Source organism: Eleutherodactylus coqui, chromosome 2 (genome assembly GCF_035609145.1).
Source record: "Eleutherodactylus coqui strain aEleCoq1 chromosome 2, aEleCoq1.hap1, whole genome shotgun sequence".
NCBI lineage: Eukaryota > Metazoa > Chordata > Amphibia > Anura > Eleutherodactylidae > Eleutherodactylus > Eleutherodactylus coqui.
The window spans coordinates 113,154,944-113,226,522 of record NC_089838.1 but is presented as its reverse complement, the minus strand read 5'-3'; the positions used below and the strand labels follow the sequence as shown (position 1 = coordinate 113,226,522).

The 71,579-nt window shown below is 45.2% G+C and overlaps 3 protein-coding genes across 5 annotated transcripts; all 3 read right to left on the bottom strand.

Moving 5' to 3' along the window:
• Positions 1-4,334: 4,334 nt before the first annotated feature.
• Positions 4,335-28,453, bottom strand: B4GALT7 (beta-1,4-galactosyltransferase 7). Of its 3 annotated transcripts, none has more exons than XM_066591356.1 (6): positions 28,384-28,453; positions 16,098-16,436; positions 12,120-12,345; positions 9,001-9,084; positions 6,104-6,208; positions 4,335-4,645 (listed from the first exon to the last, which is right to left on the bottom strand). In XM_066591356.1, coding segments are annotated over exons 1-6 (912 nt in total). In that variant the 5' UTR covers positions 28,386-28,453; the 3' UTR covers positions 4,335-4,489. The 3 variants fall into 3 exon arrangements, with proteins under 3 accessions (XP_066447453.1, XP_066447454.1, XP_066447452.1); XM_066591357.1 differs by lacking the exon at positions 28,384-28,453 and adding an exon at positions 22,990-23,067; XM_066591355.1 differs by lacking the exon at positions 28,384-28,453 and adding an exon at positions 18,573-19,127.
• A 5,221-nt stretch (positions 28,454-33,674) lies between these two features.
• Positions 33,675-45,959, bottom strand: TMED9 (transmembrane p24 trafficking protein 9). The gene is made up of 5 exons (XM_066591354.1): positions 45,793-45,959; positions 37,995-38,095; positions 37,791-37,916; positions 37,186-37,332; positions 33,675-34,641 (listed from the first exon to the last, which is right to left on the bottom strand). Exons 1-5 carry the CDS (start codon positions 45,920-45,922, stop codon positions 34,492-34,494), a joined length of 654 nt encoding a protein of 217 aa, XP_066447451.1. The 5' UTR covers positions 45,923-45,959; the 3' UTR covers positions 33,675-34,491.
• Positions 45,960-59,015: 13,056 nt separating this feature from the next.
• Positions 59,016-71,293, bottom strand: LMAN2 (lectin, mannose binding 2). Its single transcript, XM_066591353.1, has 8 exons — positions 70,979-71,293; positions 69,108-69,226; positions 68,903-69,020; positions 68,726-68,805; positions 64,575-64,736; positions 64,287-64,401; positions 63,444-63,563; positions 59,016-59,899 (listed from the first exon to the last, which is right to left on the bottom strand). Exons 1-8 carry the CDS (start codon positions 71,103-71,105, stop codon positions 59,739-59,741), a joined length of 1,002 nt encoding a protein of 333 aa, XP_066447450.1. The 5' UTR covers positions 71,106-71,293; the 3' UTR covers positions 59,016-59,738.
• Between the last annotated feature and the right edge of the window lie 286 nt (positions 71,294-71,579).

Here is a 71,579-nt window from a genome sequence, read left to right as displayed (position 1 = left end):
AGACTTAATGGTTATAGTTTGCTTTTTCTCATTTATTGTTATATTGAACGATAATCATTAAAGAGTGGACAGAGGTGTAAAACGATAACTATTTAGAACGTATTCTTATGTAATTGGTTTTATTTATATATTTTTTTTTTTATTTATTAATAAGTCCTTTTTACGGAGCTGGCATTCTTCGTTTTGTTCTACTATAAGCCATTTGACTCACGGCTTTCCTGAGCAGCGAGGACTTCAGCTGTAAAGTGTGTGTTAACTTCTTTACCTTATACTAATTTTCTTACTAGGAAGTAGTCCATTTTCATTCGGACCCCGCTGCACTAAAGAATGCTTTTTTCCCCCATTTAATTCATAGAATACTACAAGTCAGCTTTTAGTAAAGCCTGCAGACGGTGTCAACCTTGGTTTCCCTCCACCCTTCCATTCACATTTAGCCAGTTCCTTGAGGCCTCCCTCACACGGTCGTTTTTTCCAGCTTTCAGTGTAGTGCTAGACGCTGTAAGGGGCTCCCATTGTTTTCAACGAAGCCTCTTAGACAGCTGCTCGATCACGGCGCTTTCTGAGCGGAGTCTGTTATTTTTTGGACGTTTAGCGTACTTCATCATTGATGAGGTATGCTAAACTTCGAGGTCAGCTGCAAGGAGCTGCGGGCGAAAGCGAAGGTAAAATCGCTGCGTTTTCAGCAACGTCTGTGTGAGGGGGCCTGAGGCTGCTTTCACGATTTTGTAGCAATGCAACAGCACTACACAATGCATGTATAAGAAGCTCATGGTTTCCAATGGGTTCCTGCACGTTAGCAATGTTTTGTTGATGCTATGTTGCTAGGAAAAAAAAAATAAATAAAAGATCGCGGCATGCTGAATATTAACACAATTTGCAAGGTTGTGTAGCCTATGTTTCCCTATGGAGCCTCCTCGTTTAACGCAATGTATAGCATGATAATCGCAAGTACGTGCTATGCTATACATTTTTAACATTAGTAACTCCTATTAACTCTCTAGTGATATAATCGCAGTTTTCTGGCATGAGCATTGTGGGTAGCAGCCACGTGATGCAACATTTTTCACAAGAAAAAAAAAAGCATCGCTGACTCTACAAAATCGCGTGTACAAAGCTGCAACATCGCACCAATTTTTTAGCAGCGATATCGCTGTCGCTCGTGTGTAAGAGGCCCTAGAGATTTGGGAGAAAGTGATTGCAACACAATGGAAAAAAGCTGGAGAGGACTTCAGGCCTTTTTTGATGCACCGATTAATCATTTGAACGAGCTCATATCATCGTTAGTTCGGGCACTTTGTTTGTAGAGCCAGATACATCATTGGTTCGTTCAAACGGGAAATCGGCTAGTCTTTCACATTCACTGTATAAGTAAATGAGAAGGACCGAACGGGCGCTGAACGAGAAGTGAATGAGCCAACGAGGATTTTTATGCCTGCATAAGATGAAAGAGCAAAAAAAGAAAGTGTTTGTCATTCGGTTCCTGATTCACTTTTGCTCATTTGATTTTTTTTAACGATAATCGTTCTGACTAAAAGCACCATTACACATGAGACAGTAGTTGGCTGAATACTTTCAGCCAAAAGCTATTGCTCCCCGCCCACACTATGAACATGTACACTTGAGAGGAGTAGGAGATTCATCTATGACAGTGGTGGAGAACCTATGGCACGCGTGCCAGAGGCGGCACTCAGAGCCTTCCCAGCTGGCACTCGCCGCTGTCGGACGCACACCACATTAGTAAATACCGGCAGGGGGGCCGCAGCTCCCCTGCTGGTATTCACTCAGCAGCGCTGCTAGAGGCGCTGATCCCGGCGCACTGTGATGCCAGTGTGCAGCCGGGATCCTCTCCCCCCCCTCCTCTGACGTCTCCTACTTGGGTGTTCCGCGAAAGCAGGTGAGGGGAGGTGTCCGGCAGCATGTCACATTGTGCTCCTGGGATCAGTGACAGCAACAGCACCAAGCAGAGGAGGTGGGGAGGAATTTGGGTCTCAGAGGGGGGCGCTATTACTACTGGGGGCTGCTGTGAGGTGACACTATTACTACTGGGGGCTGCTGTGAGGTGACACTATTACTACTGGGGGCTGCTGTGGGATGTCACTATTACTACCGGGCTGATGTGGGATGTCACTATTACTACCGGGGGCTGCTGTGGGATGTCACTATTACTACCGGACTGATGTGGGATGTCACTATTACTACCGGACTGATGTGGGATGTCACTATTACTACCGGGGGCTGCTGTGGGATGTCACTATTACTACCGGGGGCTGCTGTGGGATGTCACTATTACTAATGGGGGCTGCTGTGGGATGTCACTATTAATACCGGGCTGATGTGGGATGTCACTATTACTACTGGGGCCACTGTAGGATGTCACTATTACCACTGAGACCACTGTGGGATGTCACTATTACTACTGGGGGGCCACTGTGGGATGTCACTATTAGGACTGGGGCCACGGTGCAGTGTCACTATAACCACTAAAGCCGCTCTGGGGTGGGTCACTATTAGCACTGGGGCTGCTCTGGGAGGTCACCCTTACTGCTGGGGCTGCTCTGGGGGGTCCATATCACTGCTGGGATATGTTTACACGAGGTGGAAATGCTGCAGAATGTCCTCAGCGGAAATTTCCGTGGCAAATTCCACAGCATTTCTGCATCCAAAAGCAATCAAAATCTGCACCCAGTCTGTTTTGAAACAGCCTTGTCCTTTTAAAAACGACGGAGGTAAAAATCATACGTCGTGATAAGCCCCGCCCCCTGATATGTTGGCACTTTACAATAAATAAGTGGGTTTTGGGTTGCAGTTTGGGCACTCGGTCTCTAAAAGGTTCGCTATCACTGATCTATGAGAACAAAGGATCCAACATGACTGAGCCAGCTTTCTCCTGGCATCTGCTGTAAGGAGATCCTCACACACATAAGACGATCAGCCAACTTTTAGGTGTAAGGACAGCTTAAGATTCATTCCCTGCCTGAAGGGTGATGCTTAAGCTCAAGTCAGTTACCAGTTCACAGAACGGTGGTTTCTCATACTGTATTTCTTGGAGAAAACCAATGACACTGCAGATTGAGCCAAACCCAGAAGTGGATTCAGAGGAAGAAGTCATCCTTCCTTTATGTTCTCCATTTCTTTTGAATTCATTTCTGATTTTTGGTGCAAAAATCTGCCGAAAACCCGGCCTTAGACATAAGATAGCGGTAAACTAACTGCGCCTTAAAAAGTTGTAATGGACATAAGCCAATTTGTTTTAGTCAACAAGACTGAAAAACATTTCTGCTTGACTTCTGACTCACACTGTAGTAAATGATCTCATATTAAACGTTGGATATTAGTACATAAGTTAACACACATTTATGAATATTTATGGCCTTGTTCATAACACTCACAAGAGAGACATCCTGCTCGTTCCCTATTAAAAAACCAGCCAACCCCTGAAGTTCAACTTGCCTGCACTCAAAGGCCATTTGTCTCACACCAATAGTCCTGCTGGGTAAAGGCCTCATGTCCACTTGAAAAATACAATCCACGCAGAATCTGCGGCGGATTCTGCGCGGATTTGCTTTAAATGACATTTTTTTTTTGCAAGCAGATATCCGCACACTTTGCTATCAATGTGATAGCAATGTTGCCGATCCGCGGGTGTAAAAATCAATTTAATGGACCGCGGATGGCCAATGATTCCCTATGGGCAAAATCCGCTACGGATTCCGCAATTCCATTTAGCTAGTGGACATGAGGCCAAAGGGGTTTAGTGCAGACCAAAAATAATAAATTCCAATCTAATTAAACTTACCAACATCATCCCATCCCTGCACAGTGGGTCTGCTCCGACGTCTACAGAAAGTGGCAGCACAGGAACAGTATAGAAGGGATAAGGGGAGTTTACTGGCAATGTGAACACCTTCTACCCCTTTAACACTTACATATTGGCACACAATACCTGCCATTTGTAGATCTAATTATTCCACATACTTACTGAAATATTACCCTCAATTTCTGAGTCCAGCAGACATTTTTTAATTCCCCAATTTATATTTCTAATTGCTTAGTTTTGAGTGAATGAATTAAAAGGGAGAGACGAGGAGGAAGTGTAATCTGAATGTAGCGGTTGTACAGGGCGACTACCACTACCGGAGGTCACCTTCATGTTCCATGGGCTGTGACTATGTGACTCTCTGAATACTGTAAAATGAATATTAAATAATATTATTGCAAAAAAATTGCTGAGATTTCCCTTTTAACTAGTTCCCATGATCCATCATAGCAGAAGTATTTGCACAATGACTCTTGGCATTATTATCCACATTATTCCTCCAAATAACATGAAATCAGACTGTCATCATTTTATTACAATATATAAAAATTTCTTACAGTTCATTGCTAACTACAGAGTTGTACGTCTCCGCGTGTACAGGGCGTTTCCTCTGTTTCAAGAGACGAGGGGTGAAAAAAAAAAACAAACAAAAAAAAACACGCCTTAAAAAGTTCAGGTAAAAGCACACCATGGAGTCTCATTCAAGTCACATTCCAGCAATACATTCAGTACAGTACATGGGGCGCCAGTAATGGTCATTTCAGTACGAGACTCAATGCGATACTGGACACTGTGCAGGCCTCCTTCATGATCCACTCTGAACTGCTCCTAGAATGCAGAACCAGTGTTAATAGGGAACTTAATTAAAATTAAGCAGCACTCTATTTTATATTAAACCAGCACTTAGGGCTCATCAACAATGACCGTTTGATGTATAATGGCAAAACACGGTTCAATTTATTTAAAAGGCGAGTTCACACATTGCGGATTAGCCTCATCTATGGGCAAGTGTAATACTAGCATACCTACCGCATAATGAAGGGAGTGGTTGTTCATCAGTATTTTGCATCAGTGCAATGCACCTCCATGTTGTAATTTAGCTGTCTGCACGCTGAGGGATGTGGTTCTATACCTGCCTTGTATTTCGTATCCGTAAATCAGTAAGTATCGCTGCTGGCAACGATTTTTTTTTGGTATAGATATTACAAACAAATCACAGAAAGAGGACATATTAGTGTAAGGACTCACAAGAGGATGAGGACCCTTGACGTTGGGTTGCGGGCTTCTGTATTTTGACCAAAATATTGACTGATACTTCGCATTTATTTGTATTTTAGTGGGGAAACGCAGGGTGGCAGTGCCAGTGTGGCTGACTCTTGAGGTGCATAGCAACCCACCAGGCAAGATCGTATGTTGCATTATTAATACAGTACAATGTGAGTCGGGTTTTAATAAACCATATTCACTTACAGCGGTAAAGAAAAGAAAAATAACATTATATTATATATACACAGCGGAAAAAAGTCATGCTGCAGATTTTCAAATCTGCAGCATGCTCAATCTGTTTTGGAAATGGTGTGGATTTTCACTGCGGAATGCATTCAGTGCAATACAATGGGCGAATTTTGCACCAGAATCCGCACTCCGATTTTCTTCACAATGTGTGATCTTACCTCATGTCTCTTTCACACAAGCGACAGCGATATCACCGCTACAAAAATCGTAGCTTTATACACGCTATTTTGTAGCGTCAGTGATTTTTTTTTTTGTGAAAAATTACGCATCGCTGCTGCCTGCGATTTTGTGGTGAGAAAGTTAATTGGAGTTTCTAATGCTAAAAACGCATGGCACGAAAATCACAAGTTTGTGCTATGCGATGAACAAGGAGGAAAACCTGAGCTACAAAAAAATAGCACATAGCAGAAAGATAGAGCATGCCACGATTTTTTTCTAGCAACATGGCATTAGTGAAAACATTGCTAATGTGAAGGAACTAGAGATGAGCAAGAGTACTCGCTAAGGCAAACTACTCGATTCGGGTGCCGGTGGGGGGCAGGGAGCAGTGGGGGAGAGCGGGGAGGAACGGGGGGAGGGGGGGGGGGAAACCTCTCTTTCACTCTCTCCCCCAACTCACCGCTCTCTCCCGCCGGCACCCGAATCTTTCGAGACGAGCGGGCAGGTACCCGCATAAGGCACTACTCGCACGATTTTATAGCCCGTGTGAAAGCAGCCTAAGTGTAAGGTTTGGATCATTCTGAATGCATGACGCCAACAAGTAATCCATACCTGCTTCTGAGCTGCAATCCTTTTTTGATCTCGCTTCCTCCATGCAGGGTCGTGAATATGGTGGAAGGTTTGGTACCCTGTGCTGATTCCTGTAGGTCGATGAAGCTGGAATAAAAGGCAAACAAATGTCATCATGCTTTAAATGCTACAGAAAAAAAAAAAAAAGCAAAAACCAAAATCCCACCACACATCAGTGTACAGGGGTGCACCATAGAAATATGCAATATAACAGTACAGCCAAAAGAAAGGCAAACCTCATCTGAGGGTGAACAAAAAGGAACTCATTAGTGGCCAAGGAAATCTGTGAATTCCAAAATGTCCAATAAATTCATCATTCATCACCAAATGTCTCTGGCAGAGTTCGAGATGACAGCAATTTGCCTAATACAAGTTATAATTTGCTCGCACTATAAAACAGGCCTAGCATTATAAGGAATAGACACATTGTTATGCTGGCGACAGTGTGTTAATTGCTGGTAGGTCATGCATTTCTAAGAACCTTCAATATATTGTTTAATTACATATTGCAGAATCTTAATCCTATATTAAAAAAAATGATGTGCTGAAAGGTTAATGTTTTAAAAGAAAGGTTTGGTGCAACTTTTAAAACAGCATAACTAGAAACTCCCAAACAAAATGTTATTTTTGACAGCGTTTTCTTAAAAAGAGGGAGCAATCTGATATTGACCAGGCAGAATAATTTATAGATAGGGACCATTATACATGTGAAGACCTTGTTAAGGCTGGTTTAAAAAAAAAACAAAAAAAAAACTAATTATAAAAAAAAAATTATAAATAAATATATATTTTAAACAGATATGCGGGCCAACCTTACACAAGGCTCTGTATGTAGATGGAACCAAGCTCTATGCTTCAATATCTTAAACAGCCAATGTACAAAACTTTGGGTCTGTTTGTGAAAGAATCCAACTTTTTTTTTTAAACCTCATACAACCCCCCCTCTGCCCTGTACAGTAAAGGACCGCTCACATGAGTGGAATATTTCCACAATACTCACCTAAAGATACAGCTTATTGTGCTGTTGCAGATTTTCGCTCCATAACCTGCATGTTTATATGTGCATTTTAGTGCCGAGTTTTCTGCATCTCTAGGTGTGTATTGCGGAAATATTTCCTCATGTGCACGGTCCCCAATACCGTGTTTTCCCGAAACTAAAACCTATCCCCATTTTTTGGGAAGGCTTAAAATTTAAGCCCTAGTTACACTACATTGAAAAAAAACAAAAACAGGAATACATTATTTAACAGGCGCTGTCCAGGTCGGTCCCTCTGCTTTCTGGAGCCCTGGAGTCCCGCAGTCCTCGGGCTCATAAATCCCACCTCCAGGAAGTGATGGCTGTGATTAGATTTTCAACTGCTGCTCAGCCAATCGCAGCCAACCCCTTAAGGACATGGCCTATTTTGGTGTTGAGGACGCAACGATTTTTAGTGGATTTTTATATCCACTTTTCAAAAGCCATTACATTTTTATTTTTCCGTCGACATGGCTGTATGGGGGTTTGTTTACTGCGTAGTGAACTGTAGTTTTTAATGGTAAATAGGTATTGCAAAATATTGTCAAACTTTTATTAATTTTTTTCATGATAGCAGGGAAAGAAAACATTAAATCTGCCATTTTTTTAACAGCGTTAATCATGCAACATAAATGACAATACATTTTTTCTGTGGGTCGGTACGATTACAGTGATACCCCCAAAAAATTTTTCTTTAGGTTTTTCAATTTTTTCACAATAAAACCCCCTTTTTGGAATTTTTTTTGTTTCTAAAATTGCTACATTCAAAGTCCTACAACCTTTTTTATTTTTCCATCCACATCACTGTGAGGGCTTGTTTTTTTGCGTGACAAGGTGAAGTTTTTATGGGTACTATTTTAGGGTACATACGGCTTTTTTTGATCACTTATTATGAAACGTTATGGATATGACGATACCAAATATGCGGGGTTTTAATTTTTACATTTTTTATGCAAATAGGGGGGGGGGGAAGAAAGCACAAAAAAGGGGTTTTTCTAATTTTTTTCTTTTTTTTTAATCGACATAATTTAGATTGTTTTTTTTACACTATGTGTCCCTGAAGGTGACCTGATCCATAACACCTATGATAAAGCATTGCAGGACTTGTGTCCTGCAATGCCTTATCACTTGTTATAGTGATCATAGGCACTGGCAAAGCAGGATGCCTGCATCTGGCGTACTGTTGCCATTGTAACCCGATTACATTGCGGAACTCCGATGACATCACAATGGAAGCGCACTCCCTCTGTGAACGCTTTAATGCTGTGATCTACACAAATCGTGGCATGTAAGGGGTTAACAGTAGGGGGTCGCTGTCCCAATGCAGCTCCTGCTGTTGCAGCGGGAGGCCAGCTATCGGTGACAACCGTCTCTCGCTGCCAGACAGCACATGATCTCTTCTGATCTTGGACTATCCCCAGGACGAAAGTGTACGTCCTGTTGCGTTAAGTACCCCTCTGCCAGGACATACAGTTACGCTTTGTGGCGTTAAGTGGTTAAAGGGGTGTAACAACAAGAACCCCAGTCCAAATGCCCTAAAGACGTTCTAGATTCAAGTCCTCTACTTGGGACACAGTCTATGTGCCAAGACAGACAGCTGTTCTGTAAGAAGTGCCCGTTCTGCCAGACAGGGCACATCCAATGCATTACATGGATGACTAGCCTGTAATGCTGCGCTTCCTCCGCAGTGGACATCTTGTTTTGCCCGGCACTGTGCACCCAATGTCAGTAAGCCTACATGAAGCTTATTTAATATTCTAATTAGTGGAGTACCTGGTTCAGAAGGAATAATTAAGTAACAGTAAATAGGCACAGATTCAGAAAGATGCCTCTAATACACACAAAAAAGTAAATCTTCTCCTACCTGTAACCCAGCTCCTTTGATCCTTCGGTAAAACTCATCGTCTTCACGCCCCCATCCCCAAAAGCGATTCGACATTCCGTTACACTGTATAAGATAAATCAAGCATTAAAGAAAAACCTCTCTATTGGTTACATTTTACCTATTTCCATGTCAGTGCCCGATGCTTAGCATCTTAGAGGACACCATCCATAAACACACAGCAACTGGGCAAACAGGGATTAAGTTCTCCCATAATCCCACATTATAACCTAGAGCTATAGATTACAGTACACATTTTAAGATATGTTAATACCTTATCAATGTTTCTGGAGTCCTTCTCATACCGTCACCATGGCTGTGGGCGATCTTCTGAGTGTTGGTGCATTACCCCATATATGTGGAAACCATTACTGCGCACATGGCAGACTTGTTGCAGAAATTCCCTACCTGGGAATGGGGTGGTTACTGTAGCAGATACATAGACTTCTGCAAACCCCATTATATCTAGGATGGTCGCAGACATTTCCTACAATGTGCCCTGTGTGTGAACTTGACCTTACAGTAACTGACTTTCATTTACAGGACGACCACAAGGTATCATTTTGGAGGTTTAATAGCTGTCACATTACGTGACACATTATTTTATAGGCTCGAAAAATACAATAAAAACATGTTAAAGAGGACAATAAAAGTGAATAGAAGATAAAATTATAAGTTGCGCAACGTTTTTCTAACTCCCTACAGAGGGAACAGTCATGGCTTGTATTACTGCTCCTGTGCCGATGAGCAATGCTCTATTATGTTTTCTTGCCTCATCAAGCTCTTTAGTTCAATGGAAGCACTTCATCATGCTGCTCATAAAACAGGAAACTGATATCTCATTCTAGGGTTTAGAAATTTACCGCACAGTGACATCTCAATGTTAAGACTAAAAATAAATAAATAAATTATATATAGCTAGAGATGAGTGAGTATACTCGCTAAAGGCAATTGCTCGAGCGAGCATTGCCTTTAGCGAGTACCTGCCCACTCGAGACAGAAGGTTCGGGTGCCGGCTGCGGGCAGGGAGCTGTGGGGGGGAGCGGGGCGGAACGGAGGGGAGATCTCTCTCTCCTTCCCCCGGCTCCCTCCTGCCGACAGCCGCTACTCACGGCTCCCCCGCGCCAGCACCCGAACCTTCAGTCTCGAGCGGGCAGGTACTCGCTAAAGGCAATGCTCGCTTGAGCAATTACCTTTAGTGAGTATACTCGCTCATCTCTATATATAAAACATATATTATATAAATATATTTGTTTGATCGCTCCTAGGTTAGACTCCCCCCCCCCACCCCACGTTATACTCCCCGACCATTATCAAAGAACATATTTTGTTCTTTTTTAAATGCAGAAAAGGATCTAATCACTCCTCTATGCAATTTACCTCATTGACTGACATCTAAATGTTTTTACAGAACACAAAAATTAAAAGTTTTTATGCGATGCTTTACATATAAAATGTTAAAAAAAAGAAACACGTGTGGCATCACTTCACCCATAACGTTCTGTACTATAAAATATTAGTTATCCAGCAATGTTAAAAATTTTATAATTTTTTTTTTAATGGAAAAGTAAAATGCCCCCCAAAAAGCTGTTTTCGGTTCATTTCATTTCCCGAAGACAAGAATAAAAAAAAGTGTTCAAAAGAAATCTTAGATATATCTAAATGTTACCAATAAAAACAAATCCTGTTAAAAAAAAAAAGCCGACATACAGCTCTGCCCACGGAAAAATAAAAATCCTCTGGCCTTCAAATGTGGTGACACACAAAGTTTATACTGTGCATAGCAGTACAATACAATAAAACCTCTATTAATTTGGTGTCGTAATGACATGTAAAATACAGGTAGCATTGTATTCATACCCTATGGTGAACGCTGTAAAGACATTACATGTACTCAAAATTGCTCCCTATAAAGGACTAATACTCGCCCCACAAAATACAAGGTGTCATACAGCCACATTCACTAAAAAATGAAGTTAGGACAACTGGAATACAAAAGGGAATAAGATTTACTGGTACTTAAAGCTAAAATTAAATAATGCCACAAAGGGGTTAAAAATAGACGTATGGCACTTCATGCCAAATGCACACGGCCGGGTCAGGTTCCGCAGCAGAGTCAGACCCTGTGCCGGCTGGTGACCCCCTGCATACCTCTCCGAATTTTTGCTCTCTGTGCTGTGGATATGCCGACTGGCATGCCAGCGCACATGCGTAATGTATAGAATGCCGCAGATCCGCAGCAATTCCGAAATGGACATTTCGGAATTGCTGCGGGTTGGGCGGCTTCCATTGACTACAATAGAAGCCGTCTGTGCAAGTCCTGCACCAAAATAGAACATGCTGTGGTTCTTTCTCCACGAGCAGCAATCACAAGTGATTTCCGATCATGTGCATGGAAGAATCATCTTACATTGCATACTATGGACGGACATTGCTGCGGAATCCACAACCAGACGCCCACCACGGATTCTGCAGCAAAAATCCGCCCGTGTGCATTGGGCCTAACACAGAAAAAGCCATTAGTTTGCTGCAACTTGTGCATTTAACAAGATAAGTATGTTTGTAGCTACTAGGGATGAGCGAGCGTACTCGGAAAAGCACTACTCGCTCAAGTAATTTGCTTTATCCGAGTATCGCTGTGCTCGTCCCTGAAGATTCGGGTGCCGGCACGGAGCAGGGAGCTGCAGGGGAGAGCGGGGAGGAACGGAGGGGAGATCTTTTTCTCCCTCTCTCCCGCCCGCTCTCCCCTGCGACTCACCTGTCAGCCGCAGCGGCACCCGAATCTTCAGGGACGAGCACAGCGATACTCGGATAAAGCAAATTACTCGAGCGAGTAGTGCTTTTCCGAGTACGCTCGCTCATCTCTAGTAGCTACGTATTTGGCATGTTTGTAGCTACGTATTTGGTAACTTGACTCCAAACAGTTTCCATGTTCAACATACAAACTAACAGAAACCGGTTGGGGGATGTCGTAAGAACCTCAGCTCAGGCCTTGAACTTCAAGCAATCCTATCTCAGCACAGACAAGTCAAAATGTACATCCAAGTATATAATATACATTCTACTCCTAGATCTACTAAGGTGAACATTAAGACACTCACCAGTTCATAATGCTGTTTGGTAAGTAGTAAAATCCCCCCAACGTAGGTCTTGTAATGGTACAGGGGATGCAGGTCCGGGGACGCCACGTGAAAGGGACCCTTTTCTGGGAATCCATAGTCCAGACTCGGGTTAAGAGGTAGCAGATCCACATCATGCATAGCGATGTAGTCCGTATCGTTCCCACTCTCCAAGAATCCCACATTTATCAAAGAAGCCCTGTTAAACCTGAAGAACAGAAAACGGTCAGCCCAACTGGTGATTTCAGGAAAAACTATTCATCATGCCCTAAAGTCTTAACCGCAAACAAAAAAGAGCAAGCTACTTAGATTATCTACAAACATGCTATTTTTTGAGCTACTATTTCATTTTTCAGACATTTCTTTTCTTGTTTTAGCGCCTTAGTGACGAAGCCTGTTTGCCTCTTAATGACCCAACCAATTCTTCATTTTTTTTTTTCATTGTCTCATTCCAAATAACATAATTTTTTAATTTTTCTGCTAACATAGCATATAAGAGATTGTTTTTGTGGGAAAAGCTGTATTTTTAATGGCATCATTTTTTAAAGGGGTTGTCTTGCGCCAAAACGGCTTTTTTTTTTTTTTTTCAATAGGCCCCCCGTTCGGCGCGAGACAAACACAAGGGATGGGTTAAAAAAAAAAAAAAGTTTAGTACTTACCCGAATCCCCGCTCTGCAGCGACTTCTTACTTACCTTACCCAGATGGCCGCCGGGATCTTCACCCACGATGCACCGCGAGTCTTCTCCCATGGTGCACCGTGGGCTCTGTGCGGTCCATTGCCGATTCCAGCCTCCTGATTGGCTGGAATCGGCACACGTGATGGGGCGGAGCTACGCGAGCCGCGTAGAAGGGGGCGGAGCCAGAACGCAGCTCGTGCCAAGACCCAAGAGAAGGGAGAAGACCCTTCTGCGCAAGGGAGATTAGACGCTGAAATTAGACGGCACCATGGAGACGGGGACGCTAGCAACGGAACAGGTAAGTGAATAACTTCTGTATGGCTCATATTTAATGCACGATGTATATTACAAAGTGCATTAATATGGCCATACAGAAGTGCTTACCCCCACTTGCTTTCTCGGGACAACCCCTTTAAGGAGATTGGGGGGAAAAAAAAATTCTGCCATTTTTTAAATTTTTACAGCATTCAGTGTGCAAAACGAAACATTGTGATAACATCCTTCTCTGGGTCAGCACGACTGCGGCGATAGCAAGTTTATACAGTTTTTGTTTTGCTACTTTTGTACACAAAACACACAAAGATTTGCTTTTTTGTTGCCGCATTCCAAGAGCCATAGCATTTTTATTTTTGCATGGATGAAGTTCTACGAGAGCTGGTTTGTGAAAGATGAACATTCATCCAACTTTTGACCATATAACATTTTGATATTTTTTATATTTAGGGCCCTTGAGTATCACCATATTTGAATCACTTTCATAATACACTACTATACTCAGTATAACCCAGCCGGGTAGGTGTCATCCTTATATGCTGGTGCCAAGCCCGGTTAAATGGGGAGGGTTAGGGAAAGACCTGGCGACCTACCCTGTAAAAACTTCGCCCTGGGAACGCTATGAAGAGTCGCTAGAGAAATCTATAATGCTTGGTCAGATCAGTGGCAAAATAAGACCCGGCCGCCAAAGGAAACGATGGCTGATACTATCAGAGCTGATACGTACATGGATATCACACAACTGGAAGAAGCCGCGCAAAACTGAAAAACATGGAGGGAGCCTTTAGGCTGGCTCCACACGGGCGAGAAAAAGCACGCGATTTTCACCTGCTACGATAGTCCATAAAAAAGCAGAATATGAAACCAATGATTTACAATGGCTTCATTCCCATCTGCAATGTTTTCACTGATGCGATGTTTAGTGGCTTACTCTATCTTTCTGCGATGTGCTATTTCTATCTCCCATGTATTCCTGCGGAGGCTGCTTTTTAATCGCATCACAACGCTACAAACGCATGTTGCGATGCGATTTTAACATTACGAAGTCCCAATGATTTATGCGATAAAAAAAAAATAAAATTGTGCGACTTTATCGCGGGCGGCAGCAATGCATGATTATTCTTCAAAAAAGCATCGCTGACAAATTAAATAAAAGTGAATAAAGATGCGATTTTGCCGCGATTTTCTTGTGGCAAAATTGTGACGCCCGTGTGGAGTCAGCCTTAGGGTCATGAATAAATAAATGGCTAACAACAATACTTCAGTATAGTAGTGTATTAGAATGCCTATGAAGCTCAGCCAGAGGCTGAGCCTCATAGGCCACCATAGCTGGCAGGCAAAGCCATATTCAAGCCTCCGGGTGCCATAGCAACCCATGGGGATCCCACGATCACATTGCGGGGGTTTAATGGGGTGGAGAGGAAGCCCCCGTTCTCCCTCTGTCAGCATTTTACATGCCGCAATTGCACTTACCACTGAAAAATAAAAATGCTCCATGGTTTCTTTGACCCCTGCTGTTAGAGCAGATACCAGGCTATCATCCAACAGCCAAGCACCGGCTCTCCCTGGCATGGGAGACCCGTGCCAAGCTTCTGATGCAGTCACCGTCAAAAGACAGCACATCAGAATAAAACCCTTTAACGGCCATTGTCAAAAGACGTATGGGCGGTCGTTAAGGGGTTAAAGAAAATAGAGAAGTAAAGAAAGCAGCGCTGTCAGTGAATTTTAATGACATTTCTAAACTTGTCTTTTGTCCTAAACTCTGCAGCTGCTTTGATTTAATCTGCCCATGTCTTTCTGCAGTCGCTGCATTTCTCTAAGCTGGTTCTGTGCTATCAGTTTACTTTTAAAGAAAACCCCACAAATGTAGATGATAATGGCTAGGATTATACGGTGACTAGCTGTGACACAAGTCACACGGCCAAAGATCACAGTGTAGCCCTGCAACACTGCAAACCACAGCCTGAAGATCACAAATCCACAAACCAGGGAGTAAAATGTTGGGGTATTTGTCAACGCATTTCACAAATGGGTGCAGAGATCAGACTAAAGAAATGTAGTGCACATCATTAACCCTCAAAGGGGTTTTCTAGGTCTTCATAATCTTTAGCTGATCGGCAGGGGGTTATCAGAAGGGATCCCAACTCATCAGCTGTTTAAGCAGCTAACTGGCACCCTGTCTAGAGCAGGAAGCAGACAGCTCCATACGTGGAGTAGTGGCCTGACGTCGTATTGCAGGCTCAGCTCCCATTGAAATGAATGGAGCAGAATGCGCATACTGCCCCATTCACGCAGGGACTTTCAGGACCCCCAGGTCACAAAATCTAAACCACATGAATCTAAAATATGAATGTACCTACCATAATCTATATAGGCTAATTTTTTTGCCATCTTTGGACATATCCAGCTCAGAATGTTAATGCTGAAGTCTCACAATTCTATAGACTTCGACAAACCAGCATTTTTTTTTTTAAGGAGACTTCAACTAGCAACCAGAGTATAATATAATACTATAGTATTCCATTATACCATAGTATTGCATTATACAGCGATCTGCTATGGTTTGATCAGCCATGGCAGCGCTGGGGACGTTCAGAAGGCCCCAGGATGCAATGGCAACCAAATAGCACCACACAATCTCATTGTGGGGGAGCCATTCGTGACCCTGCAAAACCAATCAGGGGATGTAAATGTTGCTGTCAGAACTGACAGGGTTTACAGCCACAATCAGTGCTAGCGCTGTACGTGGCTCTTGCAGTCGAGTGCCAGCTTTGAAAAACAGCAGGCACCGGCATTGTATGGAGCAGGATCACCTCCTGATCCCCCCTCCATACAAGGCCTGAACGAATAGGACGTGAATTTACGTCTTGTGTTGTTAATATATTAATTTCATATTTTAATGTCACAATGCATCACAACAACAAAGGTGCCAAGATCTCAGTCAGTTACAGCCAAGTGTCCATTATGATAAAAAAAAAAAAGTTGAGACACGACTAAGAACATACAAACCTGTAATGATCCACTTGGTTTACGACAAATATATGGTGCCGGATCTTTTTGTCAGACAAGTATTGATGCATATGGGGGACAAAACTTAGTAGCTCTTCAAAGCGTTCCCGAAAAGGAATAATCAAAGCAAGACGATGTGGACCCCATGAAGGATCCTCATTGACAGTTCTAGGAACGGGGGGACAGGACTGCTTGGGGGGCACATCTCCTTGCTTCCGTACGTCACCTGTACAGCTGAGCTGCAGCCAGAGCATAGAGAGGAAACCAAGCAGCAAGCAGGTGAGGAACAGCTTGAAGATGCTGCATTTTCTGGGCAAAATCCCAAGAAAAAGACCTGACCTACAAAGCAAAAAAAAAGAAAAGTTCATAAGTAACTCAAGAGGTAAGCGGAGCCATGAAGTCAGGATAGATGTACTATAGTATGACAATTCGCTATGTACATAAAGAAAACTGGGCTGTACGGCCGTTGTATAGCCTATCTTGCTGTCGGTGAGTCAATTTAACTTACCTCTAGTGTGGTACCAGTTTCAAAGTGCAGGACTGCAATGAACAAGACCGGGGTCAACTAGACCGCCTGGTACCACACAAGGGTTAGAGGGTTGTCCCCTTTACAATGGATATAAAACAATGCTTTGTAAATATGCTTCTCAGTAACTTCCTAATGTACTTGCTCCATTCTCCCTAGTCTGTCTAGCCCCGGACACTCATACCATCCAGAAAATGGCTGACTATGAATAGACATGTGACCATAGATATCACCCAGCCCCCTCCACAGGCACAGAGGAGGAGTCCAAGTAATGTCCCTCAATGGTAAGCCACTTTATGGCTAGAAGAGCAGCGCAGACAGGAAACAGAGGCGTGGATTCACAGATTCAGCACGAATAAAAGGTACTCAGAATGACACATGCAAATACAATATTATGAACTATCCTTAAGACAAGTCACCAATATCAGATTGCTAGAGGAAGCCGTCTGTGCGGGATCTGCACTGAAATGAAGCATGCTGCGATTTGTCTTCCGAACCAAAAAGGTCCGAAAATCAAATCCGCATGCTTTACTTCACTTGCGGACGCCCATGTTTCCCTATGGGCGGCTTGATTTGCGGGTGCCCCACGCGGATTCCGCAAATCAAATCGCCAATGGACATTAGGCCTGACAGAGTACTGCTCTAATAACTCTAGAGTTCCCTGATACAGTATACAGAAATGGGTTTTCTAAATTGAACGACTCCTATAGGTAGTAGTTGAGAACCATCTTTCAGGGCATGTTTAAAGGGAATCTGTCAAGCTACTTTACTCCCTATAAGCCAAGCTTTTGGGCCCAAAGTAGCTGACCCACTGAGTCCGGGGATATAAGGTCTATACTTACCCTCTCTGCCGTTCCCACTATCAGCGCTCAAACCTGCTGCTGAATGCATTAAATGGACTACATAAGGGGTGCTAAGTACCATAGGAAAGTATAAAACTTACATCCCTGGACTCAGCGGGTCAGCTACCTTGAGCCAATAAGTTTAGCTTAGCTTATGGGGTTCAAAGTACCCGACAGAGTCTCCTTACAGGGGTTGTACCCGAATCTAAAGTTATCGCCCATCAACTGGATAAACCTTGTGATCGGTGACTGTGTGACCGCTTAGCCTCTACTGATCCCAAGAGCAGGGGTCCCAATGACCCCCACATAAATGGGGGAAGAGGTCGCACATGTACGCTCCTGCTCCATTCGTTTCAATTAACTTTTTTGCGCCATTATTAAAATAAACAAAATGGAGGTGTGAATGTGCTCCGTCCATGTAGAGACTGTTGGGACTCCCACCGATTATCAGAATGGGAGTCCCAGCAGTAGGACCCCTACAGATCATAAAGTTATGTCCGATTCTGGTGGATAAAAAAATAACGGCACTTGTGGATTATCTGTTGCCACTATATACCATTCAGCACTATCTGGCAGGCTATTGCTGCGTTTATAGCACCTGAATACTATTATAAATATTTGTTTTGGAGAAATAAAAAAAGTTTAAGAAAGTTTTTTTTTGTTTATAAATTGGCGAAACATTTGTGAAATTAATTTAAAAAGTGCCGACAGATAACCCACAAAAACCAAATAACTTTAGATCTTGTTACAACCCCTTTGATAAGATAACGGGGTGCACCGCCACGAGCCCCTCCCCCACCTCGCTGCTGGGTTATTTTCAGTCAAGTTTCTGCTCCTCTTGGACAGAGCAGCGCAGAGTTCTACTACAAGAAGAAGAGCGACTGATCCAACTTAGGGGGGGGAGGAATCATGGTGGATCTGTCGCCGGTCAGTACAGAACTCACGCCACTAGTGCAAACAGCTATATACTGACAACACATTTGCGCTGCTCTCCAAAAACCAGACCTTCTTCAACAGCAATGGTCCCGTCAGTGGTGGTGCGGGGTCAGAAGAACCGCCGCTGTGTCCTGCTCATGTCAGATGGATAACGCGCGAGGAGGGTCTCACCTGCTGTCCTCCCGCAGGTACAACGCCGGCTTCCTCCGTGTCAGGTACATCTCTGCTTCTATAGAACTTAACAGCACAAGTTCACATACTCATATCCATCTATGGGCAGAAACAAGAGCATCCTGCAGCCCGCCGGCCCCTGACTACAGAGAATGGCCACCTACCTCTGGGGTCACTACCACCTGCCCTGCCTGGATGACATGACCCCTCTGATCACGGAGAGGGAATACAATCAGCAGCTACTGTGCAATGGAGCCCCAGAAGCACCACTTCCAGCTAGAGCTGCCATAAAGTGATGGCAACACAGCAGCGCTAGCAGCCTACAACTCACTAAAGTGCAACTACAAAAGAGTTCCGGGCAGCACCGGGGGTTCTACAGGGGACCGGCCTCAATATGGCGCTCAGTGCCCGCACTACGGAGCTCCGGGCTGCACTGGTCCACAGCCCCGCCGAGCGCCTCGTCCCGTTACACGCTGGCTTCTAGAATGCCGATCCCTCACTCTACTAATTCCGCCCAGGGAACATGGCTGCGGCTCACAGGTTCCGGCGCTAGACGTTCCTAGGCTGAGAGCGCACTGTGCAAGGAGTGGGGGGGGGGTTCTGGGGTCCTCCCTCTTGTGCTGGCTTTCACAGATATAGATATTATACAGTATATATGTCACTGCTTGTTCCACGGCCTTCTGGGGACTGATTACCTGAGACTCCCTGTTAATATGGAGTCCTATAGGTTGTGTTCACACCTGCAGTCCTCAAGTGTCCCTAATTTGACACATTTGTCAAAAAAAAATATTGTTCAAGATAAGAAGTGTGCCTTGTGGGTGCGGCTCCGTAAGGGCTCCTTCACACTGGCAAGGGCCGATATCGCCCTCGCAATCCTTCTGCAAAGCCCTGGATGCAAGGCGTTTTCACATAATCCGTACGTGGGTAACGCAATGAACGCTTTCCATATGATAACTCAGCGCAGCCCGATGAACATGAGCGGAAATCCACTACGATTTTATTAATTGATAGGTCCATTAATGATAGGTTCATTGCGGTGACTTTAACGTTCTCCCGCACCGGAAGTCCGCTGCGGGAAAACAATGCCCATGGACAGGCGGTTTAAATTGGCTCATCTAAAAGGACCTTTATTCTAATGTCCGCAATTAGTAATTGTACTCGCCTTAGTCCGGTCTCACATGAACAAGTAGCACTCCGCATGCGGAAGCCCGCAGCGGAATCCAGCCCTGACCGCTGCCGGCGTCTATGCGTACCTTAATTTATCTCACCGTCGGACATGGCGCAGTACAGCTTTTTTTTTTTCAAATCACTAGTTCCCATACTGTCACTAGGCGATGACACGGGTACCTGCAGCCAATCTGGAATTGACATTCTAGATAGGCTGCGGGTCAGACGGCTTCCATTGACTTCAATGGAAGTCGTCCGTGCGGAATCCGGACAAAAATAGAGCAAGTGGAAATTGGAATCACTGTCCGCTCATGTGAGCAGACATCCCCATGCTCCATGCTTGTTAATGGATGCAGAATACCGTGGATCGTCTGCGTGGGTGACGATTGCGGATTCCGCAATCCAAATCCGATCGTGTGAGACCGGTCTTAGTGGCCTACTAGTAATAGTAATCCTCTTAGTGGCTCCAATAGTAACTGTGTCCCCAGTAGTTGACTCAGTAGTGGCCACAATAGTAATAGTCAACTCAGTAGTAATAGTGACCCCCTTAGTGGCCACAATAGTAATAGTCGCCCCAGTAGTAATAGTGTCCCCCTTAGTGGCCACAGTATTAATGAGTCCCCCTCTTTGTGTCTTCCCCACTCTGAACCTCCCTGCGGCAGCAACCTCACACCATTAAGTATTTCACATGGGCGATAAAATCGTGCAAGATTTGTGTGTTTTGAGATGCACAAAGCTCGCAAAATATGAACCCCATTCATTTAAATGGCTTCTTGCACATAAGCGATGTTTTACGGAATGGTGCCACAGTGTTATGCCATGCAGGAAATAAATCGCGGTATGTTCTATCTAGCAGCGAGATCTTGCATCGCAGCGCCCATTGTTTTAAATGGAACCAGTGGCAGGATTGTTGGCCCCATTGAAAGCAAAAGGAGGACTCTGCCGCAGCTGTCACAGCCGTGCCGGATGATCCCTGCATCCCCGAAGTGATGCAAGGCTGTTTTCACACCCCATCCATGGGTATTTCACATGGTGGGGAGCGCTATATGGAGGCGGGGTTCATGGCCCTATATTACGCTCCCCCATGTAAAGTTAGCCTCACTCTGTAGCTCCGTCCATCTGCCTCTGCTGTAATCAGAAACTCTGACCTCGCCTCCCCCCTGTATCTGATGTGCAGGAATGCAGACACCGGGTGGAGGGTTCAGAGTATGATTACGTCAGCAGAGGCCGGAGAAATACCAGATGCTGTAGGGTTGCTGCAATTTTATTGCCATTAATATAACCAGTGAAAAATAAATACCAGCACTGACCTTTGGACTTAATTATCAGGCAGGCCAATTAGTTACTCATCGGGTGGCAACCCAAGCCAAGTCGCTCTGTTCCTCTTTGCCCCTTAAACAGGCTCTGTCAGCTACACACTGACATGCTGTAGGTTTTACATTTAGCTTTCCTGACATTCCCTCACTATCAGCTCTTAAACCCGCCTCTAAATTAATTCCACAAACTACACAACTCGCTAAGTAGTTTTTCTATGTGCGCTGGGAAGTTCAGCGGTGAGTTTAAGACCACTTGCACACACACAGAGTTTTACAGTATTTAGCGTAAAACACCTCCATTGATTTTAATGGACCTCCTCAGATGAGCGTTTGAACGCTGTCTGCTCTATGCTGGTGCGTTTGTATTGTGCCTCTGTACTGTGAAGGGGTTGTCCTATTTATTCGCTTTTAATCTCAACATGCTGCCCCTGTGTAAAAGTAAGAAATCAGCCTATACTCACCTTTCCTTGCTCCCCGCTATGATGTATTGTTTACAGGCTGCAGCAGTCTGTGTACGGGATGTAACAGGCTGCTGCAGCGAATGTCAGCGCTCTGCGATCAATCACTGAGCTTTGTCATTGGCTGGAGCATTTTGTGATGTCACGTGCACATGCTACTGCAGCCTGTAAATGAAACATCAGAGATGAGACAGAGGGGGTGCTAGACGCAGCGGGAAGAGGTGAGTATAGGCTTATTTGTTATTTCTATGCATGGGCAGCCTATTGAGATGAAAAGTGAATAAGTCAGACAACCCCTTTTATAAGGGGAACATTTCCACCACCATGTTACAAGCAGTCACTTGTTACTAAAGTTTAGACATTAGATGAATATTGCACAATTTAACAGTTTACTTGTTTGTTTGTTGCAAAAGATGCATTGCAACTGAGTGAATATAATACCATCATACCTTGCAACATCTTGGACAGTAACATGTTGTTATAGACCAAACAATATAGTAAGTTTATTAATGTACATCCATTCTCCAAGTCAAGAAGGGGGACATTTCAAAGGTTTTCCCCAAGATTGAAAGTTGTCCCCTATTACAGGCTAAAGGATAACTCTGATTGGTGAGGGTGTGACCCCAATCACAAGAAAAGGAGTCCCGTGCCCTCATTCCCATTCCCATTCCCCCGTATGAATGGATTGCTGATCAAGCATGCACACTGCCACTTCATTCATCTCTATGAGATTGCCGGAGTACAAGTGCTAGCATACACAATAAGCCATTGATCCATTTATACAGGAGACATGGGGCTTCGTGCTTGTGATCACAGGAGATCTTGGTGATAAGACCCCTACATATTAAACAATTATTCCTTATACCATTAGTGTAGGGACCCACAATGGCATGGGTTGTGGGCTCACGTATTTTGGCCAAAATATCAACTAATACCTTGCATTTATCAGTAACATGCAGTGCAGCTTTGAATGCTGAAGGTGCCAAGGGTGCCAGTGTGGTTCACATGTGGGGTGCAGGGCAACCCTCTGGATTCAAATATTGCATCATTAATAGGTTGTAAGCCTGCATGGTGCACTACATGTACTATGCGGCCTGACACCCTGTATCTACTCTTTTGTGTAGGAATAAGTACTAAGCAGCCACTCCCCTCGGTATAAGGAAGGTTTGTCAGTGGCTGTTTCATCAGTGTTCTTACATGTCTAGCTTCCTTCTCCATTTAGCATTCTGGCTCTCTGCATGTTGGGGGATAAGTGGTGTACAGTATATGTCTGTCCTCTTGTATCTGTTTATCAGTAAGTATATGGCCGCTCTCTGTGATTTTTCTCCAGGCCACAGTGAAGCATGGTGGAGATTCCTTGCAAGTTTGGGGCTGCATTTCAACCACCCCAAACCCACAAGCAATGTCATTAATCAGTGTAAAGAAGAACACGGAGTCCTGGAAGTGATGATATGGCCCCAGAGAGCTTGATCTCACCATCATCGATTACATGAAGAGACAGTACTTGAGCAGCTGACATCCACAGAAGATTTGTGGTCAGTTCTCCAAGATGTTTGGAACAACCTCCCTGCCAAGTTCCTTCAAAAACGGTGTGCAAGTGTACCTAGAAGAATTGATGGTGTTGTGAAGGCAAAGTGTAGTCACACCAAATATCGATTTGATTTAGATTCCTGTTTTGTTCATTCACTTTGCATTTTCTAACTGACAAAAATAAACTATTAACACTTCTATTTTTGAAAGCTTTCTTACTTTGCAGCATTTTTCCACACCTGCCTAAAAATTTTGCACAGTGCTGTATTAATCCAAAAATCTTCCCAAAGGATACTTCCAAAGAACACTGCAAACCCACTGTTGCCCACTAGAGGTCGCTCACTACATAAGGATTTATACAGTTTCCATTGAACACAGTAAAAAAGTCAACCATAACATGCAGTGAGCTCCCCATAGTGGCAGCAGAAGGAATGTACACGTCTAATGGAATGAGCGGTTTTACGATTTCAAATTTTTCAGTAAAAAAAATGCTCTAGCAAGATGTTTGCACCATTCTGGACACTTTTCCAAAGAATCTAGAAAAGGGAGTGTAGTTTTATAAGGCAGTAAATTGATTTATGAATTAACGAAGGTGTCAATCACAGTGTGTGCCACTAGTATAAATTTGGCATGGCTTCTGACAGCGGTGCGGGAAAAAAAAAGTCTTATCTTTTCGTGTTCCTCTGAATGCATCACTCATTGTTTTCAATGGGACGGTAAAACACATTGCGCCTGAAAGCAGCGTTGGAGGATCGCTACTTCACAGAAGTGATGGGAAGCATTTTTGCCAGAAAAACGCCTCGCAATGCCATTAAAAACGCACGCCAGTTGCAGGTATCCTTAGGAAATAACAATTACATTCTCATTTTTCGTATTTCCCACTGATGGCCACAAGAGGGAGCACAGTTGTATCACTCCCCCGCCCCAGAAACGGGCCTGTGGCTGTGAGTCTGGACAGGTTTCTGTGTCCAGGATTGTATGCAGAAGGCGGCACTGACTCCAGTCAGGATATTTGAAGGATGATGATGGTTGTTTAGGGGAAGAGTGGAGGACAATGGGGGATTGCTTGGAGAATGATGGGAGTTATGTGGTGGACGATGGGTGTTGATTGGAGGACTGTGAAGAATGATGGGGGTTGTTTGGAGGATTGCTGACGACAATGGGGATTGTGTGAAGAACTGTGGAGGAAGATGGGGGTTGTGTGTAGGATGATGAGGGGGATTGTTTGGACTAGTCTTATGCTGACCTCTTGTCTTTTACTTTGATGTTTTTGTTTTTTTTAAATTATAAATTACGTAATTGGACATGTACATTTTTTGTATTAGTGATCCCAAACCTGGGACCCGCTCGCCGATTTTAAAAGACTCTCTAAACGGGCTGCTACATAATTAGGATTATCATGTGAGGACGTTTTGGTTATCTGTGTTGGTGAATATCATGAAAATTATGCACAGACCTTTTTTTTTTTCTTGCTTATCAACTTTTATTAGTGTTTGAGCATTTAATGTGCGGCCCAATACAACTCTTCCTCTTCCAATGTGGCCCAGCTTTGCCCTTTCAGACTAAACGATTATCATTCAAAAAAATCGTTCGAATGAACTAAAGTGAACAATGATCGTTCAGTCTAAATGACCGAATGATAATCGTTTACTTTGTGTTAGTTGTTCATTTCAAGCAGACATAAGGCCTCTCTCACACGGGCAATAGTGATATCGCTGCGAGAAAATCGCAGCGATATCGCATGTGTTCTTTGCAATATCGCTGTGTTTTCTCATGGTGATATCATGATTTTGTGCCGCTACAAAGTTGCATGACTTTGTACCGCTCTTTTGCCAGGATTTTTGGGGGTGCTTGAAATATAAGCCCTAGCTTGCAAATAAGTCCTGGCTGCATTAAAAAAAACAAACACAATACATCAGCTAACATGCGCAGTCCACACTTCTCCCTGCAAGTCCCCAGCACACTTGCTTGTAGTTTCTCCCTAGCAAAAACCCCGCTTCCTGGAATTGCTGGCTCTGATTGGTTTTTGAGTGCTGCAGCTCAGCCAATCACTGCAGCGCTCGATGAAGCAATCAGAGCCATTGAATGCGATGGCTGTGATTGGTTCATTGAGCACTGCAGTGATTGGCTGAGCCGTGGCGCTCGAGAACCAATCAGAGTCAGCGCTTCCTGGAGGCGGGGATCTTGAACCTCCAAACCAGGAAGCGCAGGCTGAATACTACAGACAAGTGTGCCGGAGCTTCAGAAGGAGACATGCAGCGAAGCGGACAGCGCCTGGTAGGAGATGTGTTGTGTTTTTTTTTTCATGTAGCTAGGGTTTATTTTAGGGTTCAAACAATTCCTACTGTAAAAGTTGCATCGCACTGCGCGGAAACCGCTTTTTCGCCGATGCGATGCAATACAAAGGAAGGCTCCATAGGGAAACATGGGCTACAAAACAGCAAATCGCGGCAATATTCAGCATGCTGCAAATTTTTTTATCGCAATGTAGCAGCCTACAAAACATCGCTACTGTGAAGGAACCCATAGAAAAGCATGGGCTTCACATACATGCAATGTATAGCACTGTCGCACTGCGAGAAAATTGTGCGATTTTTGTAGCCCGTGTGAAGGCAGCCTAAAAATCATTGTTGGCTCGTTCACTTATCGTACAGCTTCAATAGCGCTTGTTCAGTCACTAATACAGCGAATCTGAAAGACTAAGCGATTTCTTGTTTGACCAAGCCAACGATGTATCTGCCTGTCTAAACAGGCTGCACGAGTGCGAACAAGCGAACTCTGGCGTCATTCGCTTGTTCAAACTATAATGGTTGGTGTAAATAGACCCTTGGGCTGGGTTCACACAGGGCTAGAGATGAGCGAGCATACTCGATAAGGCAAACTACTCGAGCGAGTAGTGCCTTATTCGAGTACCTGCCCGCTCGTCTCTAAAGATTCGGGTGCCGGCAAGGGGCGGGGGAGAGCGGAATGTATCTCTCCCTCTCCCCCCCCCCCCCCGCTACCCCCTGCTCACTGCCGCAACTCACCTGTCACCCGCGCCAGCAGCCGAATCTTTAGAGACGAGCGGGCAGGTACTCGAATAAGGCACTACTCGCTCGAGTACTTTGCCTTATCGAGTATGCTCGCTCATCTCTACACAGGATGTATTTGCCGTGAAAAACTACCTGGAATTAGCCAGCCATGTGGATGAGATTTTGCAAAAATCTCAAACAAACAGGGCGGTCAATCTGTCGTGGCAAAGCGGGGTGGAATCGGCGCAGCATGTCAATTCTTTTTTTTTTCCATTGTGGCTTCACTCCTCCCTAGGGGAGAGAAAGCTGCAACGGAATACCTGCGGCTGAACAGCTCCAAAACAAACAAAATGCCGTGTGTTTTGAAGCTGCGGCTCTCCCGCGTGAATCTCGCGGCTTTTTAGTGCGGCCAAGCCGCGAGATTTCCGTCCAGTGGGAACCCAGCCTTAGAGCATGAGCAGTTCACAGCTAGTACAGTTCCAGCACAGGACATAGGGCAGTTCGACATCCTTACACTCTTACGCCATTTGTATGGCATCGGCATATGTGTTGTGCAGTGAGATGCTACATTGATGCTACTACACATGGCAGCCAACAGTACACAAGCAAAATATAAATTCTACCATTAAAGCAATAAAACATTAGTTTACATTACATTTTCATAAACACAAACAATAGTATAATAAAAATGACACATCTTCTTTCAGTACCGCTGTTATCCTGATCAATGAGGTCCCAGCAAACAGCCCCCCCCCCCAATCAGATAGTAATCCCATATCATTTGGATAGGCGAAGAAAAACGTATTTTATTGGAACAACCCCTTTTTAAATCTCAGAATAATTTTAATTAAAGTGATGATTGTTAGAACAGAAATAATCAGATCACTGCTAAAAGACAAAGTAACGCATTAAAGGAGATGTCCCGAGGCAGCAAGTGGGTCTATACACTTCTGTATGGCCATAATAATGCACTTTGTAATGTACATTGTGCATTAATTATGAGCCATACAGAAGTTATAAAAAGTTTTATACTTACCTGCTCCGTTGCTAGCGTCCTCGTCTCCATGGAGCCGACTAATTTTTGGCCTCCGATGGCCAAATTAGCCGCGCTTGCGCAGTCCGGGTCTTCTGCAGTCTTCTATGGGGCTCCGTGTAGCTCCGCCCCGTCACGTGCCGATTCCAGCCAATCAGGAGGCTGGAATCGGCAGTGGACCGCACAGAAGAGCTGCGGTCCACGGAGGAAGAGGCCATCTTCAGCGGTGAGTAGAGAAGTCACCGGAGCGCGGGGATTAAGGTAAGCGCTCCGGTGAGCTTTCTTTACCTCCCTGCATCGGGGTTGTCTCGCGCCGAACGGGGGGGGGGTTGAAAAAAAAAAAAACCCGTTTCGGCGCGGGACAACCCCTTTAAGGCTGGGGTCACACAGTACGGAATTCAAGCGGAATTCTAGCAGAATGGCCGCACCGAAAAAACTGCGAGAATTCTGCTGGAAAAGCGCAGATTCAAAACCGCTGCCTTTAGCCACGGGTTTTGTAGCGGTTTCACCATTGGCATTCCGCTGCAGCCATCTCTCCCCATAGAAAGGAGAGCGGCCGCTGCGGAAATGAAAAAAAATTGACATCCTGTGTCTTTGTTTTCCGTGCCGCATGTCCTTTCCTGGGTGGCTTGGCCGCAACGGATTAGCTGCAGTGTGTGGACAAGATTTTTGCAAAATCTTGTCCACTTTGCTGGCTAATCCCGGGATTAGGAGCCACGGGCAGAATGGCTGTAGGGAAATTCTGCAGTGATTCTGCCCCATGTGAACCCAGCCTTATGCTGGCTGTCTACGGGTGAGGTGTCATTGCGAGATCCGTGGCCATAAATCGCACGTGGAGCTCGCATGACACGCTTTCCATAGGAGAACTATGGAAAGCGCCGCCCGACGTCCTCGAGCGGAGAGTCATAGCGATCCTTTGCTCGCATGATTCAAATCGCTGCATGTCGCAATTCTACGCAGTGAGCCTATCATTTCGATAGGGTCATCGTGGAGATCTTGTAGTGCTCCCGCCTCCTCCTTCACGGTCCGACCCGACCGGGACAGGCAGCCTAACCCAAGTGTAGTTATTTGCTTCTCTTACCTTCATTGTAACAAAGAATTGCCTGTGAAATAACTAAAATATTGGTGAGCGGTCCGTATATAAGCTCTTATAGAAGAGCCAGTGCATATCCCTAATACATTAATATCCCATATGCAGTATGTCTTGATGAATATACATATTAATTATTTACTCCAGGAATACATATGTAACTATACAGGAATGTATATGTAACTAAGGAATGTATTGTTACTTACATTCGAGTCTGTTTCCTTCAGCCAGCTGCAAAAACATTTCAGTTGTGGCAAGTGCTTAGTATTTCTGCCATTCGGTATGTGCTCACCTCCCCTTATCTCATTCCAACAGACCTGTGCCCTAGAGTATTCAGTGATGGGTGTGCAAGCAGGAAGGGCCTGTAGAAATGATCACATACAGAATGCATTCCACATCAAAGCCACAAGACAGCAACCTGATGTGCACAACAGATTAGATACAATGTATCCATTCATAGATTAGATCTAGTCAATGTATACATTCCATTACTCCTTCAACAGTCTGAACTAATAAATCTACTCCTATACTGCTACAATACCAAGCTTTGAAAGACCCGGAAAAAAAACGTAGCGTTGACCAAAAGCCCATATAACATAAGGGTGCTTTTACACGGGGCAACCTCTCAGGTGCCGATGCCCAACAGCTCATTCCAAGCCATAATCGTTTCAGCCAGCCCACCTCCATTCACAGTCAGCAGGCAGTGATTCATGAGTAAATGGTTGCCTGTTTACACAGGTCGATAGACGTTCAGCTTTCTGCATGTAGAAACTGAATGAGAAGGGAACAAATTGAATTACGGATGCAATGTGGATCGCTTGCTTCCATAGAGATCAATGGAGCCCATCCGCTGTACAATGAAGCATGTTGCGATTTTTTTTCCACGCATTAAATCTGCAAAACAAGCCCGCATGCGTGAACGGAAGTGCGGACGCCCCCATGCTTTCCTATGGGCGGCTTGTACTGCGGATCTCCCAAGCGGATGACGATCGTGAATTTCGAATATCAAATCCACCCATGGACATGAGGCCTAAGACTGGCATTTTATATGTAGGTCTACATAAAACGTACACGGGAGTGATGTGCAGCAAATGTATTAAGAGGCAATAGCAACATGATAAAAATAAAAGCTATACTCAAGTACTGCACCTCCTCTGCAACCACACTGAAAACCGTGGTAAAGTCGCACACAATTTTTTTCAGGATGCACTTCCACAGGGTTATTTGGATGTAGTAAAACCGCACCAAAAACTGTCTTGGAAAAACTGTGTGCGTTTTTTCCATGTTTGTGTCAAAAAAACCCCAAAACACAAATACTGTGCAAAATGGCAAAAGCGCGCCCGTTTTTCCGATGTGGTCTTCTACGTGGTTTCTACTGCATCCTAATTGCCCTGTGTGAATGCACTCTTAGTGCGCTCTCGATGCGGTTTTAAACGTCAACTGTCCCATCTAGTGTGTATCATAACTTTATGCTAGAGGCACACTAGCTGCAACTGCGAGTTATACCCAAGAGACTCAAACACAATTCCCAACAGACAGCAGTCCGTGTGCCGTATATATATCCGGACTCAGCACAGCCACATGCATTGGCATGACCTATTTCTCTTCTGTGAAATGGACAGGAATATGGCATCCCATTGTTTTTTCAGGCAGACCTTTAGTCCGAGTGAAAAAATGCCCATGTGTATAGCCTCATAGGTTGTAATGGGGCTGCGTGCTATCTTTGCAATTATATGGACAGTAGAAATCCCCAAAATACAGTACTTTGCAGCTTTAGGGTGGTTTCAGACACAGTTTTTTTATAAGTCAGTTAAGACCCATTTACACGCAAAGATAATCAAACGATTGAAAGTTTTAGCGATCATTTTGCATAAAGTATTAATGGACACTAATGTCCATTAAAACTTTATCATCTTAATTTGCATGTAAAAGGGCCTCCAGGAACTGTCTGCAGAGCCCAGAATGTGGGCTGGGCTCTGCACACAGCTGCAGTGTTCTCCTCAGAGCTCTTGGCAGAATACAATGTAATATCCTGACTCCCACGGAGGACACAGCATGCAGTCTGTTGAGAGATACTTTTTTTCTCTGCGGCTGAACAATGGATCTTAAAGGGGTTGTCCCGCGGCAGCAAGTGGGTCTATACACTTCTGTATGGCCATATTAATGCACTTTGTAATGTACATTGTGCATTAATTATGAGCCATACAGAAGTTATAAAAAGTTTTATACTTACCTGCTCCGTTGCTGGCGTCCTCGTCTCCATGGTGCCGACTAATTTTCGCCCTCCGATGGCCAAATTAGCCGCGCTTGCACAGACCGGGTCTTCTTCTTTTCTGAATGGGGCTCCGTGTAGCTCCGTGTAGCTCCGCCCCGTCACGTGCCGATTCCAGCCAATCAGGAGGCTGGAGTCGGCAATGGACCGCACAGAAGCCCTGCGGTCCATGGAGACAGAGGATCCCGGTGGCCATCTTCAGCAGGTGAGTATGAAGACGCCGGACCGCCGGGATTCAGGTAAGCGCTGTGCGGGTTGTTTTTTTAACCCCTGCATCGGGGTTGTCTCGCGCCGAACGGGGGGGGGGGTTAAAAAAAAAAAAACCCCGTTTCGGCGCGGGACAACCCCTTTAAGTTCAACTTAAAATCATCACTCAAGACGAAAAGTGCACGATGGTAGCGCTTACACGCAACAATTATCGCTCATTCGCAGGCTTTTGAACAAATTTCGAGTGATAATCATTGCGTGTAAATGGGCCTTGAGACAATCAGTTTTTAGACAGTTTCCCTAAATCTGCCCCATAGTTTTGTGGTGCTTTTTGAACCAAAGCCAGGAGTGAACTCCAAAGCAATTAGAAATATAAAGGTGGGACTTGTGCTTCTCCTTGTTGGATCCACTTGTGGCTTTGGCTCAAGAAAACTGCATGAAAGACTAGACAGTAACTGCAACATTTTTTTATGCGGTGTATGGAAGAGATTTCTGTAAATCCCATTTACTTTTCTGCTACTGTAAAATGCTGCATATTTCCCACGCACATACTCCATCCCGGCCCATATTACCATGCCCTTAGGGACCAACCATATTTTGTTTTTTCATCCCAGCCTTTCACAAGGCCTAACTTTTTTTCATTTTCCATTGGCAGAGCAGCTTGAGACCCGGGGCTACATTGTGACATTTGGCTGTGACAGGGCTTGCGTGCCCAAAAGAAAAAAAAATCTCTGTATAGCCCTGTGAGCTCACATTGAGGTCAGTTGGGTTGTGCTGCATGTCGAAAGTTGCCAAAAATCCAGACTCATTGGAATTTTCCAACCTACAGCTTGTGGTCACGACAACCTGTGACTTGCACTGTGACGCAATTTACCTCAATATGAGTGCAAAGTCATTGGGCTACACAGCGATATTTGGACATACAACCCATTGCAGCCAACAGTAGTCTGACCCTTGCCTGAGGTTTATTTTTTGTGGGACGTGTTGTATTTTTGAGTGTACCTTTTAATGTAATATATAATGTAGTGAAAAACTTTAAAATTTTTTAAGTGGGTTGAAATGAAAAAAAAATGCAATTGCGCCATTGATCTTTAGGATGCTTTTAGTAACTTTATTCTGTGGGTCAGTACAATCACAGCGACACCAGATTTACATGCTTTTCTGCTTTAATCCGATTTGAACCAGGCACTTGGTCCTGAGCTTTAACCCCTTAACACTCCAGGATGTACAGTTATGTCATGGAGGTCCGAGCTTTGTATTAGGGGTCAATCCCGCTCCATACAATGCAGGAGTCTTTGCAGCGGACTTCCACCCACAAAAGCCTCAATCAGTGCTTAGGCTGGTTGTGGCTGTTAACCCTTCAAATGCCCCAATCAGACTTCAGGTGTCCCGAACAGACTCAGAGATGAGATTGTGGGATGCCGTTCTGTCGCCATGGCAGCTGGGGTCTTCTGAAAGCCCCCAGGGCTGTCATTGCAAATTGCCTATGAAGCCATACCTGTGGCATGGCTTGAAGGACTGTTTGTCTTATGGTATAATGTAATAGAATGATAATACATTATAGTGCAGGAGCGATGAAATGATAGGAATAAAAAAAAAGTTAAAGGGGGTCTAAAAAGTCTTATTAAAAAAATTAAAAGTTCAAAACTCCCTCTCCATATGTATATGTATACTTCCTTGTAGTCTGTAAGCTCGTGAGCAGAACCCTTACCCTATTGGTCAATCTTTGTATCAGTTTAATACTATAATGTTATGACATTATGTAGGTTTCCCCAGATTTTGAAGGTGCTGCTAATATGTTGGCACTATGCAATAAATATTGTTAATTGATAAAAATGATGGCAGATTGACTTCATCTCAAATTTGGTGTATTTTAACAAAAAGTACAGAGAGGATATCTGTACAATTAAAGCTTCTGTATTGGCCACTTTTATACATGTTGTAGTCATTCTTAACTGATGAGTCCTCACTGGTTAAATAAAGATGACATATATCATACTCACTGGATTACTTCAGACAAAGCTGAACCCATATGAAACTCTGCAGATTACAAAGGATTCTGGGTGTTGTGATGTACAACAGCAGACTTTCCCCAGATTGTATAACATGAAGGCCAAGAATATTGTATTGTCTTTCTGTATCTTGTTGATATGTTATTTGTATTTCTTGTATGTATCCTTTTTTGTTATTGGCTTTGTGTAATCTTTCTGTATGATTTTGTCTGCCACGCAACACCCCTGGGTTCATAGCAAAACGTCTGGCCCAGGTAGATGCAATCTTCAGACTAGCTAATTCCCAGTATATTTGTTATACTTGCTCTCTGATTGGCCAGTACTGATCACATGAGCAGCTCTGGCCAATCAGACCAGTGCAGAGTGTACATTAGGTAGTTAGAAAGTTTCTGCAGCCATCTTGGATGGCCAAAAATAGGACCCAAAATAACATAGTAACATAGTATATAAGGCCGAATGAAGACAATGTCCATCTAGTCCAGCCTGTTTATCCTCCTATGTTGTTGATCCAGAGGAAGGCAAAAAAAAAAAACACAAGAGCAGGAGCCAATTAGCCCTTTTGGTGGAAAAATTCCTTCCCGACTCCCTAATGGTAATCACACTAATCCCTGGATCAACCCCTAATATTTCCTGCCTGCTATATAACCTGCAGATTAACAATTAACCTAAGATTTATATCCTGTAATATCCTTCTGCTCCAGAAAGACATCAAGTCCCCTTCTAAACTCCTCTATGGATTTTGCCATCACCACGTCCTCAGGCAGAGAGTTCCACAGTCTAACTGCTCTTACAGTAAAGAACCCTTTTCTCTGTTGGCGATGAAACCTGCTTTCTTCTAGAAGATGTAGCGGATGCCCTCTTGCTGCATCGGAAGTGTGGCAGAGAAAACCTGATGATTGCTTTAAGTAAAATATATTAATTCACTTAGCTATTGTGTGTGAACCTAATTTATTCATAAATCCACAGTAAGAAGAGACAAAAGCCAGGCCAAAAAAAAAATAAAAAATGGAGGGAAATTTTGTTTTATTTAAAGCAAAACATGAAAAAACCCAGACATTCAAAATCAGTAACTAGAGGATCCGTATAACCTGGGACCCTAGTGGCTTCACTCCCTGAACACAACGGGGAGCCAACTGAACGACAGTTTCTGAGATCATCGCTGCAGACGGCACAAGTGTTTGGCAAGTGCAATTCAATCTCAAAATGTGGTATTATAAAATCTCATTTTGCCAGTATAACAGCAGCCCAGACGAATTCCGTTCCACAACCTAAACATCGGTCAGTCACAGAACAAAAATCTGTAAGCTGCTGTGGTAGTTCCTCCAGTGCGGTGCAAACCTAGAGCAGGTAGCAACATCCAAAATTATTCTGTATCTAACTGTATAGAAAGAAATCTGTAACCATGAGTCCTGATAAAAGCACATAAAATTAACCCAAAGACCGCGTCACCACAAAAATTATGCAAACAGAAAAAAAAACATGAATTTTTACTGCAAGTATAATTTCCCTGATTTCTGCCAAAAGGGAAAAGGAGAAGAAAAAAAAAGCTCATTTTGATGACTTTTGGTATGATAGAAAAATAAAAGTTAAAAATACAGTAATTACTAACAATGAATGGTGAACTGCAACAATCTCATTCAATATTTTAAGAAAGGTCCCTCCAGCATTGACAGGGACAAAGATGTGACATTGGTGAGCCAGAGTGTTTGGGTCCCACATCCTGGAGTCACCGTGTAACACAGTTCCTTCTTATTGGTGGAAGACGCCTGGCTGGAGATGGGTCTAACACTTCTGGTAAAGCAGACACGGCTCCTCTTTAAGGTTTACACCAGTTTCTTCGCTTCAAAGAAGCTCTTCAGATGCCTCATCTGCCAGACTCCGATGGCCACAAGTATCAATGTCTGAGCAATGGACCACCACAGGACACGCTGGTTGGTACTTTCACTGGTCTGCCGGAATCGCTCCTCCCGCCACTGCAGGAATCAGGAGAAGGGCCGTCAATAAAGGCAGTGGTATAACATGTTCAAGACTAAAAGGTCAGCAGGACGTTAACCTCCAAGGACAGGGCCTAGTTTGGTACTTAGGCCTTATGTCCACGGGGAAAAATCAGGCCCGCCGCGGATTCTTCATGTAGAATCCGTAGCGGGTCCCTCCTGCCCTGCAGACATGAGGCCTAAAAATAAGAATAAACTCACCTGCTCTGGACGATGCGGATCTTCCTTCCTTCGCGGACGGATCTTCTTTCTTCGGCCCGGCGGATGTGCTGGGCAGATTCGCCGAGCCGAAGAAAGAAGATACAGCCGCGAAGAAGGGAAGATCCGCATTGTCCGGAGCAGGCAAGTTTAATTCTGGTACGGGTCTCCCGCTGATCCGGACGGCTTCCATAACCTTCAATAGAAGCCTGCAGGAGCCCCGCACCTAAATGGAGCATGTCCATTTTTTTTCCTGCCCGCGGATCCGCACCCGACGGGAAAAAATAACATCCGCAGGTATTTAACTACCTGCGGGTGTCCAATGCATCCCTATGGGGGCGCAGATCCACGTGCGGGAGAAACGCTGCGGATTTTAAGCCCGTGGACATGAGGCCTTAAGGGATGAGTTTTTGGAGACTTTCATCTCAGTTTTCCAAAAGCCATTTTTAAAATTTTTCCGTTGACATGGCTGCATGAGGATTTATCCGTTGTGTAGTGACCTGTAGTTTTTAATTGGTAAGATTTTGGGGTACATACAATATTGTATAACATTAAAGGGGTTGTCTCGCGAAAGCAAGTGGGGTTATACACTTCTGTATGGCCATATTAATGCACTTTGTAATATACATCATGCATTAATTATGAGCCATAGAGAAGTTATTCACTTACCTGCTCCGTTGCTGGCGTCCCCGTCTCCATGGTGCCGTCTAATGTCAGCGTCTAATCTCCCGATTAGACGCGCTTGCGCAGAAGGGTCTTCTCCCTTCACTTGGGTCTCGGCACGAGCGGCGTTCTGACTCCGCCCCCTTCTACGCGTCATCGTGTAGCTCCGCCCCGTCACGTGTGCCGATTCCAGCCAATCAGGAGGCTGGAATCGGCAATGGACCACACAGAGCCCACGGTGCACCATGGGAGAAGACCCGCGGTGCATCGTGGGTGAAGATCCCGGCGGCCATCTTGGTAAGGTAAGTAAGAAGTTGCCGCAGAGCGGGGATTCGGGTAAGTACTAAACTTTTTTTTTTTTTAACCCATCCCTTGTGTTTGTCTCGCGCCGAACGGGGGGCCTATTGAAAAAAAAAAAAAAAAAAAAAAAAAAGCAGTTTCGGTGCGGGACAACCCCTTTAATTTTTGGGGAAGATGAGAGTAAAAGTAAATATCAAATTTTGCCTTTCTTCATGTGTTTTTGTCTCTTAAAATGTGATTCACTATGTATTTATTATAAGTGATACCAACTACATGACAACTCAGGTTTTTTTTCCACTTTTAAACAGTATCTCTCCCCCCCCCCCCCCGCCCCCCCCTTTTTAAAAAAATTATTTTTGGTATCTGCTGCATTCAAGGACCCACACCTTTTTATTTATTCATCTGTGACAGCTCATTTTCTGTGTGATGAGTAGTTTTTTTTTGGAAAGTGAAATGAACAAAGGCAGCATTTTAGCTTTTTTTTTTCTTTAAACGGAGTTTGTCATGTGAGATAAAGAGTATATAATTTATTATAAAGGTCATTAGAGTGACACCAAGCACACTTTCTTCCTTTAAAAGGAAAAAACAAACAAACAAAAAAAAACAAAAAACAATATTTTCTCTTGTATATTTTTGTATTACTCTTTTATGTCCCCCTAGGGGGCTTAGGCCAACGATCCTTTTAATACTCAGATAATACACTGCAGTGCATTGTTTATTACAATACCAGCCATGGCAAACCTTCAGCCCTCCACGATTGGATGACGGAAGGCCGATGACATCACAGAAGGGGCTCACACCCTCTGTTAATTACTTACATGATGCAATCACTGACAATGGTGTGTAAGGGGTTAGCGACAGGATTAGGGTTTTTCTGCTGTAGTGGTAGGACCCTGTCTGTTGTCTTCTGACCATGCACTATCTATATTCTGTACATGTATGGCATTTTGTGCCAACTGCTTCCCTCCCATTACTTACATGCGTGTCATGGGTCAGAAGGTGATAAAGTTAAAACTTTAGGACTCATTCTTGTGTCCCGCTAGAACACACTTCATTTCTATAAATAAAGCAAATGTGTTTCTCTTTAAAGATGCATGCCTTTCAGCAATGCACCAAATGAAAAAAAAATACTTACAAAAAAGCTTTTAGAATTAAATAAATGCACACATAATTGCCCCTTGCTGTCCCAGAAATGAACGGTCATAACAGGCAACATCTATGACATAAGTGCCTGCTCAGGTTAGACATCAGCTTTCTCTTTTGGCACCAGAGGCCATGGAACCGTATCACGGAACTCGTAGCCCATTCCATCACTTTTAGAATGCCATCTGTAATGCAATAACAGAATATTGCTATTCTTACCCTTTGGTAATTTTGTTCCTTTTGAATCTGTTCCACTTGCTCGATCAACTGTCGTACGCGCAACTGTAGCTCGCTTAGTTTGTCCTTGGCAGCGATCTGGGCATAATCATTGGCATGCTCACCAACTTGGATATCAAGGTGAACCCTCTGTTGAGCAAACACATAGTAATGGGAATGGTGAATTATTTGATATAAGGAATAAAAAGGTCTGGGGCAAAGCCAAGAAGTTTCATGCAGCTATGGCATATAAGATCGCTGGAGCTTAAGAACTAAGACAACAAGAAACATACGAGGATATCAGTCTTTGCCAAATGATGGGTAGTAGCCAAACAAGTTTCATCACATGAAACCTGCCAATGCCCAAGGCCTTCGTTGTTCCCATAATGCGGCATACGTGTGTTAAAACATATTACATATATCTCCATCGGGAACCCCCTGTCCAATATACCAACTTCTTGGCCAGTTCACCAACACTTTTGTAAAGACGTCTCTTCAGCTAGAGCAGTGCTTAGTTACAGGCAAATGACCACTGACCCCCACAGCCGCTGGAGGGGGTACAGCCTGGGTTCAGATGATCCCCAGGCTGACAAACTACTATTACTCACCAACATCCCACCGGCGAAGAGAGAAAACTTAGTGGAGTTTGAATGAAGACATATTTGGTGCTCTCCAGGGGTGTGGGAAGTGAAGGTGAAGCGTCCTTCTGATCCGTACTGCCGAGAAAGGATAATCTAAAACAGAAGGACATTTACAATTTAGTACCATCAAGTAGAAGAGGTCCACCGGCATGATATGAATGAGGCACTTACTTTATCATCCGGGTCCTTCACTTCAACAAGCATGCCAAGGCCAGGTGTAGCAGGTAAATACTCCTCCCGCTGTTTGTCATAAAGCTGGGTGCGATAATTACCTGTAGGAGCAGGAAAATTAAAATCCTCACTTACACATGTAATTACCTGCAAAGTAAATAACGCTGCATGTATTTGCTGCATACCAGGTGTAGTCAGACGTATCCAGCGCTATATATCAATAAGGGTGTTGTATACAGAAACAATAGTGTCCTTGAATAGGAAGTTATGGATGCGCTACATGAGGGTATAGCCCACCGAAGCGTGTGCGAGAAGGTGCAACACCAAATGCAAAGTTGAAGAGTAGATTGTGAGGCAAAGAGATGCAGAAAGCGGATTTCTAAGTCCCGTGAGATCACCGCTATGACTGAAGTAAAGAAAGTGTATTCGAAGTGGCCTCCTTCTGCTACGATACATGCATGGAGCCGTTCGACAGTCCAGTGCTGACGCCATCATTGCAGGACTGTATAAAGGCCCATTTAGACAATGATTATTGCTCAAAATTCACTCAAAAGATATAATTTAAGCGATTATCGTTGTGCGCATTACACTGCAAGATGATAGGTCAAAAAACAGTTTGAGTGACAGTTCTGAGCGATCACTTTGCATAAGTGTGTAAATGAAGGCTCATGCTGTATGCAGAAGACAAGCGGGATCGCCATCTTCTGCATACAGCTATTGTCTTCTCAGAGTGTTCAGCTGTTATACAGCTGAGTGCTCCGAGCGGGGTATGCAGAAGACAGCTGGAGCACTGTCTTCTGCTTTGTGCTCTGAGCAGGATACCAGCTGAAATAATGAGACAACGATGAGCAAATAGTTAACGAGAACTGCAGGATGGCCGCGCGTTTAGACAACGATTCTCGCTTACAACACAGCTTTGAGCGAATTTTGAGCAAGAATCATTGGGTCTAAATGGGCCTTTAGTGCACGGTGACCGCTGATGCAGTGCAGAAGCAATGCCAATTACTAGCAAGAGCACGACCCACTCAGAAGTCAATGAACGAGAAGTGTTCATTCCAGGGACTTTTCAACGTGGATCGGTACTTGAATCTCCTGCAGATGCCGGTAGATGACTAACTGGATAATCTGCCCCTATTGTAGCAGAAGGAGGCCACTTTCCTTCAGTCATAGCAGTGGTCCCATTGGATTTGGAGAAATGTGGAAAGTGGATTTCTGTTTCTCCCATGCTACTCTTCAACTTTGCAATTGAATTTTACTCTCTCTCTTAGGGCGCATTCAGACGACCGTATATCGGCCGGGTTTTCACGCCCAGTCGATATATGGCATCTCTCTCTGCAGGGGGAGGAGGCTGGAAGAGCCGGGAGCAGCTCTGAGCTCCCACCCCTCTCTGCCTCCTCTCCACCCCCCCTGCACTATTTTCTATGAGGAGAGGTGGGACGGGGCGGGGCTAACTCTCAGAATTTAGCCCTGCCCCACCTCCTCTCATTGCAAATACTGCAGGGGGGTGGAGAGGAGGCAGAGAGGGGCGGAAGCTCAGAGCACTGCTCTCGGCTCTTCCAGCCTCCTCCCCCTGCAGAGAGAGACGCCGTATATTGGCTGGGCATGAAAACCCAGCCGATATACGGTCGTCTGAATGCACCCTTAGGGTGGACACCCACTGGCGTTTAATGCTCTCTTGCGCTGCGAGAGCAAGTGAAAACACTCGCCTCGCAGCGCAAGAAAAATGCTGGAATATCGCCAGTGTTTTCAATGGGGCCAGCGGCAGCGTTAGCCCCATTGAAAACATAAGGAGAATATCACGGACTTCTGCCACAGGAGTTTCCTTCATCCCTGCGGGGATGAGGGAATCCTCTGCCACAGCTGTGACAGAAGTGCAGAATGATATCCCATTGCTTTCAATGGGATCGGCACTGCTGCCGGCCCCATTGAAAGCAGTGGTTTGTAGCAACCCCTGCAGTATGATTTTCGGGGAAGGGCTTGAAATATAAGCCCTTCCCTGAAAATCATCATTAGCTGGAAGAAAAAAAAAATGTACTCACCTCCGCTGCGTCCTCAGGCTGGCTCTCCTGCCTCCTTTTGAAATCCCTGCCTCCTGAAAAGGCTGTGCTGATCGGCTGAGCGCTCAGCCAATTACAGCCAGCAATTAGCTATTCAATCATGAATTTTTAAATCCCCGCCTGCTGAAAGTGCTGGACAGCAGTGCAGGAGAGCCAGCCGGAGGACGCGTCTGAGCAGCAGAGGTGAGCGAATTTTTTTTTTTTTTTTTACAGCTAATGATGATTTTCAGGCAAGGGCTTATATTTCAAGCCCTTCCCCGAAAATCATACTGCGGGGGTAGCCACAAACCACTGCTTTCAATGGGGCTGGCAGCAGTGCTGACCCCATTAAAAAGCAATGGGATAGCATGCTGCACTTCTGCCACAGCTGTGGCAGAGGATTCCTTCATCCCTGTGGGGATGAAGGAAACTCCTGCCACAGCTGTGGCAAAAGTCCATGGTATTCTCCCTATGTTTTCAATGGGGCTAGCGCTGCTGTCACTGACCCCATTGAAAGCACTGGAGATATTCCAGCATTTTTCTTGCACTGCGAGGTGAGCGTTTACACTTGCTCTCGCAGCGCAAGAGAGAATTAAACGCTAGTGGGTGTCCACCCTTACAGGGTCAACACCACAAAATTGAAATCCATGTTCCAGGGCCCCGTGCACCATACCATTGTGTAACACAGACATACCTTCCTATTGAAGTACACTACTTTTTATTTCAGTCCAGGACATCAGTAATTATATCACTATTTTTGACTCTACCTTGTAGAAAGCTGCACTACACAGGTATTCTTTCAGACTACTACTACCCGTACACTGCTGAGGCCCGTGACTTAAACTGCTGATTTACTTTTAAGGTTATGTAGTAATGACCACGAGCCATTGAAGGTGGTCCGCAGCACATCGCCTGTTTGAGCAAAGGGGGGCACTGCTGACAAATCGTTTGTCGGTTGATGCCTGGCATGTCTACACTCGGCAATGATCGCGAACAAACATTCATACGAACAACGTCCAGGTGATCATTGCCCTGTGTAAAAGGCTCTTAAAGGATACTGAACATTTAAGGCAACTTTTCTAAATAGTTGTGCATGTATGAGGAGCAGCAGCATTTCTGGCAAAATACATAACTTAGGGAATATATGACTCTCAGGGAATATGGACTACACTGTGTATGGCTGCATCAGCAAAACTATCTACCTGCTTCTATCTAATGTGTATGGCCACCTATGGTTCGTCTTATAAACCAAGACGGATGTTCATATCAGCGTTGGGCTTTCTGGTTTTCTGCTTCATTATGGGAGAAGAAAAACCTAATTCTCCTGGTTAACAGATCCCTCTTATCACTGAAATAAACCGCTCCAAAACAGACCCCGGTGTCTATAATGGGGTCTCCCTGGTTTCTGGCATGCTGCTTGGCATAGCACAATATGCTGCACTATTTCATCTGGGATTTTAACACGGATGTTAACGGTCTTAAGGCCGTTTACACGGAGCAATAGTTACTCAAAATTTGCTCAAACTGAAGTTTGAGTGACAGTTTTGAGCTATCACTTTGCATAATTAGTTAATTAGCTACTTAATAGTTTATTAGCGCATAAATTAAAGTGACCACTGTATGCAGATGACAGCAGGAGCGCCGTTATCTGCAAACAGCTGCTTTGTTCTCGGAGCAGTCAGTGGTATCCCACTGAGAACTCTGAGCGGGATACCAGCTGAGAGAATACCATCAGCTCTATCCCGCTGAGAACTAAATGTGCGGCACTGATAAGATTCGTTGCTGACTTTAGGTTCGCCTAAAGTCAGCAAGAACGAATAGTGCACGATGGCTGCGCGTTTAGACAAAGCGATTATTGCTCAAAGATGGCTTTGGAGTGAATTTTGAGTGCTAACCGTTGTGTCTAACTGGGCCTTTAGGCCAGTCTCACATGACCGGATTTCCATTGCGAAATCTGTGGCTGCACAGAGGAACCGCAGCAAATGACATGCATTCACTCACAGAAACAAATTGCAATTTCTGCGAGGAGAAAAAAAAAATATATCGCAGCTCTATTTTGCTGTAGACTCCGCTTGGACAGCCTCCATTCAAGTCAATGGAGGCCATCCGACAAGCAGCTCCTCCACAATTAACATTGTCATTAGGCCGTGGGTACCCGCGTCATTGCCTAGCGATGGTACAGGAAATATAAAGATTTTTTTAGAAAAAAATCTGTACTGCTCATGACCAACGACAAGCACCCGCTGTACAGGAAAAGAAGGTACGTGACGTCACAGACGTATTCTGCTGCGGGCTCCCAAACGTGGACTCGATCACCCGTGTGAGAGCGGCCTTACAGTTTTTTAGAGGGATTCAAAAGTTTAAGAGGAGGGAAGAAAAGAAGTGGCTGATAAGTGAAGGCTGATTACAAAGCATCTTGTATTTGGCTGCACTATTGATTCAACAAAGTTTGTTGAAAGGTCAGAGATTACCATACAAGAAGATAAGGCATTGCAATGTGGGGCCCTTTGTCTTTATATAAAGACAGGACTAAAAGTTCCTAATATATGTTGAGCTTTCAGACTACACAGTTAACCCCAGCAGGGGGCAGTAGGGAAACGGAAGGAATTTCATACAGTCTACTTTACAGATGATATAGGTGCATCTCTTAAAGGGGACCTCCCATCACAGCCACCCCTGTGCATAAACACTAGTAGGGCATATGGCCATCATAGAGGATCCCGGTTGACTCTGTACAGGGAAATGGCAAGCCCATAGTACTGCTGGCCAATCGCAGTTTCCTGCAGCAACAGCACCTGATCACCTGGGATCATGCACCTCTGACAATTAGGTGATCACCCATGAGGCTGCAATGTGAAAGGAATCAGACAAACCCTTCAAATTGTCAAATCTGAAGGTCTTGCAGTTGGGTACTATTGTATCTTGTCGCCACCGGGAGTGATGGGTGGAGATAAGTGTTAGGCTGCTTGACAGCCAGATCACACCCCAAGTTTCTGATTGGCTGCAGGAACTTCTCCCTGTAGCCGACGAGTTTCCATGCAGCCTTCGTAGCGTGTAGCAGACGCCGAAGATGTAAGTGTGTGCAGTACCCCTGACGGCAACCCCCTTCCCTGTGCTTGCCTCTCCCTTTCTCTGGGTTTCGATATCGCCTGCCGACCCCGGAGCTATCATACCTGGAGTCCCTGTTGTGACAGTCCCTGGGAGGAGGGCTTACAGTGTCGCGACCCCGGACGTTTCTTAGCGGACGTCCCTGCTGTCACTCTCCCTGGCAGCAGTCTCCCAACTCCGCTGCTACTGTCTTCAATGTGGCTGGCCAGCGTGGAGGGAAGCGCATGGCGACCGGCGGTGACAGTGCCTGTAGGGCTCCACAGCACGGCAGCAGTGACACCAGTGGACCTTGCCGCAAGCCCAGCGCTGAGGGGAGCGCACTAAGACCGCCAGTGACTGTGGTCGCAGGGATCCATAGCACACCCGCAGTCACAGCGGCGAAGCTTGCAGCGAAAGCCAGGCGCAGAGGGGCATTTTTTTTTTTTCGTGCCTGGTGAACACCAACCCCACTCGCCTGCCTGCAGCAATGTCACAGGAGCAAGGCGACTGAGGTTTGCTTTGGATGGAGGGTAACGGTTACATCATTAGCTGTAAATGCTTCCATGTGAGACCATTTACAGCTAATAATGTAAGCCTAACACTGAAACTAACCCTCCATTCAAGACAAAACTCAGTACCCACGCTGCTAGGACCTTGCTCCAGGCAGCCAATCAGGAGCTTGTGGGCGTACAGTGGGCGAATACAGCCCAACACTAGATCTCCACCCGCACTTGCGTTGGAGACAAAGTACAATTGTACCTTGCAGTTGTGCATACTGCATTAATATGAGACTTTTTTAGGAGCTGTGATGCATGTATAAAGTATCTCCAGTCTTGATACTCCTATAATAAGCCAACAAGACGGCAGCATTAGTGCCAACTTCTGCCACCCGTTCCCCAACTTTACTGCAATGTACAGGCCAACCACCATCCGTATAACACAGCTTAAGAATCTGAGGACCCCTAATATTGGTAGCAAAGAGGGAACACATATTCAAGCTGTTCTATTTACTTTGGCTGCAGCCATCATGTGACCGTTGCAGCCAAAAGGGAGGCTGGACAGAGAAGTCATCAGCGACATCCCATAAACCTGCCTCAGGGCTTAGAGACCCTTTTATGTGATGTCACCAGACCTTTGGGTGGCATCACCTGTCAGATCCTATCGTGCCAGAGCGGTGGGCTAACACCACCAAGAGTACCTTACTTTCAAATAGTTTGGGGTAAGAGGGCCAAAAGCTATATAAAAAACCTCACAAAACCCCTTTAAAAGCACAAAGCTGAAGCAAAACAGATCGGCGAGCCGGTGAAGGAGTGGTAGAGCACCCTCTTGAGAAGGTAAGAGTGGTGCTCCTGCTCCGGCACCATGACCCGCCTGCGGATATTGATGGCACCGTACAGCTTCTGTGGAAGGCTGCACTATGTATTGTTAAGCAACAGCGCTGCAACCTGCACTAGCCACTAGAGGGTGCTGCTGCACGACCAGTAAAGATGTGTGGGCCCTTTTGTGAGCATGGGCACTGGCGTGGCTAACGTGGCACATGACAAGTGCTGGTTGGCGCTATTTTACAAGGAAGCATGGCGTGCTCACCCATCTGCTTGGGTGGGCACATTAGAGAGGCCATGCTGTGGTGGCTAGTGTAGCAGCCACATTGGCTCAGTATATCGGGGGGCCCACTGGCTTTTACACGGAATGATCCTTCACATTCTCACTGGGTTGCAGGAATCTGACCCATAATGGTTCCGTGTAAACGCTGGAAGTGACAACCAGAATCTGTTCACAGTTCAGTCTATAGGCATAAAAGTCAGACAGTGGCCGGCCTGCGCCAACAAGCGGCTGTCCAGCTATGAATGGCGCCTGTTGTGATAGAAGAGATCTCCGGCGCGCTCCGCGTCTGCTTACAGGGTGATGACCGCTACTGTGCGAGTGCGTGGGAATGATTACCGCTGGGACGACTGTTCAAGGGGTTAATTGTATAACAGACCTAATGACAAGAGTCTCCCTCCCCGCTAGACTGCTAAGTGGACGTGTCGGGGCTCAGAGGAAGCACCGAGGCTAGTACCGCTGGGTCCAGGACCATTAATGCTTCAGTCTCTGGTCAGCCCCTACGGCCACACAACTGCGGGAGGGGGGACGCCCCGAGGGACTCCATATAACCACCGGTAGGTGACCCTTATGGCTGTACAACAGGTTATCCCATGTGATCTGGACATTTAAAGGGCTTGTTGCCAAGATTGAAATGCCTCCCCTATCCAAAGTATGGAGGGGTCACCAGTCAGGGGGCCCGGCCGCTGGTGTCACCAGTCAGGGGGCCCGGCCGATCCTTACTGATCACATGGGAGTAGCGAGGATACTTGCATGAACAGCAGTCACATGTGGCTCACACTCCATTCATTTCAGCGGAGCGACGGAACTCTGCAGTCTCCCGCAGTCCCATAGAGATAAATGAAGGGGCGCTGCACTCATGCCAGGACACTCACTACCCCTCTAGGTATAGCGCCCCCCGATGGAGTGAGCACAGGTGTACATGTAAGGTGAGCCCCGCCGTCCCCGGCACCAGTGTACACAGAGCTGTCCTGCAGACACGTCCTGCACAGCACAGCCCATGTACGCGGGGGAAGCGCTGCGTTTATTGGACGGGAAGAAAGAGCACGACGTTACTCGTCGCCCCTCCTCACCTATCACCATGGTTTCGTCCGGGATCTCCTCAATAAAGCATTTCTTCTCGGTCTCGCCTATATGGAAGTAGAGGGAGGCTGCCGGGCCCAAACAGGCGGAGAGCAGCAGCAGAAGCCGGGCAGCGGCCATCTTCCTGTACAAGCAGAGGCTCACCGGAAGCTGAGGTAGCATCAAACCGGCTGCCACGTCCTCTGCAGCAGCCAATCAGAGACCAGCTCGCAAGCGTTTCTGGGAGATGTAGTTTGTCGGTTCCTGCGTGACGTCAGCAGGCGGTTCTGTGGGGAGGCGGGACAACGTGCTTATCTGTAGAATACAGGAAGTGACTGAAGAAAGGATTCCATAGCCGAAGGGGCGTGGTCTGCTCACCACTGGGCGTGGTCTGCTCAAACATTCGGCTGTCAGATAATGATCCGTCAGCTTATGGCTGTGTGCACACACGTGTTTTTACACGGAACGATTATGGTTCGAATTTGAAAGCTAATCGTTAAGTGTGTAATTCACTGATAATTCACTTATCATTCATTTTATGCAAGCATAAACATCCTCCTTGGTTGGTCCGCTAATTGTTAGGGTTAATATTGATCGTTCAGCCGTTCTCATTCGCTTATGCAGCAAACTGAATGACTCTGGAAAAGAACCATTTATCCTTGTGTTTAAGGTGACCGTCAAGCAAACTGTGACATCACTCGGACGAATGATTATCGCTGCGTGTAAAAGTACCTTTAGGCCGCCTGCAGACAGCCAGGTCGGATCCGGCAGCGAGAATTCTCGCCGCGGGACCCGACCCGAGCGCCTGCAGAGAACAACGTGTACTCACCTGTGCCCCACAGCCCCAGATCTTTCATGTTCCGCGCAGACCGGAGCCGGTGGCGGGTGAGTGATGTTTCTGTGCGGGGCTCTGCGAGACCCGCACAGAAATAGAACATGCCGCAGTTTGTTTGCCGTGCGAGATTTCGCGCGGCCGTTTGCATAGGATTGCGTTTGTTAATGCAATCCTATGCAGGCTTCCAGCAGCGGAACTTCCCGCGGAATTCCTGCCGCTGGAAGCCTGCATAGGATTGCGTTAACAAACGCAATCCTATGCAGATGGCCGCGGTTTGGCCGCGCGAAATCTCGCTCGGCAAGCAAACTGCGGCATGTCCTATTTCTGTGCGGGGCTCACAGAGCCCCGCACAGAAACGTCACTCACCCGGCTCCGGTCTGCGCATGCACATGAAAGATCCGGAGCTGCGGGGCGAAGGTGAGTATGCGCTGGTCCCTGCAGGCGCTCTGGTCAGGTCCCGCGGCGAGAATTCTCGCTGTCGGATCCGACCCGGCCGTCTACAGGCGGGCTTAGGGCATATTTAGACGATCGTATATTGGTGTCCTTGTCTGCGGGGGGGGGGGGGGGGGGGGGGGGGGAGAGGATGAAAGAGCCAGGAGCAGGAGCTGAGCTCCTGCCCCTTGCCACTATTTGCAATGGGAGGGGTGGGGGCAGAGCTAAGCGCTGGTACTTAGCTCCGCCCCATCTCGCCCCCTCCTATTGCAAATAGTGTCGAGATGGGCATGGATCCATGATAAACAACGCAGCAGGAAGACGCGGATTGTATAGGCGGAATTCACGTGGAAAAGTCTGCTGTGAATTCCACCGTGTGAAAATATCCGTCCTCTGTGTGTAGTTTTATCACTGCAGATCTGAACCATGGGAACTCACCGCAAGGGATGGTGCGGATGGGGCGAATGTGTCACAGAATTTACAGTAGAAGACAAGCGGATGAGATTTTGAAAATCTCATCAACAAGCTGCAAAAAAACCTGTAGAAAACCCATGCGGAAATTGACATGCGGTGCGGAATTTAATTCCGTAGCATGTTGATTTTACCGCAGTTTCCGATACTCAATGAGGATGTAAAATCCGCACAGAAACGTGATGAAACCGGCTTCAAAATCTGCGGGTTTGGAGGCACACTTTCTGCTGCAGAATGCCCGCTGCGGCTTTTCAGCTGCAAATCAGCCCCTGAGTGGACCCACCTAAGGCCCCCTGTCCACAGGCATTGTGGTATCCCGTGCTGTATCTCCGCCGCCCGGGAGCAGGGGCCGGCAGACGGATCTCTGCTGTGAGCTATCTGACAGATGGGCTCACAGCTGAGAGTTGAGTCAATTCGCAGCATGCTGCGAATTGCTGGCCGCGAGCAGAGAATCGCTATAGTTCTCCACTCGTGGACATGGGGGAAGCGCTTTCCATAGCAACACTATGGAGAGTGTTCATTGTGTTTTCCACGGCCGGATTATTGCCGCGGAGAGCTCAATGACAATACACCCGTGGACAGGCAGCCTAAAGCGGTCAAAGACTTGGTACATAAAAGGCAATTTATAGCCTTTGAACTACTTTTGTGCAAGTAATCAATGATGAAGAATTATTGGTAATACATGCTCACTGGCCAATGTAGAATACAGTCATACCTCTACTTTCATCGCCTTCTTTTTTCACCGGTTTCCAGTTTCGCTGATTCTTCAACGCAGAATTGCGCCTCTACTTATGTTGCCTGCTTCTAGTTTGGCCGCTGGCCCATGTGACCTTGCTGTCCAATCACAGCCATTCACAGCACTGGCTGTGATTGGCTGAGCAGGCTGTCACTCAGCCAATCAGAGTAATCTCTTGCAGAAAGGAGGCGGAAAATTCAATCCCTGTCACTAGCATTAGATGCTTTGCCGGCTTGACAAGCACCTGGCCACTGGCCAGAATCTCCAAAAGCAGCGGTGGGGACCCCGACGGCACCTTTTTTTTTAGCCATAAAAGTTTTTTTTTTTTTAATGACTGACTTCTTCTCAGGATAGTACCCCAAAACAATTATACTTTTCTTATTTCTTTACCCTTGTTCCCTCCTTGTTCTTCTTTACACTGAAGATAGTTCTTATTGACATCGGCTGTAGGTTTGGAGCTATTGAACTGTTATAGAATAAATTCGGAGCCAATCAGACACCTTCTGCTTTTGGAAAAAAATTCCCAATTTGCAGGCTTTTTCCCATGCCTGCCCAAAAAGTGTAACACAGTATAGTGTGCTCAGCATCTTGACTTAGCGATGATTTCTACGACAAAGCGTTGTCTGTAAGTGCCGTTTAACACCAGCTGAGATTGATCTCTGAGGAAGTCCAATCATCGAGATCAGCACTTGTTTTTCTAACCCTTCACACAGACTTAAAGGCTTATTACACAGGGCGATTATCGCTCACAATTCATTCAATGCAAAAAAATAGTCTACTATTCATTCACTTTTCATTTTTACTGACTTTCAGTCAGAATAAAAAACATTACTGGCTTCTCATTCCGTGTAAATGTTCCCGCTTCACAGAGAAGGTGAAGCGCTGAGTAAGAAGCCTACGATCCAGCGGTGATCTGCCTGTCTAAACGCTCTGCACGAGCGCCAACAACCTTAGCGGTGACGTCAGCACATGTGAAGTCGTTTAGGCGTCGGTCTTCCCGTCTAGATGGGACATAACTCAGACTCTACTGGTGGGGGCAAATGATTGTTAATGCTATATTTCGCCCCCATATCCTTCATCGTTCTCTTCAACACATTCACCTCGCTCGTCTCCTCACTAACCCATAACCCTAAAAGACTCTTTGACACTCTCCACTCTCTTCTCAGCCCAAAACTGCAGACCGCCATGACAGATGTCAGTGCTGAAGAGCTGGCTGCTTACTTCAAAAAGAAAATTGATGACATCCGGCAGGAAATAACCTCCCTATCCCAAACTAGCCCCACCCTAGTCTCATCAGTACTGCATCTAGCTCCTGTTCACTCTCTGTACTTAGTCCAACGACAGAGGAAGAAGTCTCCAGACTGCTCTCCTCCACTCGCCCCACCACCTGCGCTAGCGACCCTCTTCCCTCACACCTCTTGCGGTCCCTCTCCCCGGTGGTCATCTCCCACCTCACCACTATATTCAATCCTTCTCTGACCTCTGTCATTTTCCCATCCTCATTCAAACACGCTATCATATCACCACTGCTAAAGAAACCGACTCTTGCCTCGACCGATGCTGCCAACTATCGATCTATCTCAAACCTGCCCTTCATCTCCAAACTACTAGAACGCCTGGTTTACTCTCGCCTTATAAGTTATCTCTCAGATAACTCTCTTCTTGACCCTCTACAGTCCGGCTTCTGTCCCCAACACTTGACAGAAACCACCCTGACTAAAGTATTAAACGACCTCCTGACAGCCAAATTGAGGGGCGACTACTCCCTATTAATTCTCTTTGACCTCTCAGCAGCATTTGACCCTGTCGACCACAAACTTCTCCTCAGTATGCTTCGCTCCATTGGACTAAAGGACACAGCCCTCTCCTGGTTCTCCTCCTACCTATCCAACCGCTCTTTCAGTGTCTGCTTTGCTAGCTCTACCTACTCTCCTCTTCCCCTTGCTATTGGATTCCCCCAGGGCTCGGTCCTCCGCTCCCTCCTCTTCTCCATCTATACAGCCCCCATCGGACAGACCATCAGGAGATTTGGTTTCCAGTACCATCTCTATGCTGATGATACCCAGCTATACACCTCCTCCAAGGGCATCACAGCAACATTCCTCCAGAACACCACCGACTGTTTGTCTGCTGTCTCTAACACTATGTCCTCTCTCTACCTAAAACTGAACCTCTCAAAAATTGACCTCTTGTTTCCGCCCTCTACTAACCGACCTCATCCTGACATCTCCAACTCAGTATGTGGCACCACCATAACTTCCAGACAGCACACCCACTGCCTTGGGGTCATATTCGACATCGTTCGAATACGCCCTTTTCTCACTGTGGACACGCTAAAAATGCTCACTGTTGCCCTCATCCACTCTCGGCTCGATTATTGCAACTCCTTGCTGATCGGCCTCCCCTGCACCAGACTCTACCGTCTCCAATCCATCCTGAACGCAGCAGCCAGGCTTGTCTTCCTGTCCGGCCGCTACTCGGATGCCTCTGCCCTGTGCCAGTCACTGCACTGGCTGCCTGTTAAATACAGAATACAATTTAAACTCACTACCTTCATCCATAAAGCCCTCCACAGCGCAGCACCACCCTACTTTGCTTCCCTCATCTCAATTCACCACCCAGCCCGCACCCTCTGCTCTGCTAATGAAATCAGACTGAGTGCCCCTTTAATTCGAACCTCTCATTCCTGCCTCCAAGACTTTTCAAGAGCAGCACCTGTCCTCTGGAACGCGCTACCAAAAAATATCCGGGCACATCTCCAGCCCCTTTACCTCTTGTATCACCCTATTATCTGTAGTATGTAAGCTCGTTGGAGCAGGACCCTCACCCCTACTGTTTGCACCAATTGATTACTTCATCTAACTGTGGTCTTGTTTCATTTCCCCTGTATTGTAAGTGCTGCGGAATATGTTGGCGCTATGTAAAGCTTATTATTATCCTCAATGTACATGTGTTTGCACGTTTGTTGGCCGATTGCTGCTCTGTTTAAATGGGCACTGATGGGACGAACACTTGTTCACAATGATCGGGCCTTAAAGGGGTTGTCCCGCGCCGAAACAGGTTTTTTTTTTTTTTCAAATGAGGAGGACGTATATCGGCTCGGCGTGAAAACCAAGCCGACATACGTTCGTGGGAATGCAGCCTTAAAGGGGTTGTCCCGCCATAGCAAGTGGGGTATACACTTCTGTATGGCCATATTAATGCACTTTGTAATGTACATCGTGCATTAAATATGAGCCATACAGAAGTTATTCACTTACCTGCTCCTTTGCTGGCGTCCCCGTCTCCATGGCGCAGACTAAAGCTGCCTTCTCCCTGGATTAGACGCGCTTGCGCTGTCTGCCTCCTTCTGTCCGGCTCCAGAGTGCTCACGCTGCAGAGGTCTTCTGCGCATGCGCTGTCTGCCTCCTTCTGTCCGGCTCCGGCGTGCTCGCGCTGCAGAGGTCTTCTGCGCATGCGCAGAAGACCTCTGCAGCGCGAGCATGCCGGAGCCGGACAGAAGGAGGCAGACAGCGCAAGCGCGTCTAATCCAGGGAGAAGGCAGCTTTAGTCGGCGCCATGGAGATGGGGACGCCAGCACCGGAAGGGTAAGTGTATAACTTCTGTATGGCCAATATTTAATGCATGATGTATATTACAAAGTGCATTAATATGGCCATACAGAAGTGCTTAACCCCACTTGCTATGGCGGGACAACCCCTTTAAGGTGAACCATCATCTAGTAGTAGCAGTATTTAATCAAATGTACAGATCTAGCAAAAGTTAACTTGACATTTAACGCATTACATAACATTGAGGTGAATTTCAACATTTATTACATCTATAGAATCAATTCCTGCTAAATTGGAACCTATACCAGTAAGTGTTACTTCCCAGGTCCCCCTTTGAAGGTTTGTCTCACAAAGGCATCCACTATCCCTGTTAGAGAATATGTAAGTGATACAGGGGGCCACACTCAAGCCCCCCTGTATGAGCCAGAACGGAGAGCAGCTATGAGAGTCTCCTAGTCTAGTGGTATTACATGGGCAGTCTGTAATCTGCCATGTAAATGTCTAGCTGCTCATAGCTTTCAACAGCAAAGTCAGCCGTTTTCTGAGGTGCCAGAAGTGCCATTGCATTGTGAAAAGGTTTATCTGTGCTCAGACACCAGCATTCATTAGATCTGTTCCCGTGCTGGGTGTATAATCCTGTAGTGCCAGGTATGAGCCACAAGGTGGTGGTAGAGAATCAGATCAACCCTCAACAAATGGGTTAGGAAATACTGCAGATTATTGCAGGGGCTACTTCATCAGATAAGATTTTTTTTTTAGTTGTACTGTAAATTAAAGGGGTATTGCAGGACATTTTTAACTTTTTCTATTGATGACCAACAGGTTATCAATAGAGGATCGTCAGGGATCTATCACTCACCTCCAATCAACTGATGCCCAGGCCCGCGGTAAGCACTGACCATAGCGGTGCAGTCCAGGTTATTACTGCGGGCACAGCTCTTATTGAGTTTGGCAGTAGCTGCGCCCTTTAATACCTATGCTGGTCACAGTGACAGCAGCCCAGGGAAGCCGCTGATCATCTATTGATGACCTGTCTGTCATTGACAGAAAAAGTGAGAAATGTCCCAAAATACCCTTTTAAGAAAAATGATCATAGAACAGTATTTTACAACAGTAAATGGGAGTATTGTACTCCTACTGACACGGCAGTAATCATGTTGTACTGTGAAGGATCAAAGAATCTAATGGAAGCAGAAAAGAACAAATAGTTCAGGTAATATTTAATCCATACCGAGTGCCTAAGGCCGCTCTCACACACGCCGCTTTTTACTATGACATCCCAAACACCGCGCTAATTAATTTTAACGGGGCTCCTCAGATCTGTGCTCGAACGCGGCATTTGTAATGTCGTGATTTTTGAATGCTGTTCTATTTTTCAGCATTTTTGTTTTAACGTATCCCATTACAGTGACGGGGCGCATTAAGAAGCCCTATCAAAATGCTGTACAATATGATCAAAAGCGAAGTCGCTGTAAAATTCCGGGATTGAACGGCGTTTTCTGAACGCATGTGTGAGAGTGACCTAAGGCGAGAAAATTGCAGCAACATCACAATTTTGTTCATGAGGTCTGAGCGTTTGCACTGCTTAACTCACAAAAACATCACTACCTTGTGATTTTCTTGCGCAAAAGAAAATTAGTACTTTCTAATGCTAAGAACACATCGCACAAAAGTCGCAAGTTCGTGCGTTGCGATAAAACAAAGGCTCCATAGGAAAATATGGGTGATGAAAAAAAAAAAGAAAAAGCGCAAAACGCTGAAAGATAGGGCATGCCACAATTTTTCTTTTTCATGCAACATTGCTTGAGTGAAAACATTGCAAATGTGAAGGAAGCCATTGAAAAAGCATTGGTTTCATTATTCTGTGTTTTCACTCGCTCTTGAATCGTGCGATCTTATCGCCCGTGTGCAAACTGCCTCAGGGTGTATTCAGACAAGCGCTTTTCCCATGAAAGTTCTGTTCGCTTTTGCAAGGAAAAATAACCCATTCATTTAAATGGACTAATTTACAATAGTGATTTTTTTCTCGGACTGGTTGTCCAAGTTTAATGGGGAAAAAAAAAATCACTATCTCCTATTTTTTTTGCGATCCTTCTTGAAGAATGACCTATTATTTTCTATGGAAGCATTAAAACAAACAAAATAAACAGAAACCGGAATTGCAATCGCATGCGGGTGCACTTTGAACATAGGTTAATATGGGGACCACGTGGGGGAAAAACAAAACAGGAAGTTCACAGCAGAGAAAACCGTATGATAAAGACATGTGAGAAAAAGCATATGGAAAAAACTGCGCCCAACAGGCAATTTCACATCCGTGTTATGAACAGAAGCCATGACACTATCCATCCCAGTGGTCACTGATTACAGGGGCCACCAGTGTTTTCACATAAGGGCGTCTTCACATGAGCATGTGTGTATTTGTGAGTGCATGAGCGCTGTGCTTTTGCGGAACAAATGTTCTTTTTCGCACGCATCGTGTTTTACTGTACCTTTTGCGTACGCCAAAAATTGAAACGGCAAGTAAGCCTGAGTTTAGGATGTGTTCTTTTCCTGTTACGCAGTGTCTTATGCATCTCCTAGCGTATCATGTGTGCATTTATACATGACCATTAACTTAGATGGGGACTTCTGGTGCACAAATGCACAGGAAAGTAGTGCATGTTGTGGGCTTTTTTTCCTTCTATGACCGAAATGCGCTGAAAAATACACTTCTGTGAACAAACCCATTAAAAAAAAAAGATCAGCAATGTTTTATTCGCTGTGTATTGAGCGCATAAATTTTGCATGCGCAAATACGCCCATGTGAATCCAGCCTAAGGGCTATTTCAGATGACCGTATATTGGCTCGGTTTCGACGCCGAGCCAATATATGGTGTCCTTGTCTGCAGAGGGAGGAGGATGGAAGAGCCAGGAGCAGGAACTGAGCTCCCGCCCCCTCTCCACTATTTGGATGGGGGAGGGGGGGGGGGGGAAGAGATGGGGGCGGAGCTAAGTCCAGCACTTAGCTCTGCCCTGTCCCGCCCCTCCCATTGCAAATAGTGGCAAAGGGCGGGAGCTCAGTTCCTGCTCCTGGCTCTTCCATCCTCCAGCCCCTTCCTGCAGACAAGGACACCGTATATCGGCTCGGCGTGAAAACCGAGCCGATATACGGTCGTCTAAATAAGCCCTAAGCCTGGTACTCTATGCTCTAGCTACCAAAAGTGAGCCAATGAAGGATAACTGATGACGGTCAGCTCACTGAAGCAACTGATAGAAAGGTGTCAGATCTAGAGATGTGCGAGTATACTTGCTAAAGGCAATTGCTCGAGCGAGCATTGCCTTTAGCGAGTATCTCCCCCGCTCGAGACTGCAGGTTCGGGTGCTGGCGCGGGGGAGCGGTGAGTAGCGGCTGTCAGCAGGAGGGAGCGGGGAGAGAGAGAGATCTCCCCTCCGTTCCACCCCGCTCTCCCCCACAGCTCCGTGCCCGCTGCCGGCACCCGAACCTGCAGTCTCGAGCGGGGGAGATACTCGCTAAAGGCAATGCTCGCTCGAGCAATTGCCTTTAGCAGGTATACTTGCTCATCTTTAGTCAGATCACATAGAATGGAATTCATTATGGAAAAATTGGAGTCAATATTTGGCGCAAGTCTTACTAGCTCAAAAACTTCCAAAAGGAGGCATGACTACCCAGCCTCGCAGCTAATTCCTGGCAGAAGTTTCTTTTTAAGCACCTGGCCTCTTCATACATTAGGTATATCTTGCAGGCAGGAGGCCCACATCTTCATACACAAGACGCATCTTTCGCCTGCAGTAGTCATTAAGAGCAGTATTTGAGAACACCAGTCTTAATACGTCTCCCCATTGGTAACAGGTTTACTGCATAGACTGGTTTCAGTGCCCGTCCTGACGCCTGTCCACCAGCAGCAGCACATACAATGGGCACGTGAGCATCAGCATTGAACCACGAAAAGTGGCCTGGTCTGAGGAATCCGGTTTTCTTTCATCATATGGGCAGCAGATTGGGCATACATCGTTTTCCCGAGGAAGAGATGGAACCAGGATGCACTATGGGAAGAGGTTACTTTGACCTGTACCACTTACCTAAACATGGCAACAGCATTGTGTAATGACAATGGCCTCTTTCAGCAGGTGAGCCCTGCCACATTGCAAAAATGCTTTAGGAATGGTTTGAGAAACATTGCAAGAGTTCAAGGTCAGGACCTGGCCTCCCAGAATTCCCCAGGTCTGTCAGATGTGCTGGTTATAAGGCCACACCATTCAGGCCCCACTTTGCAATCTAAGGGCACGTTTACACGTCACTGATTTGATTTTATCGCAGATTTTAGTTGCAGAGCTACAGCACATTTCAGCCTTTCAATTTCTATTCCATTGGAAGGACCAAATCTGCTGCAAATGACCAACGTTTCACCATACCCTAAAGGGGCATTTCTCTCTTAATCAATCATGGCCAAGTTGAGAATGCCGCAGCTACTAAAACAAGATCTTGGTAGCTCTATCCTAGATTGTATGGGAGTGGTGCTGCAGCCAGAGCTACGCCAGCAACGCTCTATAAACCAAAATACAGAAGGAGTCGACCACACTTAAGGCAACCAACGCAAAAAGAGTGACCATTTATTGTACAACTCCAAATGCAGGCATAAACTAGAGCAACATTTCAGGCAAAAGGCCTTCATCAAGCTAATAGAGCAATATCAGCCAGCACCAAAGTTGCAAGGAGTACAGACCCTGCTGAGCTTGCTGTGCCTCACCATTCAGTAATTCAATGAGTTACACACCCAGCTAACGGCACACAGCTCGGCTGTTTAATACTGGCCAAAACATACAGATGGGTATTCCCATTTTAGCCATGCGATGGAAATACCTCTTTAAATTGCAAGGTGGGAACCTCATGGATTAGACTTGCCTTTCCTGTACATCCCACAGAGTTTGATTGGAATGAGATCTGGAGAATTTAGAGGACAAGTGAACACCTTGCCATATTCCTCAAACCATTCTTGAACAAGTTTGGCGGTGTGATGTGGCACAATGTCTGCCGCCACCCTCCTCTTCCTCCCCATTAGTAGGGAGGAAATATTGTGAAAAAAAGACGTACATGCAAAAAATGAGTTTATAAAACCAAGACACTAGGTTGGGGTGGGGGGAAAAAAAACCAAAACAAAAACGCAGGAGCCGCGCTCTTGCCTTACATGTACATCAGTTGTGGAGTGACAAGTTCTAATAGAACACATGAATTCTTGGGTGTTACACAGATGCATCATCATCACCACACAGCACTATGTCTGATCCAGTATCAACTGAAAATACAGCTCTCTGTGTGGCAAATATATAAACGTGTTTGATATAACAAGGGTTGCACTCACCTGGCGTGACAGAAATGACAGACGGCACTTCCTCACACCATTAATTCCTGGAGGCCTTAAGACAATTAGTGAGGACTGTCTCAATAGGTCCCGACATACCAAGTGGACATCTGCACTGGTCTTGTCCCAGAGATACAATTAGTCCCCATTTAGGAATCACAGCATATGGGAGGAAGAAAATATAAGCCAGGGCTCAGGGGTGTAACCAATCACCAAAACTGTTAAAGGGCCAAAGGGTAAATCCTCACTCATTTAGTGGGGGTGATGGTTCACTCAACCCCCCCAAATTCAGGATTGTTCTTCATATATTTATTCGGATCTGGAGATGGAACATATGACCCATACTTGCTTGGGATGAAGACGACTGGAGTTTATTCAGACATAGGAATGCAACGCGTTTTGGAGAATTTTAACAAATTTCCTCTGTTTTCAAGCCATGCTTAATAGTCATCGTAACTGGTTACCCTGAGCACTGTTTTATATTTTTTCTTCCACCATATGCGGTTGTCTCTATATTTAATGTCAGATTGGGCAGGAATGTAGCCACGTTAAGAAAAAAAAAATAAAAAATTCAACGTGTCCTGGCTGCATGTCATGTTCTATATTTAAGAGAACTCGTGTACAACTATTTCATTAGCACTGATGCAAGTAAGGGAGATGGAACAATAGCTCTGCTGCGCCACCTATTGGAAGGCAGTCAATGCAAGTCAATGTAAGACTCTTTATACAAGCCTTGTAACAACGACTGGGAATTGAAAGCCAAGCCAGAATCCATACACAGACAGCAGTTTCGGGGTGTTTGCCCCTCATCAGTGTGTAGTAGGTTTCTGGCTTGGTTAAGGAGAGGCTTGTGATGTGGGTCAGGAACGCTATCTTTTCTCCTTAGGAAGAGCACCTAAAAAGGTGAGTGAGACTTATAAGGCCATTCATGCTCCTCTGGGTAATAAGCAAATAAGGGAGATGGAACAATGCCTCTGCAGCGCCACCTATTGGAGGGCAGCATTCCCGCAAGTCAATGCTGCCTTCCAATAGGTGGCGCTGCAGAGGTGTTGTTCAATCTCCCTTATTTGCATATTAAAGGGGTTGTCCCGCGGCAGCAAGTGGGTCTATACACTTCTGTATGGCCATATTAATGCACTTTGTAATGTACATTGTGCATTAAATATGAGCCATACAGAAGTTATAAAAAGTTTTATACTTACCTGCTCCGTTGCTGGCGTCCTCGTTCCCATGGAGCCGACTAATTTTCGCCCTCCGATGGCCAAATTAGCCGCGCTTGCGCAGTCCGGGTCTTCTGCAGTCTTCTATGGGGCCGCTCGTGTAGAATGCCGGCTCCGTGTAGCTCCGCCCCGTCACGTGCCGATTCCAGCCAATCAGGAGGCTGGAATCGGCAATGGACCGCACAGAAGCCCTGCGGTCCACGGAGACAGAGGATCCCGGCGGCCATCTTCAGCAGGTAAGTATGAAGACGCCGGACCGCCGGAATTCAGGTAAGCGCTGTGCGGGTTGTTTTTTTAACCCCTGCATCGGGGTTGTCTCGCGCCGAACGGGGGGGGGGTTAAAAAAAAAAAAAAAACCGTTTCGGCGCGGGACAACCCCTTTAAGACTTGTATAAAGATTTTAACATTGACTTGCAAGAACGCTGCATTCCAATAGGTGGTGCTGCAGAGGTATTGTTACATCTCCCTTATTTGTATATTACCCAGAACGGCCTTATAAGTTTCCTCCCTCAGCTTCTAGGTGCTCTCCCTAAGGAGAAAATACAGCGTTCCTGACCCATTAGCACTGATGTAATAGACTGTGTTGTAATGGAAGGTATTAACACGAGTAGACCAGTCAACACAACTTTTAAATTTTTTTTCTTTAATGGGCGGCCAATTTGATTAAGGCCAAATATCCTACATAGTTATAGGAAATGCCTCCATATTCCTGAAAAACGCAGTAGCAGAAAATCATTCATGGATGTACAAGATATGTAGTGCAGACCAAGGCAAAACTCTTCTTTCCTCACTTCATGTTTGTAAACATTTTATGTCAGCAAGACACTCAAAAAGGATGCAGAAAACCAAACTAGGAACATGTCTGTGATCTCCCCTGTTACTCACACGTTTTGGATGGAGCAGCTATTCCAATCCACAGGATTGAGCTGCTGAATCGGTGCAACAGATATCTGTAGACATTGAAGAAGGCTTCACTAAACAGCCCTAAAACAAGTTTGTAGGTGCAGTCAAAAAAAAAATATGAGAAACTATGTAGCCACTTCTCTCCCCAAAAATAACACATTAATGCATACTCCAGTAATGTCAGACAGTTATATTAAAAAAATAAATCAAAATCAATCAAAAATCAGACCTTCCCCAAAAGAAAAAACAAAAGCGGTCTTTAAAAAGTGATTGTTCCTCTCCCGCCAACCCTTTGATGGCATTTATTCCCGTAAAGGAAAAGTATGAAAATACCACTTAAATTATCTCCGAAATACCCAAATAAGAAACTTTTGTACAATCCATGTTTCTTTTGGGGGGAAAACAAGTTCACATTTTGGCATTGGGTATATTGCCGAAGCAGCCGGTTAATAGAAACGCTTGTTTCTTTCTTGACGTTTCTGAAACACAACAGCTCCCACCACGGCGCAGACTATAATCCCCAGAAGAGCGGCGAGCAGCAGGAGAAACACCTTCCAGCCAGTCAGCGGGCCGCTGCGGAAGTTGCCGGTTGGATCATCAACATTATCTGGAAGTCAAGAGGGAGAAGAACTTAGTTATCCTGGAGCAAAAAAACAAGTCAGGGCAAAATGATCCCACCTGAGAGCAGGGATCACATCTTCATGAAGTCATTGCACCCCGAAACCTTCACGTAGATGACTGTTTGCATTTAGCTATCAGCTTAACAACTACATTGGCCTAGCAGGATATTATACAACCCTTTCACACAAGATCCTGGAGACGTTGGTTTTCCCAGCATGCTGTTTTATCGAAGGATATGGGACAGGGAGGAGTCAGAAAATATGTCTACCGCTACTGGAGAGCAGGTCTGTTGTAGCAGGATATCTGCCGTAATGTTCAGGTTAGCCAAGATTGCATTAAATGTCTGATTATGGAGGTCAACCAGAGGTGCATGAGAGTTGGCTTCACATGTAGTCAGGGAAGGTTTACACCGTGTTATTTAACCCCTTAAGGACCAAGCACAGTAGATTTATGGCGCTTGGTTCTGGTCCTTAATCCCAGACAATAGCAAAAATATGGCGCAGGATTAAAGCTTCTACAACGTAGCAGGAGCAGGCCAGGTCCTCAACTGTTAGTCACAGACAAGGACCCAAAGGAAACGGCAGAAGCAGGTTTCAACCACTTTACAGGCTACATTATTATTAGGCTTAGTGAGCGCTATGTGGTGAAGAGAGAAAGCTGAAGTTTTACTTCCAGTATTCGACACGGCATTCATATGACCACCAAGTGCCCCCTGCCACAGCAGAGCTGCAGGGTCCTAGCAGACCCAGATCACCTCTGTTAGTGACTACTGTTACTACAAGGGGATGTTTTACCTTCATACATGTAAAAAGGAAAAGTGTGAAATAAAAATAAATAAACACATGAATGACCCCTAGAGGCCTTATATGACGTCATGGGGGATATAGGTGTCAAATAGAATAGTTACAAAAATAAGTAAAAAAGATACTGAATAAAAATATATTTATAAAAAAAGAATGATCCACCAAAGACATGGAAAAAAAAGTCCCTGTAATCAGAGACTTCAGAAAATCATACATCACAACATCTAAAACAGAATGAGAAACTAATTCCTGGCCTTCATTTTAGTATAAATACACTAAATTTTAAAAACAATATATCTTAAAAAGAAAAAAACTTTTTTTTTTAGTTTTGGTTTTTAGTCCTAATAAAAGTAAAAAGGGAAAAAAATAAGTGCAAAAAGATATTTAAAAAATTGCCATATATGGCACAAAAAAAAGAAATGCAGCAAAAATAATTTTGCTAGCTGAAGAAAAAATAAATAAATAGGGCAGTAAAACCACCACATGGGGAAAATCCCTAAAAAGTGTCTGGTCCTTCAGGGGTTAACATACTGTGAGATTACATCACGGGTTTCCATCACAGCTGCAGAAAACAGCACTGACGGAAACCCATAGCGGAAACGGACATCACTCTCCTGTCTGTTTTACAAGGGTTCTGTTTCCTTCCAGTGGAGTATAGAATGTGTAGTAGACAACGCTGCGCTCTACTCCAAATAAAGGGGAGACGGATGGGACCCCTGGAAAACCGACACCAAAGTAGTGTGCAGTTCACAATGAAAGTGAGGCGTACCTTTTGGTTCTGTTCCTGCAGCTGTGATTGACATAATCAGACAGAACTCGAAAATCAGTGTTAGAAACTCTGTGGTCGAGCGCAGGTCTGCGAAGCCCCATTAAAATCAATGGGAGCACAGCGGTAATCACAGCGCTAATCACAGTATAAAGTGATCTGTGTGACAGCAGCAGCAGTAGATCCGAAAGCTTACTATATCAGGTCTTATGGTTCGCCTGTGGAAGGTATCATATCTACAAGATTCCCTTGAGTATACTGAATAAACCACTGTGTGAATGTCCCTTCACTCTTCAGTGACCTCTAAGAGATATGGAAATAAATAGAGATGAGCGAGCGTACTCGGATAAGCACTACTCGCTCGAGTAATTTGCTTTATCCGAGTATCGCTGTGCTCGTCCCTGAAGATTCGGGTGCCGGCACGGAGCGGGGAGCTGCAGGGGAGAGCGGGGAGGAACGGAGGGGAGATATTTCTCTCCCTCTCTCCCGCCCGCTCTCCCCTGCTCCCCGCTGCGACTCACCTGTCAGCCGCAGCAGCACCCGAATCTTCAGGGACGAGCACAGCAATACTCGGATAAAGCAAATTACTCGAGCGAGTAGTGCTTTTCCGAGTACGCTCGCTCATCTCTAGAAATAAACCATCGTGTCCTGCTGCACTCAGCAAAACGCTTTATTCACTAGCTGCCTTCCTAGAAGTCACCGTAGACACAAGCCACACAACACCCACTTTATAACACATTTTATGGGGTAATTCTTGAACAATATTAGTGAGAAGCATCAATCACTGCTATATTTATGGTTTGGTCACGCTTGGCAGATTTGGTGGAGAAACATCTTGCATTTCTTCCTTAACCCCTTCCCACCACAGGGCATAACTGTATGTCCTGGCTACCTGATACTTAACGCAACAAAACGTACACTTATGATCTCGCAATATCCAGAGGACGCAAGAGATCTCACGCTATCCAGCAGCAGAGCAGTCTGTAACAGATAGCCGGACTGCCCCTGCAACAGCGCGGGTGCATCGGGACAGCGACCCCTGCTGTTAACCTCTTCCCTGTCGCGATCTATGTGGATCGCGGCATGTAAAGGGTTCACAGAGGGAGCGCGCTCCATCTGTGTCGTCATCGGTCTCTCGCGATGTAATTGTGAAGAGCTTGACAGCTTACCATGGCAACAGGATGCGAGCTACAGGCATCCTGCATTGCCTGTGCCTATGATTGCTAATACAAGCGATAAGGCATTGCAGGACAGAAGTTCTGCAATGCTTTATCATAGCAATCAAAGCTGCTATTGTACAAGTCCCCTACAGAGACCTAAATGTAAAAAAGAAAAGAATAAACACCCTAAAACAGGACTAATTAAAACTACAGCTTGTCTTGAAAAAAAATAAGCCCTTAAAGAGCTTCGTCCATGGAAAAAGAAAAAAGAAAGTTATAGGACTTTGAATGCAGTGCTTTAGAAAAAAAGTGATTTCCAAAAAAAAAAAAAATGTATTGTGTCATTTATGCTGCATGATTACCATTGTTAAAAAAAAACAAAAACAAACCACTATGGCAGAATTGATGTGTTTTCTCTTCCTGCCATCATAAAAAAAAAAAAAAGTCAACTTTTACAATACAGTCTTATGTACCCAAAAATGGCACCAATAAAAACTACAGTTCGCCACGCAAAAGACAAGCCCTTATACGGCAGTGTCGACGGGGAAAAAAAAAAAAAGTTATGGCTTTTGAAAAATGAAGATGAAAATCCACCAAAAATCTTTTCGTCCTTAAGCCCAAAATAGGCCATGTCCATAAGGGGTTTAACTTCATGCATATACTACAGAAACAACCCTACATTTCTGCTGCTAGATTGACCTGTACAAACGGAGAGAAATCTATTCCACAAGCAGTTATCAGACCTGGTTTAAAGTGAGACTATCTGTGAAGGAGCGGCACATCCTGTTCCCCTTTACATACCTTTTGGAGACTTCAGCAGGCTTACACTGGGCTCTATTTTCGTCCAGTCAATATTTTCATCATCTGGCGAGTGCTCAACCACAAGCTGGTACAACTTCATAGAAATAATATCATGATTATCTGCAAGAAAAATATAGATTAACACCAACTATATAAAAGTTCAACTAATGATGCCAGATAGCAGGACCAAACGTGGGGGGAGGGGTTTATAGTACCATCTAAAAGAAAAAAATAAAATTAGAACAACTTCTTTTAGTTTCCCTAAATTTGCCACATGGTGTATTAAAGGGGTTGGCAAGAGTTTAAAAATGTAAGCTATCTGCAGTAAATATGCATCATATACACGGACAATCTGACTCCTGGTAAAGCCCCCACAGTTCGGCAATGATACTAGCACAAACAGCACATGACCGCCAAGGCCAGGGATTGCTGCAGCGTTCATGTCATCATTGCTGCAGAAGTAGTAAACTCTGGCAGGGACCGCTGGTGCATTGCATCGGTGGAGGATTTTTTAATTTTACAACATCTACTAAACTTATTTCCAAACTCCCGGGACCGCCCCTTTAACCTTTTCCAATCCACTGTCTGACGTCCAAAGACATTCTGATTGAAGGCTGTACAGCTCCGATGTTGCTGTATTCTTACTGTATATTACTAGCTGCTCTGTTGTCGGGGGCGGGGGGCCTCTCGATTATCTCTCATACCGCAGTACTGGCTCTAGCCAGCAGATGGTGCCATTGTATAATGGCAGAAAGAGAAAGCCACCTAGGAAATCCTGAATCCAAAATTGGATTGCAAAGGGTTAATGTTTCTTTCTTGTAATAGATGGAAATTCAATCTAACCTGATAAGTCTCCAGTTGCTGCAGTTGCTCCAAAATAATATCCTGTTGGCAATCGAACACCCGAAATATCAACACAATTCTTCCATTCGTTTTTACCTTCAATGTCTGTCATTATCTTTGGAAAATAAGACATATTACATTGCAGAATATCAACCATTTGCGTTATAATACAGTGCAAAGAATGAATCCTACAACAAACAAGCACAGCCACGATGCTATATGTCAGTGGCCACGAAAGGATGTGTAACCATATACAATCTGACATTACTGTAGTTAAAGGTTTCTTACCGTAAGACGTCCGCGGGAGTATCGGACGGCCAAAAACGTGTCATGGTTACTATTGCGAAGATCAGCTGTACAGCCTGCTAATTCCACTGTGCGCCCATCTTTGCCATGGTCATACTCCAAGGAGCCATTATTTACCATGGCAGATATATAAGGAAAGACACGCTGAGAAGAGAAAGCTAGAATGAGCATTCTAGAGACTATGGGGGATAGTTATTTCAAACACTGGTCTTAATATATAATGCCGCTAATGCATGATGCGCCTAATATTTGCAGAGGCTCATGCCTAGTGATACATTAGGCGCATCTTGGCACCTCTAGGCTACACCACTTAGGAGCTGGAGAAGATTTCTGGTATACATACACATAAGAATAGAGTAGCTACACTCTCTCCCAACAAGCACTTCCTGTTTTTCTTTATATTTAAAGAAATATTTAATATAAAATTATATTACATTTTTCAAGCTGTGTCAAAAGATAAGTCAAGACCTATCACTTAACGAAAATCGCTGAAGGCTCCCATAGACTCCTATGGTAGCTGAAACAAAAGGGAGGAGGGAGGAAGTTTACCTGCTCCGGCGCTCAGAAACGAAGACAGATGGCTCTATTTAAGCATTAGAAGTCATTCCAAGGATTTCTGCGCTGCAGAGCATTTTTCCCGTGATACCTCCCCCCGTGTGAATGAACGCAAAAACGCTAATTAATCTCGAGACTCGATCGCAGCTATTCTTCATTGTCGCGATTTTCAGCCGCGATGCGTCCGACGTAAACTGGCAGCTGAGATGCAGTTGACAGCGGCATTTTAAATAGGAGAACTTCTTAAACTTGTGTTCAATAAATGGGCTGTACATTACATCCATTTACCAGCTGAACTGGCTTGGCAATCCACAAGGAATTCCACACATATTACATAGGGATTTTGACAGATTTCACCCCCAGCGAGCTATGAAGAACTTCATGACAGATCGGGCATCCACAGCGACTCTGCAGAAAATATCAGTGCGATTCTATAAAATCCCATTCCCGTGCATCGCCCTGTACTTACATGTCTGGACATGGCCTAGATCAGGGCATACACATGCAATATCTGCCGGCTCAACTGTCATTTGGTCAACAGCAATTTCCAAGCATGCATAGGAGGGAGCAGCTTACAGAACCCCCAACTTGCCCGATTTCTCCCCTCCCTGCCAGCAAAGACATATGGAAGGCCCCCATACACATTAGTTAGATTGCTGTCCGATTCACCAATATTGGTGGGTTCAGCCTACTTGACGTGGATGGTCATCTTGAGTGCTCACTCACCAATGTCCATATGCCATGAGCCAATGAAAGACTATTTTGCTCATATTACTATATAAAATTCAGCTGGTAAACAAAGGCAAAGAACGGCTCCCTAAACAAATAGGGTTTCTCAGCGCAAGAAAAAACCCATTTTTTTTCCTTTATTATTTTCTTCTATTACATAGTAGGACACAGATAAAACCGCTAGTGGTTTCTTGTAGAAGAAAATAAGGAAAGAATTTTTTTTTGCACTGAGAAACCCAACTTTATTAGTTATGGAGAAACTTGCAGCTCACCGGCGTTACCTGCGCACTTCCAAAGAAGCAGTGGATTTAAAGGTGAGCTTACAATCTTTTGGCATACTTGCAGTATAGGAGACCGTGGTTGAAGGACCTGTGAGGGGCGGGGCTGGCTCTACTGAAGCTGGAAATTGGGTCCGGTTAGGAGCTTTATGGGCGGGGTTTTCTATGATGCAACTGGTGGGCGGGGCTTGGATGAGGCAATCACTTGGGCGGGAACCTTATGTACTATAGTGACAGAAAAAGGTGTGCAGAAGTGAAAATGAATGTATTTGAAATTAATTGGGTTTGTAAGGATGATTGATCAGCTATTGAATACTTGCGCAGCCACAACATTCTACACAGGAAGGAAGAATGTACTCCTTGTCAACGGGAAGATTCACAAATACAAGATTCCAGTAAACTTATTACATTATGTGTGGGGATGTCCGGTTGCAGAAGCAAGCAGTCCGTTTTAAAAGATAGTTTGATTGAAGGAGCCAAAATTGCACCCGCCAACTTCTTCTATTTAGTGTTCTATTGGGCAACTGAAACGCCTCAGCAAACAACAATGCAGCATTTGGATTTTGCGGCGCACACCACAGTGGACTATTCTGCCTTAGCTGCACAGCAAAGCTTCAGCTCATTCATCTTGCTGGTTCCCGCCCCACCAATCACGTCATACAAAAGCCCCACCCCCAAGGCTCCAAACCCAACCCAATTCCCTGCTTCACTAGAGCCAGCCCCCCCAGGTCCTTCAACCACAGTCCGCTTTACTGCAAGTATGCCAATCTTTTTACGGTTATTGCATACCGCTCCCTGAACTCTAGGTGTAGTGATATAGTGGGCGCTCATCATCTGACAGGTTCATTATTTAAGGGTACATTATGTAACTGTCACATTCTGCAGTCTGTAACAAGTTACAGGACTAATCATATGGTTGGGGGGGTTTTCACAACCCATCAACATGTATTGGGGGAAAAAAAAAAAGAGTCTGCATGGATTTACCAGCCCAGCATCTCAATTCTGTTGCAATGTGTAGCAGATTCTCACCATAGATTGTGACCTTTGCAGTGCATAGGTTACCAATCTGTATCAAAATCCGTATGTAACAGTGATTTAGCTACGGATTTTTGTGCAAAACCCTCAAGAGGAAAATATTCTCAATGTTAGTTACTCTATCCGGACCCTAATGTGCCCCTGTTTTAAGACCATTTCATGCAGTTAAAAAAAAATTAAAACACTATTAAAATATGATTGTCTACAGGCAAGTCACTAAACTAGAATGTAACACCCAGTGGTCTAACCGGTTTGGCTGCTCACTCCCTTCAGTACAGTGAAGCATATCAGGAGGAAACAAAGGGGAAGTTTCATCAGGACAACCTCTTCTCCAACAGTATTTACATTAAGAACTTCGCACTTTGTAGAGTGTGATAAAAGATTTTATTCATTAGGTATTAGACAATGCACTATTTGTGGATCGTCTATTGTCCTGTGAAGAAGGACTCTTGTACCAGATTTTGCAGGGTGTGGAGCTGTTTATGTAACTAGATCAGGGTTGGTAACCTACTCCAAGCACCCAGCATAACTCAGAATGCCAGTTTTGTATCTATGATGAGCCTTCTCTAAATGCAGACTTGCTGATGATCAGTTGATCTGGCCGGGCAGCTCAAACCACCAGAAACCAGCTTGAAAATGGTCAGAAAAACTGCAAAGTGACACATTTCCCTTGCAGCGGAGAAAATTAATTCAATGCAGCAGACTGCACTCTACCTATACTACCCATGTGTCCATTGAGTTAACCCCTTCAACAGGGCAGTTTCTGATGTTCCCATTAAAGGGGTTATCCAACCTTTCAAATTTGATGGTTTATGCTCAGGATCTGATCGGTGGGGTTCTGCCGCTTAGAATCCCACCCAATCAGCTGAAGAGTCTACAGTGCTTGAAGGGGCACGGTGAGCCTCTTCAATCGGCTGGGATACAGAGCAGCGGACCCCCACCAATAATAAACAGTATATGTCATTGATTTTTTAAGTCTAAGTAACATCTATAATGACTATGGGTGGCTAAAGCTACTTTTACATAGAATGATTAGTGTTCAGATTCCTGCGATCCAGTGGGAATCTAAACAATTACCTTCAGTGTAAACGCATGCACCGACTGAACGGCGAACGAGAAGTTCCTTTCACTTTTTGGTCGTCAATTAGTTTATGTATGCAGGAAATTGTACAACGTATCCTTCTGTGTAAACAGGCAGTCATTCACTTATGAGCGACTGCCTGCTTACTGTGAAGGGAGTAGGGAGCGGAAAGATCTCCATCCCACCTCCGTTCAGTTAGTGACAATCGTTCCTGTGTAAGAGCACAGAAATTATTATCGCTGGGACGAGCTGTTGGCCATCTGCACACGATAGATCGTCCCGTGTAAAAGCACCATCAAGCGTTTGCTGAGAATAGGGAAGCAGGGATCCTTTTTTGGTAGGGTTGTTTTCTGTGTACTACCTGTATGGCTATGTTGCTTACTGGATGAACAATGGTCAATGGGTAATGGTCCTTGGTTTATGCATCAACAAAGTTAGTTAACTCCAGTACTCACCTCTGTTGTTTCATCATTGGGATACGTATCTAGAAAGACTGCCAAGCCATGAAACTTGTCTTGATTTCCAAATACGGGCCCTTAACAAAACGTATTGCACACTTTAAGTGTTCGGTCATTAAGATGAAGTGAGCTTATGACAAAGAAAACCTAAACCAGCTCCAACAGGACAGTCACCTGGCTGTAGACGATCCTTTGCATACCACAGAGCAAATCCATCTCCATGAAGGTTCTTTTTTCCACCCCCATGGATGCGGAAATGTACGTGCATCTCCCAGTCCTTCAGGAAACAAGGCTGAAAAGAAAAGACATTTATACCATTAGCGTTATAGAAAAGCAACAGACTTGTAATCAGCTATACAAGAAGCGACAAAACCCTTACCATGCTGTTCCAGATCGATCCCTCCTTACTCCGCTCGTCTGGCGTCAAGCGCACATACTGACTGGTTAGCATCGTACTGCCCATGAAATCCCAGAGAGGCATAGCGCCAGAACCCACCCCTACAAGACAAGGTTAACGGAACGTGTAAAAGCGCACTGGCCAAGTAAGGGTGCTTTCAGATGGAACGATCGTAAAAAAAAACCCAAACATTCAAATGAGCGAAAGTGAACGATAATCGTTCACTTTTCATTCGCCATTCCTAAAGGCATAAAAACCATTGTTTGCTCATTCACGTATCATTCAGTTTAAATAGCACTCATTCAGTTCCTCTCATTCAATTATACAGCGAATGTGAACGGCTGAAGGATTTCCCGTGTGAACGAGCCAATGATGTATCTATGTATCTGCTGTATTAACAGGCTGCCGGAGCGAACGATCTAGTGGCGATGTAATTGGCTTGTCTAAACGGGCCCCAATGACATGAAATATGCATGAAGCAAATAAACTGGCTGAACTTGTCTATGTATAAGTGGCGTAATCAACGGGATGCAGCCATTCCATAGGCTGACATAACAAGCAAGAAGAGCTGCTATAGAGATGAAGAGAAACATGTATACATGGGATCCTCTAAAGATGGCCATGTTCCCAGCACGCAGTTCACTTTCAAAAGGCTAGCCAAGATGCCCGAGCAGCACCTGTCTGGTAATTGAATAGCGTGCTGACCACGCATACTCGGGCAATGCTCCATTCAGAGTGACGTCAGAAGTGACCCCTGCAGTGACAGGAAGGTGGGACATGGGGGTCCCGTCCTCCAGATCGGTGGAGACGCCACTTATTAGCAAGTTATCTCCTACCTTGTGGACAGGGTACAATTGTTCGGTATAAACATAAGTCACCGACTAAAGAGAATAGCTTGCTTTTCATTCGTTCATTTGATGCAGGCAAAACCCCCGTTGGCTCATTGTTGGGTCTAACCAGCACCGTTAAGTCCCCCTCCGCCACTTATACAGGGGCTGAGCGAGCCAACGATGTATCTGCTGTATAAACAGGCGGCACGAGAGCGAGTGATGACGACACTCATTCAAACGAGAATCGGCTCATCTAATAGGACTACTAGAGGATCAGGGGTTAATGACGGCTCTGTAGATCACACTGGTCACAGATAAGACCCTGGATGCTCTGCCCTGTCATTAGGGGAGGGGGCTGTAGTTATAAAGCACACAAACACCCTGCAGACATAACAGCACAGAATAGTGTCCCTCAAGTATGGCCGCCCTAGGAAGGGTTAAAAATAAAAAATAGCTACAACATTTCAGAAAAGCAAACATTCATTCTATTGACTTACATCCCTTTAAATCAATCAGAGACTCCCCCCTCAACAGACGGCCACTGGGGCAATCAGTTGATAGAAGCCGACCCAATCCTGGCAAAGGACAGCATTTATGGGGAAGCCGTAGCTAACCAGAAGTTTTCCCTGAAGAGAAATAACTTAAGAGGAAGAGCATTTACTGGAGAAATACCCCAACTACATGCTTCCTGTACTCCACATGTGGCATGCTGCAGGGGGCGCTAAACAGATCCCTGTCACTGCTGTATAGAGGTGACTGAGAAGGGCACACTGCCATCCAAAGAACCGACCAGGGGAGAAAAACCCTGCAAAAGCTGAAAAATCTTGCTTAAAAAAAAGTGGGCCAGTGTAACCAATCAGAATGCAGCTCTCATCTGCTGACTAGCACTGGAAAGAAAAGAGCTGGAATCTGATTGGCTGTGGCTTGTCTATATGGCAGGTAATGGAGCAGCTTCTACATGGAGGTGACATTACAGACGTGTAGTGGAAACCCTGCAGCAGTGCCCCGCCGGCCGCCCCTCACCCTGGTAAGGCTTGATAAGTGAATGCTCCCGCTTCATGTGTTCGCTATTGCCATCTGTGATGTCAGCGGCGCCCTTATGTGCCAGGAAGCCGAGGAGCAGGACGACAGGGCTCCACACCGCGGCCATCGTTACCAGCTCTCGGCACCGCAGTGTTTCCTACTTCCTGCTACGTCACATCCGTCGTGTCCCGTGCTAGCACTACAGCTTGTTGTAGCGCCGGAACTGTGACGGACGCTCGGGGCAGCACTGAGAGGACGGCTAGGCGACCATGTACGACTTAGTCCTGAGCTTACACCCAGTGACACAGTAACTAACGCTTATCACACACGGAGCTGCAGACTTCTGCCAGGAAGCGGTTGTGATTTTATGTCTCGTCTGGCAACAAGGAGCCATTGTGGGTGTGATAGATCTCATAGGTTTATACAGGGTTTGGTCTTCGGAAAAATGGCGGCGGCAGTAATCATTTCCGTTAATGTCATGGTTATTTGCAGGATAACACTTCGCTCTCTACCGACTGTAGTAATCTGCATACGAATGACGTAGCCAATCAGTGAGGAGCAAGTAATCACTATTAACCAATCACCGTCTCGCTCTCCACTG

Coding starts and splice junctions, on each gene's coding strand:
- TMED9 (XM_066591354.1), bottom strand. CDS start 45,922: ATGGCCGCTGCCCGGCTTCTGCTGCTGCTCTCCGCCTGTTTGGGCCCG. Junction 37,917..37,994: donor TGAAGGACCCGGATGATAAA/GTAAGTGCCTCA, acceptor CTTCTGTTTTAG/ATTATCCTTTCTCGGCAGTA. Junction 37,333..37,790: donor TCTTCGCCGGTGGGATGTTG/GTGAGTAATAGT, acceptor TTTGCTCAACAG/AGGGTTCACCTTGATATCCA.
- LMAN2 (XM_066591353.1), bottom strand. CDS start 71,105: ATGGCCGCGGTGTGGAGCCCTGTCGTCCTGCTCCTCGGCTTCCTGGCA. Junction 69,227..70,978: donor ACTTATCAAGCCTTACCAGG/GTGAGGGGCGGC, acceptor CTTGTCTTGTAG/GGGTGGGTTCTGGCGCTATG. Junction 63,564..64,286: donor AGCAACTGGAGACTTATCAG/GTTAGATTGAAT, acceptor TTTTTCTTGCAG/ATAATCATGATATTATTTCT.
- B4GALT7 (XM_066591355.1), bottom strand. CDS start 18,622: ATGTACCTGACACGGAGGAAGCCGGCGTTGTACCTGCGGGAGGACAGC. Junction 12,346..16,097: donor AACCAAGTGGATCATTACAG/GTTTGTATGTTC, acceptor TCTGTTCTTCAG/GTTTAACAGGGCTTCTTTGA. Junction 9,085..12,119: donor CCAAACAGCATTATGAACTG/GTGAGTGTCTTA, acceptor TATCTTATACAG/TGTAACGGAATGTCGAATCG.